Below are 60,948 nucleotides of genomic sequence, written 5' to 3' on the forward strand. Positions count from 1 at the left end.
AGAGGGCTGTTGGGTGGGATTGCAAAAATTCTCTGCTAAGACTTTTTCAGGTGAACATAACAGACTTGACCAAGCTAGCATCTTAGCTGAAGCAGATTCTCCAGTGCTCTTCAGTAGGGTTATTTGTAAAGGTTTTTCTTTTCCTGAGAAAACAAAATCCTTTTTTGTTTTCTCAGGTTTTGCTTTTTTGCCTTTTCTTATCTTAAAAAAAAAAGCAAAAGATGCTGGTGGTTGGCACTCCTGGTTTCCAGGACGGGGTTCAAATCCCTGTGGCATCTTTGCTTGACTTGAACTTTTACTCTCCAGACTCTCTACATTTTCCTGGTCTTTCAGGTGCTAGGCCCTAGAGTTAGGGGAGGTGGAAGATAATAGTGTCAAACTCTGCCTTTGTGTTTACATCGGAATGTAATGTAACTATTTTGCCTGTAATTTGCAGGTATTCCTCATGCAATTCGTGTTTGGAGAAGTCTTTACTATTTTGAAAACTTGATTATACATTAATAAAAGCTGAAAAAACTTCCTTGGTGTGATTTATTTACATATATACTAAACTTCTGTTCATGAATAGAAGATGTTTTGTGGGTGTTCTGCCTGGTTCCTGTATAAGTATATGGTTCTGTCATGCAGTCTAATCTCCAGGAAGAGCAGGAATCTAGGGAGGAAAGGGGTGAAATGGGTGACTGACCTGAAAAACTTGTTTAAGAAACCTACTTTCTGCTATTTAGCAGTTGCCTGTGAGCTGGGCTGGGATGAAGAGGAAACAACTGGGGAACATGGGGAGAAGAGGTGTTACCATTGATTCTATCAAAGTAAGGCCAACGTAAGAGCTGACAATGGGTGACTTGGACACAGTCTTTTTCAGTTGTCAATTCCCAAGCTACAAGTTGGTTATGTGGTCCTGTGTCCTGTGGAATGATCTGTATGCTCAGTCACCAAGTCATGTCCAATTCTTTGCAATCCCGTGGACTGCAGCATGCCAGGCTTCTCTGTTCCTCACAGTTCCCAGAGTTTGCTCAAACTCATACTCATCGAGTCTGTGATGCCATCCAACCATCTCATTCTCTCTCCCCTTCTGCCTTCATTTTTTCCAGTGAGTTGGCTCTTCATATCAGGTGGCCAAAAATGGCCTGTATACCAGCAGATAATCCTTTATTTGCAAATGAAATACCCTCATGGTCCCACCCATTCTCTAAATCCCTAAAATGTCCTAGCTCTTCAGATTGTATTCCCTGCATGAGTAGGTAAAAGGCTCCATCCAGTAAACCTGGCCAGTGAGACCTAGGTCTGAAGGAGATGCTGTACCTAGCACAGGTCTCTCAGCCCAGTGGAGGGCAGTGTTACTCAGTTGTTTCTGACTCCACTAGCCCATCAGGCTTCTCTGGCCATGGAATATTCCAGGCAAGGATACTGAAGTGCTTTAGCAAATGAATCTCTGTCCTATATTTCTTGAACTCAAGTTATGTGTTGCAAATGGGGAAGCAAGCTCTGACTGGGACACTGACAAGGCGGCAGGGCTGGAATTTGAACCCTAGCCTCCAACACTTCAACTCTATGGTCTACATAAGTGCACGATGTCCTCACAAAATTGTCCAGGGACTTCCCTGGTGGTGCAGTGGATACAAATTCGTCGGCCAATGCAGGAGACACTAGTCAGTCCCTGGTGCAGGAAGATTCCACATGCTGTGGAGAGCAGCAGCCTGCACTCTAGAGCCCGAGAGTCACAACTGCAGAAGCCCGCGCACCTAGAGCCCACTGTAAGAAGAAGCTCATGAACATCAAAGAACAGTAGGCCCTGCTGGCTGCAACTAGAGAAAGCCCGCATGTAGCAATGAAGACAGCACAACCAAAAATAATTTTTTTTTTAAAAAGAATCAACTATATGTAACAAGGACCTGGCATATATAGCACAGGGAGCTAGTCAATATCTTGTAATAACCTGTAATGTTAAAGAATCCGAAAAAGTATATAATGTATATGCAATTTATATACATAGATATATACACACACATATATATAATCTTCACTTGTTCACCTGAAGCACAACATTGTAAACCAAATATGCTTGAATTAAAATAACTGTCCAGTGGGTCAGCAGCAATCTAATCTCCAACACGGTGGTCCGTGGACCTGGTTAAGTGCCTGTTGTGAATTGATGCCATTCCAGTACTTCATGGAGAAGTCTTTGTTCTTCCAGAACTGGAGGACTCCCTGGAAGGACTTCCCTGGAGAGCAAATAAGAAAGAAGATCGGCTAGGGATTCACCAGGGGCTACATGGTTCCTGGCACTGCTTAGGCTCAAAATTGGCCAGGATCAGGAAATGTCAGCGCCAGGGTCAGCAATAAGAAGGGCCAGAGAAGCAGGCCGGAAGTAATTTCCTCCTTGGCACAAAAAGAGAATGCAGAAGGAGGCCAACATAAAACTTCTCAGAAGTCTATGTCCAAGTCAAGGGGCTGGGTCTCAATAATATAAATGAACCCCAGGCGAGTCCTTTATATCCCCCTTCAGCTGTACAAAGGGCTTTCACACTGCACTTTTTGGGATTTCATTATCCTGATAATTCCAGTAGTTCTGTGGGTGCCTAACAAACATGGGTCCAAGTGAGATAGCTCCACCATTTTGTAACCTCTCCAAACTTGTCCTGAAGTCTCCCAGGCCCAGGGCTAGTTGGTTTGGACTTGGGAAATAGATTTCTGACCTCAGTAAAAGGGTGCAACTAGGAGAATGAGACTTGGAGAAAGGGCAGGGTGTGGAGAAAGTGAAAAATGGGAGTATCAAGCTGGGTTGCTGATTCAGAAGCTCTGAAAATCTAGGAGACGTGAGTCAGATCCTGGTTCTTGGCTGGCTCTGACAAGTTGGCAAACTGGGATGTCATGTGCCCTTTCCAGGTCCTTGCTTTCCTGCTGGTTAAATGGAGATTATGTCCTGTCTACCTGCTATGGTAAGTAAGGAGAGCCACATGAGATGCAAATTTATGAAACTGGAACTGAATGTGCTTTGCCACCACCTAGTGGACTATGACAGTATTGCACACCCTGTCTGTGGAGTGTTTCTTAATGCTACCCTTGTTTGTTCAACAAATTATTTTTATTGCTGACCATTCAGGTATGACCTAAATCAACTCCTTTACAGTGGAATTATACAGTGGAAGTGACAAATAGATTCAAGGGATTAGATCTGATAGAGTGACTGAAGAACTATGACCGAAAATTTAGGACATTGTACAGGGTGTGGTGATCAAAACTATCCGCAAGAAAAAGAAATGCAGAAAGGCAAAATGGAAGAAAAAAAAAAAGGCAAAATGGTTGTCTGAGGAGGCCTTACAAATAGCTGAGAAAAGAAGAGAAGTGAAAAGCAAAGGAGAAAAGGAAAGATATACACATCTGAATGCAGAGTTCCAAAGAATAGCAAGGAGAGATAAGAAAGTGAGTGAAGTCGCTCAGTTGTGTCCGACTCTTTGTGACCCCATGGATTGTAGCCCATGGAATTCTCCAGGCAAGAGTACTGGAGTGGGTTGTCATTTCCTTCTCCAGGGGATCTTCCTGACGCAGGGATCAAACCCGGTCTCCCGCATTGCAGGCAGAGGCTTTACCTCTGAGCCACCAGGGAAGCAAGAACACACAGAGAACTATACAAAAAAAGATCTTCATGACCCAGATCACCACGATGGTGAGATCACTCACCTAGAACCAGACATCCCGGTGTGTAAAGTCAGGTGGGCCTTAGGAAGCATCACTACGAACAAAGCTCATGGAGGTGATGGAATTCCAGCTGAGCTATTTCAAATCCTAAAAGATTACGCTGTTTAAGTGCTGCACTCAATATGCCAGCAAATTTGGAAAACTCAGCAGGGATCACAGGACTGAAAAAGGTCAGTTTCATTCCAATCCCTAAGAAGGGCAATGCTGAAGAATGTTCAAACAAGTGCACAATTGTACTCATTTCACATGTACCTCATTTCACAAGGTAATGCTCAAAAATCCTTCAAGCTAGGCTTCAACAGTATGTGAACCGAGAACTTCCAGATGTACAAGCTGGATTTAGAAAATGCAGAGGAACCAGAGATCAAATTGCCAACATCCACTGGATCACAGAAAAAGCAAGAGAATTCCAGAAAAACACTTACTTCTGCTTCATTGATTACGCTAAAGCCTTTGACTGTGTGGCTCACAACAAACTATGGAAGATTCTTAAAGAGATGGGAATACTCAGACCACCTTACCTGCCTCCTGAGAAACCTGTATGCAGGTCAAGAAGCAAGAGTTAGAACCAGACACGGAACTACAGACTGGTTCAAAATTGGAAAAGTAGTATGTCAAGGCTGTATATTGTCATCCTGCTTATTTAACTTAAGTGCAGAGTACATCATGTGAAATGCTGGACTGGATGAAGCACAAGCCGGAATCAAGATTGCCGGGAGAATATCAATAACCTCAGACATGCAGATGACACCACCCTTATGGCAGAAATTGAAGAGGAACCAAAGAGCCTCTTGATGAAAGTGAAAGAGGAAAGTGAAAAAGCTGGCTTAAAACTCTACATTCAAAAAATGAAGATCATGGCATCTAGTCCCATCACTTCATGGCAAATAGATGGGGAAACAATGGAAACAGTGACAGATTTTCTTTTGCTTGGCTCCAAAATCACTGCAGATGGTGACTGCAGCCATGAAATTAAAAGATGCTTGGTCCTTGGAAGAAAAGCTATGACAAATCTAGACAGTGTGTTTAAAAGCAGAGACATTACTTTGCCGACAAAGATATGTATAGTCAAAGTTATTGTTTTCCCAGTAGTCACATATGGATGTGACAGTTGGACCATAAAGAAGGCAGAGCACCGAAGAATTGATGCTTTTTTTTTTTATAGTTCTACCAGTTTCCTGCTACCAACCCATCTCCCTCCACCCCATCAACTGCAGCCCGCCAGGCTCCTCTGTCCATAGACTTTTCCAGGGAAGAATATTGGAGTGGGTTGCCATTTCCTTCTCCAGAATTGATGCTTTTAAACTGTGGTGCTGGAGAAGACTCTTAAGAGTCCCTTGGACTGCAAGGAGATCCAACCAGTTAATCCTAAAGGAAATCACTCCTGAATATTCATTGGAAGGACTGATGCTGAAGCTGAAGCTCCAATACTTTGGCCATCTGATGCAAAGAGCCAACTCATTTGAAAAGACCCAACTCATTTGAAAAGACCCTGATGCTGGGAAAGACTGAAGGCAGGAGGAGAAGGGGACGAAAGAGGATGAGATAGTTAGGTGGCATCACCGACTCAATGGACATGAGTTTGAGCAAGCTCCAGGAGATGGTGAAGGACAGGGAAGCCTGGTGTGCAGCAGTTCATGGGGTTGCAAAGAGTTGGACATGATGGAGCCCCTGAACAAGAGCAACAGTATTCTATTGCAGGGATATTGTAATTTGAGTCTTTTCCCATTTTTTCTAATTATGACTAAAGATGTTATGAACATTGCACACAAGTCTCTGTGGATATAAACTTTCCTTTTTCTTGGTATGTTGTATGGTAGGTATATAAGTAGTGTTTAAGAAATTTCCAAACTAGTTGCCAAAGTGGTTTATTGTTTTGCATCCTCACCAATAGTGTATGAAAGTTCCAGTTGCTCCATATTCACCATCATATGGTATGATCATATCTTTAAATTTTAGCTATTCTAGTGAATACGTAGTGATATCTCATTGTGATTTTAATCTGTATTCTGACTCTTGCTCATTGGAAGGAATGCTATGACAAACCTAGACAGCATATTAAAATGCAGAGACATCATTTTGCCAACAAAGAACATATAGTCAAACCTAGGGTTTTTCCAGTAGTTATGTACAGATGTGAGAGTTGGACCATAAAGAAGACTGACACCAAAGAGTTGATGGTTTTGAATTGTGGTGCTGGAGAAGATTCTTGAGAGTCCCCTGGACTGAAAGGAAATAAAATCAGTCAATCCTAAAGGAAATCACTCCTGAATATTCATTGGAAGGACTGATGCTGAAGCTGAAGCTCCAATACTCTGGCTACCTGATGCAAAGAACTGGCTCATTGGAAAAGACTCTGATGCTGGGAAAGATTGAAGCAGGAGGAAAAGGGGACGACAGAGGATGAGATGGTTGGATAGCATCACTGACTCAATGCGCATGAACTGGAACAAATTCTGGGAGACAGTGGAGGACACAGGAGCCTGGTGTGCTGCGGTCCATGGGGTCCAAAGAGTTGGACATGAGTTATCACTGAATGACAGCACGACCGATGATGTTTAGGGTCTTCTCATGTGCTTACTTGCCGCTTATATACCTTCTTAGGTGTAGTGTCTATCCAATTTTCTTTGCCAGTGTTGTTATTGGGATGTTTATCTTTTTATTGCTGAGTTCTAAGAGCTTTTACATTTATCAGGTTCAAGTTCTTTGTCAATGTATGTTTTGAATATATTTTCTCTCAGTATGTGCCTTGACTTTTCATTTTTTTGTAACTGTCTTTTCAGAGTGGTGGTGGTTTAGTTGCTAAGTTGTATCCGACTCTTGGAACTCCATGGACTGGAGCCAGCCGTGCTCCTCTGTCCATGGAATTTTCCAGGCAAGAATACTGAAGTGGGTTGCCATTTCCTTCTCCAGGGGATCTTCCTGACCCAGGGATCGAACCCAGGTCTCCTGCATTTCAGGCAGATTCTTTACCAACTGAGCTACGAGGGAAGCCTGACTTTTCAGAGTAGAAGTTTTAAATCTTCAACAAATCACTAATGTGTACAGTAATGTGGAGAAATTTCAAAATAATTACATTGTTAGGAAGAAGCCAGTTTTTAAAAAATACATACAGGGAATTCCCTGGCAGTTCACTGGTTAGGACCTTTCACTACCAAGGGTGCAGTTTCAATCCCTGGTTGGGAAACTAAGATCCCACAAGGTGCATGACGCTGTCAAAAAAAAGTACATACAGTCCGGTTCCATTTATACAAAATTTTTCAAAAATAAAAACTAATCTATAATAACAGCCAAGGAATTCCCTGGTGTTACAGTGGATAAGAATCTGCCTGCCAATGCAGGGGACACAGTTTCAATCTCTGGTTCAGGAAGATCCCACATGCTGCTGAGCAACTAAACCCATGTGCTACACTACTGAATCCAGGTGCTGCAACTCCTAAAGCCCGTGAGCCTAGAGCCTGTGCTCCGTAACGAGAGAAGCCACAGCAGTGAGAAGCCTGTGCACCACAGCGAAGAGTAGCCCCCACTTATGCAGCTAGAGAAGGCCCTCACATAGCAACAAAAACCCAGTGCAACCAAAAGAAATAAAAGAAATAACTAAAAAAATCAAATAGCTGAGTAGGAGTTACAAAGGAAACCTTGGGAGTAATGAAGATGTTCATTGCCTAGATTGTGGGTTTCAAGGATGTACATTTGTGTCAGAAGTTATCAAATTATACACTTTAGTTACTTGCAGTTTATTGTACATTGATAAACTGTAAAATAAAGGGCGAACATGTGAACCAGCATTTCTTGCTCACTTGTTGTGTGCCAAACACTGACAAGATGCTGGGGATGCAAAGGGAAACAGTGGGCTGTCTTGAGCCCTCCTTGTCACGTCCCCAAGGCCTGACAGGGTATGTTCCAGGCCCATCTCTGCTCCTGCTCCTCTGCTTTCACTGACTCCCTGCTAGGGTTCCCTTGCCGATTCCAGCTGTGCCCACCTCACTGGCCTCCACCCAACCTCTGATACCCATACCCACACCCCACTTGACTGGCAGTCTTTCCGTCCCCCTACAGGAACACACGCACACATCCTCTCCTGTCCTGTGGCCTTCCCTCATGTCTTTCCCCCTTTCTAGAATACTCTCTGTCCCCACCAATCTCTAGGGTGAATCCCGCTCCTTCCAAGTTCAGCCCCCTCCCTCAGCCCTCGTCTGGGCTGTCTTGCCTGGAACCCCGATCCCGCGTGATCTGCAGCCTCCTGGAGCCTGTGTCCTGGTTCCCATCCAGCCCTACCTGGGCACCGACCCAGGACCATGCTCTGGCTCACTCCACTAAAGCAGGAGGACCACGCCGTCCTGAACAGACGTGTGCATGTGAGAGCCCTGGTCACAGCCCCTGGTGTTGCACACTTGCCAGAGCAGCTCTTACAAAATTAAGCAATTTTTGGACAGTGACTCTTTATATTTGGCTGCACCATGCAGACTGTGGGATCTCAGTTCTCCCATCAGGGCTTGAACCCAGGTTCCTAACATTGGGAGTGTGGGGTCCTAACCATGGGGCCACCAGCAAATCTCCTTTTTTTTTATCTTCATAACCTTTTTGTTTTATAATGTGTTTAGACTTACAGAAAAATTGCAAAAATAGTACAGCAAGATATAATGACTTTTTTTTTAAACCGAGAAACACATCAAATCAACACACTCCTAAAACATTACAACAACTAATTCAACATCCAGGGAAAGAGACTCATTACTGAACTCAACACAACAGTTTGGAACAATATGGAACAAATGGAATCATGGATCAGATTTGGTTGAGCCGGGAGTGCTCAGCTTTGGACGGCAGTCCTGCCAAGCCTGAGAGTGGGCAGAGTGGAAACAGAACGGGTGGTCCTGGACTTGCAGGCCTAAGGCAGGAGTCTGCCTTCTTGCTAAGTGAAGTGGGAACTGTTGGAGGGTCTTGAGCAGTGGAGTCAGGTGACCTGCCTTACCTTCTCTAAACATCTCTCTGGGGGCTGGAGAACAGGGGCTTGCAGGGGACATCAGTTGCCTTAGGACCCAGCAAGAGAGGCTGGTGGCCTGTGGCTGGGAGAGGGGCAGCGGAAGTGGCAGTGCCAGGTGATTGGAGCCCCAGTCCCCTGCTGGTGGCCATTGCGGGATGGGAGAGGAAGCATTGTGGTTACCCTGGCTTCTGGCCTGGAAGGGTGGAGTTGCTGAGCTAGCTGGGGACACGGAGAGCTGTTTAAGGAGTCTGTTAGACATCTGGGCTGGGTGAAGGGGAGGGTCCCAGCTGTGGTGAGGGATGCAGATGGCATTTAAAGCCCCAAACTCCATGAGATGACCTGGGATGACTTGCCCTGGCCAGACCAGCTGCCTGGCCTTGGTTCCTCAGCCTAAAATTCTTCCCTGGAAGCCACCCTCCTCCCTAGCCCACCTCAGCGCCTGTGACCAGGGATGGGAACTCGGAAGGCACCACTGGGATTCAGCGTCACAGACCTGTAATATGGACACTGCCAATATCCAGCAAACAGTGTGGTTATCCCTTCCTCTTCCCACCAGGGAAAGAAATCACACCAGCCCTCCTGGCAGCCCAAGTGCCCCTAAAGGGCATTAGTCGCTCAGTCATGTCCGACTCTTTGCGACCCTGTGGACTGTAGCCTGCCAGGCTGCTCTGTCCATGGGATTTTCCAGGCAAGAATACTGCAGTGGGTTCCCTTTTCCTTCTCCAGGGGATCTTCCCAACCCAGGGATTGAACCGCAGTCTCCTGTGTTGCAGCAGATTCATTACCTTCTGAGCCACCAGGAAAGATGGAGTCAAAAGGGCTCTGCCTAGAACCTGGGATAATGGCAGTGGGGGTGCAGGGTGGTAGGGGGCCAACAAACTTGGGAAGGAAGATGCGAGCGTGTAGAGCAGAGGGGCATAAGGGGTGCCTCACCCTCACCTGACCTGGACCACTTTCCCCAGGGAAGTGATGCTGGGGGAGAGTGGGGGTGGTGGTAGAAGCTGACAGGTTCCCAGGCCAGTGCTGAAATGGTGTTCCTGGGAACCAGGCATTCCCTGGCCCAAGCAACTGACAGTCAAACAGGTGGCTCGAGCTGCACCCATTTCTGCCCACTTGGAGCCAGGCCACCTGCAGACAATGTGATCCCTTCATCCTGTTGCCTCACTAGACAGTCCCATCCTGCCTGCACTCACTCACTCATAACAATCATCCACACACCACCAGTAGTCACCGCACTGAGGTTTGAACCCAGGCAGCCTGGCACTCACCCAGCTCACATTCTCAGCACACATTTGCCAGCCAGCTGGGCCTGGGCCTGGTGACAGAGTAGGCACGGGCCCTAACGCCATCAGCCCTGATATGCTCATGGACACTGGGTACACAGGCCCTTTGGGTCAGGCCAGGAGCCTCGGGGCTGGGAGGAGGGTAGGCTTCCTGGAGAGGCAGGCATCTGAGTTAGATCTTGACAAAATGTTGGGACTCACTCGTGCAAGGACGGGGGAAGGTCACCCCAAGGGAGAGCCAAGGCAGGAGGCTGAAAGTCTGTCTGTCTGTGGAGTTATATCCTCAATTCCAGGTGATCATGTTTCCCAACCTACTCTATGTCACCCTGGAGCTGTGCCAACTGCCCCACCCCAATCCCCACTCTAGATCTTTTCTTGGGCCTCCCCAACATTCACTTTCTCTCGACTTCTTTTTTCTTCTCCTTCCAAAGCTTCAGGGCTTCCTTGGTGGCTCAGATGGTAAAGAATCTGCCTGCAGTACAGGAGACCCGGGTTTGATCCCTGGGTTGGGAAGATCCCCTGGAGAAGAGAATGGCAACCCACTCCAGTATTCTTGCCTGGAGAATTCCATGGCTTTTTAGCCAGAACCGCCATCTTCCAGTAATTTGCCAAAATGACCAACACAAAGGGAAAGAGGGGGGGCACCTGCTACATGTTCTCTAGGCCTTTTAGAAAACCTGGAGTTGTTGTTCCTTTGGCCACATACATGCAAATCTACAAGGGTAATATTGTAGACATCGAGGGAATGGGTACTGTCCAAAAAGGAATGCCCCACAAATGTTACCATGGCAAAACTGGGAGAATCTACAATGTTACAGCCTACTGTTGGCATCATTGTAAGCAAACAAGTTAAAAGCAAGATTCTTGCCAAGAGAATTAATGTGCGTATAGAGCATGTTAAGCACCCTAAGAGCCGAGATAGCTCCTAAAATGTGTGAAGGTAAACGATCAGAAAAAGAAGGAAGCCAAAGAGAAAGGGACTTGGGTTCAGCTGAAGCGCCAGTCTGCTCCACCCAGAGAAGCACACTTCGTGAGGACCAATGGAAAGGAACCCGAACTGTTGGAGTCCATTCCCTGTGAATTCATGGCCTGATGGGTGTAAAAATGAAGACCTGGACTGTAAAAAAAAGAAAAAGAATTCCATGGACAGAGGGGCTAGGTGAGCTACAGTCCTTGGGATCAAAAAGACACGGGCACGACTGAGTGACTAATACTTTTACTTTCCAAGACTTTCACATTATTTCTAGTCTTTTGGTGTCACTCATACAAGGGCTTCCCTAGTAGCTCAGCTGATAAAGAATCTGCCTGTGATGCAGGAGAGACCGGTTCGATTCCTGGGTTGGGAAGATCTGCTGGAGGAGGGATCTGCTGGAGGAGGCTCCCCACTCCAGGATTCTTGGGCCTCCCTTGTGGCTCAGCTGGTAAAGAATCCACCTGCAACAACAACAACAACAAAAATAATTTTTAAAAGACAAAAAAAAAAAAAAAAAAAAAGAATCTGCCTGCAATGCAGGAGACCTGGGTTTGATCCCTGTGTTGGGAAGATCCCCTGGAGAATGGGAACAGCTACCCACTCCAGTATTCTGGTCTGGAGAATTCCATGGACTGTAGTCCATGGGGGTCACAAAGAGTTGGACACAACTGAGCAACTTTCACTTGACTTCATACATTTGTACCCAGGACACTGATTATTCACACTGGCCCACTTGTGCCCCAGCTGCTCAGCTTCCCATTGCTTTCTTGGATCCTGTTTCTTCCTTCTGGGCTCAAGGTCCTTTGTTTTTTCTTTTTTTTTTTTTTTAATATTTATTTATTTGGCTGCACAAGGTCTGCACTAGTTGTGGCATCCAAACTCTGAGCTGTGGCTTGTGGGATCTAGTTCTCTGACCAGGGATTGAACCCAGGAACCCTGCCTTGGGAGCATGGAGTCTTAGCCACTGGACCACCAGGGAAGTCCCAAGGTCCTTCTTCCTAAGGTGCTTCTGGAAGTTCTCTCAGCAAGGATTTCTGAGCGGTAAATACTTAGAGCCTTTGTTTGAAATGTCTTTATTTCACTGTCTGCTTTCATAGCTAGTTGAGCTAGTATGGCACTTTCGGTAGCCCTCATTTCTCAGCATCTGGAGATATTGTCTGGATTCAGTTGTTGCTTTTTAGAAACTGCCTCTGCCCCACATTCCGCCTTCTTGGACCCTGAGTCCTCACAAGTTGCTTCTGGTTCCTCTGGGCCATTTGAGGAATCTCCTGATTCCTCTCCAGATGGGAGATTCCCATCTCCCAAGGATGAAGCTCTTGGCATCCTACATTGCCCCAATTTCTGGGGCAGTCAGTCCTCAGAGCTGTCTGCCACTGAAGGAGGAGAAAGACAGAACAGGCTCCATCTTGAAAGCAGGGCTCCATCTTGGGCCGTACTGTGGACTTTGAGCGATATGCCCAGTATCTATGGAAACAACATACCAACTGGAAAACCAGACCCCCCAGACGGAAGAGGCCCAGGGCTGGTACCTAGACTCTCTGTCGCCTGAAAGAATACCCTAATTATCTGTGTAACCCAATAGAATCATAAATTTTATTATGCTTACTGAGGTGTGACCACAGGCCTATTGATAATTGTCCACTGTTAACTACTTAGGCTTAAGGCATATGAATCACCGGTTAACTTTGATTGTATCTTTCTTTTCCTTTGTTCAGACTAGTTTCAGGGAATTTGGGGAAGTGGGTTTGGGTACATACACTTAGGGTACATAAGGTTTTCACAAAAACTGGTCCGTGTCCTTGGCTAAGAGGAGACTCTGCTTTGGGCCCACTGGTGTAATAAACTGCACTCCACTATCTGCATTGTCCTTCTGAGTGAGTTTGTTTCCCGGAACATGTGCTTACACCACCATCACCCCGCTCACAAAGTACCCCACCTCTCTGCCCCATGTGGTCCTGCGGCCTGTCTCCTCCTGTGTGACTCTCCCCTCTCCTGCTCCCTACCCCAGATTCCCTTCTTCCTCCTGACTCTCCACCTCGTGCCCAGCTTCAGCATCACCCATGCCTCCCACTGCCCACTGCCTCTGCCCTAGTCCAGCCACCAGCTCCCTGCACTGCACATCTACAACCCTTCCTGAGAGTTCTCTCCATGATAATTTTACTGCTTCCAGTCCTTTCCCAGGCTGTGGCCTGATAGATGCTTCTAATGTGCAAATCTGATCATGCCACCCACCTTGTTTTCTCCCAGAGTCAAGCTCCACCTGACTGAGGGGCCTCCATGATCGCCTGTTCTCACTTCCAGGTTCCATTTTCCCCACGTCAAACCAAGGACTCCTTCCAAGTCTCCCACAAGAAGCAGTTGGGAAACAATTTTATCTACAAACACCATCAGACAAGCCAAAAGCAGCTGCACTGGCACTGTCATACACCACAGTCTATTATGGGTAAATGTAAAACCCCTCTGGCTGGGTGAAATGCTGAGCGTTGTATTGTATTTTGGTTTCTACTTTGAACCAGGAGGCATTTTTTTTTTTAAACTCAACTCTATGTTTATATACAATAAAATTCTATGTTTATATACAACCCCTTTAAAGATGTAGATTGATGAGCTCTGACAAATTACCTGTGTAACTAATGGTAAAGAACCCACCTGCCAAAGCAGGAGAGACATAAGAGATTCGGGTTCAATCTCTGGGTCAGGAAGATCCCCTCGAGGAGGATGGCAACCCAGTATTCTTGCCTGGAGAATCCCATGGACAGAGGAGCCTGGTGGGCTATGGTCCATGGGGTCGCAGAGTTGGACACAACTGAAGCAACTTAGCACGCATGCACACATTTCTTCTTGAGTCAATTTTGGGAGTTTGTATCATCTAAAAATTTGTCCATTTCACCTAAGTTATCTAGTTTATTAACATAAATTACTTATAGTATTCCTTTATAATCTTTTTTAATTTCTATAAAGTCATTAATACAGTCCCTTTTTTCACTTTTGATTCTGTTAATTTGAATCTTTATTTTTTTCTTGGTCAACCCAGCTAAAGGTTTTTCAAGTTTACTGATATTTTCAAAGAACTAGATTTTGGTTTCATTAATTTTTCTCTTTTGTTTTTCTGTTTTCTATTTCATTAGTTTCCACTTTTTAAAAAAAAGTTAAAAATTTAAAATCTTTTTCTAGTTTTATTGAGAAATAGACTTAATTTTTTTGGTTTCAGATGTACAACATAATAATTATATATATATAGCAAAATGATCACCACAATAGTTCAGTTATCATCCATTACCATTGTTATTCAGTTGCTAAGTCGTGTCTGACTCTGTTACACCATGAACTGTAGCGCATCAGGTTCCTCTGTACTCCACTATCTCCTGGAATTTGCTCAAATTCATGTCCATTGAGTTGGTGATGCCATCCGTCTCATTCTCTGCTACACCCTTCTCCTCCTGCCTTCAATCCTTCCCAGGATCAGGGTCTTTTCCAATGAATTGACCCTCCGCATCAGGTGACCAAAGTATTGGAGCTTCAGCTTCAGTATCAGTCCTTCTAATGAATATTCAGAGTTGATTTCCTTTAGGATTGACTGGTTTTATCTCCTTTGCTGTCCAAGGGACTCTCAAGCATCTCTTCCAGCCCCACAATTTGAAAGCATCAATTCTTTGCTGCTTAGCCTTCTTTATGGTCCAACTCTCACATCTGTACATGACTGTTGGAAAAACCACAGTTTTGACTATACAGACCTTTGTCAGCAAAGTGATGCCTCTGCTTTTCAATATGCTTTTTAGGTTTGTCACCACTTCCCTTCCAAGGAGCAGGCGTCTTTTAATTTCATTGCTGGAATCACTGTCCCCAGTGATTTTGGTGCCCAAGAAAAGAACATTTGCTACTGCTTTCACTTTTACTCCTTCTATTTGCCACAAAATGATGGGACTGAATGCCATGATCTTTGTTTTTTAATGCTGAGTTTCATGGAAGATTTTTCATTCTCCTCTTTCACCCTCATCGAGAGGCACCTTGGCTCCTCTTCATACTCTGCCTTTACAGTGGTATCAGCTATTTGCAAATACTGCTCAGACAACCAATTTACCTTCTTGCATTTCTTTTTCTTTGGGATTGCAAACCATTTTTTCCTTGTGACAAGAATTTTCAAGATCTATTTTCTCAGCTACTTTCAAATATGCCATACAGTATTATAAACTATAGTCACCATGCTCCACAGTATCTTCCCATAGCTTATTAATTTTATAGCTGGAAATTTGTACCTTTTGACCCCCTTCAATCAATTTTCCCACTCCCTACTCCCAATTCCCACTTTTATCTTTATTATTTCCTTCCTTCCACTTGCTGTAGGCTTAGTTTTCTCTTCTTTTTCTGATGTTTTAAGATAGAAGTTTAAGTTATTGATATGAGATATTTCTTCTTCTTCTCTTTTGAGTGAGTAAATTAACTTTTTTTTTTTTAAGGCTATGTCACATGGTATGTGGGATCTTTAGTTCCCCATTCACTGATCAAACCTATGCCTCCTGCAGTAGAAGCATGGAGTCTTAACCACTGAACCACCAGGGAAGTCCCTAAATGCTTTCTTTAATTATCAATTTTTAGACTTAATACAAAGCACAATTGAACTACTTTCTAAAATGACATTTGGGTAACTGCCACAAAAAACCCACCATTGTTTAAACAGAATTTTTTCCTTCTGTTTCATGACTTAAATCTCATAAAATAAGTAGAAAGAACACAACTGATAGTTTTATCCTGTGGTAAGTCATCAAGAAACAAAGCATGGACCATCAGCAAGTAGCTCTTGGGATCTTGCAGTGAGTTGAACAAGAAATAGTTACCTCTGAAGTCTTTGGATCTCCATTAGTTAAAGTTCCTATTGTGTTGTAGGGGAAGATACTACTACTGGCAAAGTCAGTTGGACTTCCCTGGTGGCGCAGCAAATAGCAATCTGTCTGCCAATGCAGGGGACATGGGTTCAATCCCTGGTCTGAGAAAATCCTACATGTCTGTGGAGCAATTAAGCCCACGCAGCACAGCTACTGAAGCCTGTGCTCCGCTACAAGAGAAACCAGTTCAATGAGAAGTCCGCACACCACAACAATGAGTAGCCCCTGCTCGCCACAACTAGAGGAAGCTCACGCACAGGAATGAAGGCCCAGTGCAACCAAAACTAAATAAATAAATAAATTTTTAAAATTAAAAAAAAAAAAGAAAAGAGAGAGAGACAGTTGGAGGGGACATTTTCCAAAACCTACATGTATGTGTAATATGTACCTTTACATCAGCTGGTAAAGAATCCACCTGCAATGTGGGAGACATGGGTTCCATCCTTGGGTGGGGAAGATCCCCTGGAGAAGGGAAAGGCTACCCATGCCAGTACTCTGGCATGGAGAATTCCCTGGACGGTATAGTCCATGGAGTTGCAGAGTCAGACACAACTGAGCGACTTTCACTTTCACATTATATATGTTTTTATAATGAAAAATATATAATTACACATATACAGTGAAATCATATGTATGTAAGTGTACATGTACATATATATATATATATACATAATTTCCTGTTTACAAAAGGAATTCACACATTGTGAAAACTTCAAACATCACATCTCAGAAATAAATTTGCCAATATTTCACTATTTTTTTATAAAGACAGTGATTTCCTACTGTCAACCTAAGAATATATGGGAGGACTCCCTGTAATCCTTGCGTCCTGGAGGAAACCACTGGCATTCAGTATACATTCCTTCATGCTGAAGAGTAAGTCTGTGCACGTTTAAGGTTAATGCAGTTATCACCACAGTGACATAACGTGGATAATTTTGCCACCTGCTTTTTAATCACTTTGTAGAACAAAGCAATATTCATTGGAAGGACTGTTGCTGATGTTGAAGCTCCAATACTTTGGCCACTTGATGCAAAGAGCCAACTCATTGGAAAAGACCCTAATACTGGGAAAGTTTGAAGGCAAAAGGAAAAGAGGGTAGCAGAGGATGAGATGGTTAGGCAGCATCACCCACTCAATGGATATGAATTTGAGCAAACTGTGGGAGATAGCGGAGAACAGAGAAGCCTGGTGGGATACAGTCCTTGGGGTTGCAAAGAGTCAGACACGACTTAGCCACTGAACAAGAGCAAAGCAAATCCTAGCACTGGTTGTGCCGTTTCCCTTCGCTGGAGCCTCAATTTTCTTACTTGTAAAACTCAAACTAATGATTCCGTTCCAGTTATTAATTTATTAACTCTCAGCTCCAAATTTATCATGTTTGCCTTCTCTATGAATATGAATCCAGGCTCTTTACATTTTTTTTCCTTTGCCAGATGGCAGAATGTTAAATCTTGCCAGTAGACGGCGCTAACAGACACTGCTTGAGGAAAAGGTTTTACTTCCGGGTTTTGATGGGCATCTCGGCGGACTTCCGCAGCGGGGCCCAGCCTCCCCAGCTCAGCTTCCTGAGGCAGCTTTTGCAGCACCGGGTCTCTGCAGTGCAGGTGGCCAGCAGCCCTTAGCCCGCAACCTGGGAGGAGTGGAACGCCTCTAGGGAGACTTAATTTTTCCCAGCATTGTAGGGGTGGTTTTCCAGCAAGTTTCACGGGGCATGCACAGCATTTGAGTAACTTCTCTACTATCCAATGAGCCCCAGTCATTCCCTCTCCAACAGGTCTGGATCTCAGCCCAGGCCTGGGGATGGGAGCTGCTACTTATATTCGCTATTGCTGTGCCCTTTAGAGCTCTCTTTGCTTCTTACTAGTCAGTTCCTGGTTACCCCAGCCCCCTGTAGATAATTTTTCTATTAGACTTTAATATAAGTCTTATATGGGCTTCCCTTGTGGCTCAGCTGGTAAAGAATCCACCTGCAATGTGTGAGACCTGGGTTTGATCCCTGGGTTGGGAAGATCTCCTGGAGAAGGGAAAGTCTACTCCAGTATTCTAGCCCAGAGAATTCCATGGATTGTATAGTCCATGGGGTCACAGAGTATAAATAATATATATTCATAAAAATATAAATAAATATAAATATTATAAATATATTTATTTAAATAAGCATATTTATTTAATATATTTTAAATAAACATATTTATTTAATATATATTAAATAAATATTTAAAAATGTATTTATAAAAATGTAAATAATTCTTATATTATACTTTAATATGTCTAATATAACAGTTAATAATTCTTTATATTAGACTTTTCCTGTTCAAATCATTTGTGGTTTTCTCTAGCACAGATCCCCTACAAAATTATTAAGATCAAATTGCAGGCAGATTCTTTACCAGCTGAGCCACCAGGGAAACCCAAAATTACTGGAGTGGGTAGCCTATCCCTTCTCCAGCAGATCTTCCCAACCTAGGAGTCGAACTGGGGTCTCCTGCATTGCAAGCAGATTCTTAACCAGCTTAGCTACCAGGGAAGCCCAAATAATTCTTATATTAGACTTTAAGTCTAATATAAACAGTTAATGATTCTTTACATTAGACTTTCCCTGTTCAAATCACTTTTTTTCCCCTGATTGGCACAGATCCCCTACATTGTTACAAAGATCAGACGAGATCTGCAGGGAGAGCTCCCAGCTCAGGGCCTGCTGGGCAGCGAGCACTCAAAACAGCTGTAATATCTCTACCGCAATCATCATTTCTCCATGTCAGTACCTGTAGAGCAGCCCCTTTCTTACCAACTATTGTGGTTCTATAGTATGGATGGAGTTGTGAATCACTCCATTCCTGATGGACATTTGGATTATTCCAGTTTTCCATGACCACAAACAGCCCTGTGATAGCTCCACAGAAGAGCTATCATTTATTGAGCTGCAGCAGTTACACATATTAACTCAGGAATCCTCACAACATGCCTAGTGTATTAGCTCCTATGGCTGCTGTAACGAATTGCCACAGCCTTCATGGCTTAAAATAACACACATTTATTACCTTACAGTGTGGATGTCAGAAATCTAAAATGAAGGTGTGGGCAGGGCTCTGTCCTTCTGAAGGCTGCAGAAGAGAGTCTGTTTCCTTGTCGTTTTCAGCTTCTGGAGGCCACCTGCCTGCCTTGGCTCATGACCCCTTCCTCCCATCACTCCTTCCTCTTATCCTACTACTCACTGTGATCCTCCTGCCTCCCTCTTACAAGGACCCTTGTAACTACATCAGGCCGGCCCAGATAATCCAGTATACTCTCGCCATCTCAAGGCCCTTAACTTAATCAAAACACTAAAGTCCCTTTGACTGTATAGGGAACGTATTCATGGGTTCCAGGGATCAGGATGTGGATATCTTTGAGTGGGCATTATTCAGCTTCCCACACTATGAACTTGATACTACTATTCCAGTCATTTGACAGATGAGAAGACAGAGGAGCAAGGAGAGTAACTAACTTGCCCAAAGTCATACAGCTCTTAAGCAGCAGAGTTAGGATACTGGCAATCTGGCTTGATAATCCAAGCTCTAAGGATTACATAGCTTTATTATAAATCTTTGCATACCTGTATAAGCATCTGTGTAGGATATATTTCTAGAAGTGGAATGACTGGGCAAATTGTTTAACAGTTATTGCCAATTCTTCCTTCATGACAGCTGTGCCAATTATTTCCCACCAGTAGTGCCTGAAATCCTGAATTGTTACTCACCCCAACTCCTGATGTTTTAGGGTCAGAATGTTACTTGAACACACAAAATCAAAGGATTTTTACTGCTTCTTATCAACTTAGGGACTGAAAAGTGTTTCTCTTCATGAGAGGAGAGGAACGTTCCTTACCTAATAGTAACCAAAAAATTACAGCTGGAATAAAGAAGCATCAGTTTCCTGGGGAAAAGAAAATCATTTCGTTACCTTAACATACTGTAAGACTGCAAATACTGTCCTAACACTGATCATGAAGACCAGCTTCCTGTCTTCACCAGGACTTGAGCATTCTACCTTGTCAGAAGCACTGCTTCTGAGAGTTTTATTTTCCACCTAAATGGGCTGTTTTCATTTCCCATGTCATCTCTTGAAGATCTCTGGGTAATAAATCACTTCCTTCATTGAGCCTTTTCAATCACCCCATTTTGGGGGCGGGTCACACTGGCAGCATGGAGGATTTTAGTTACCCAGAGGATGGAACCTGTGGCTCCCAAAATTGAAACACGGAGTTTTAACCACTTGACCACCAGGGAAGTCCAATCACCCGTCTTTATCTTGCATCCACGTCACATGTGTTATTTATAGCTTGCTTTTCAAGGTTTTCCATTTCCCTTCCCAGTGTATGGCACCAAATACTTCACTAACCCCAATGACAAACACTTAATATACTTTTAGAGTCTTCATTTTACAGATGAGGAAAAGGAGTGAAGTGAGTGGTTCAAGTTCCCTCAGAAACGGGATTCAAACAGGCATCTGCCTAAAGATGCTCCTGCTTCACATCCTACCGTGTCTCCTCTGGAGCAACTGGCCTCCTGGTGTGCCCTTGAACCCCAGGCCTGCCTGCCCTGGGACTTCCCTGGGTCATGGCCGAGCTTGAAGGGCTGCTTGCACTCATCCTGGAACGTGAGGGAGGCAGCCAGCAACACTCAGGCCCTGCTACTTTCTATTGCATGAGCCTTCAGAGCCTCAGTTTCCTCATCTGTAAGATGGGAACAACATTGATCCCCCTCATAGGGCAGTAATGAGGAGCTGGTATTATCCCCACTTTGAAATGGAGGGGTCCCACTGTGAGGACAGGCTGTTCCCTGCCTAGGCTGCTAGCCTCTGTGTGCCAAGCTCTGCTGAAGAAGCAGAGTTACAGAATCTGGGAGGCCAATCCTTTATCTGGCTCTTCTTTTGTTAACTCTTCCTGGTGTCCCCTGTCTGTTCTGTTATATCTCCTCACTGTTCTTCTGTGCACTGGGACTTCCAGATGCCCAACCCCCCACCCCAGCTCAGTGACCCTGCCCTTCCTGCTCTGGTTTCCTCTCTAGGTGAGGCCCCATGCATGGCACAGGACTAATGTTTGGCAGGTGCTAAGAGAATGTGCCACTAACTAAACACCACCACCGGACCCCTGTGTTGTTAAACCCTCCTCTCCAACCATGATCTCTATCCCAAAGCATCACTCCACCCTAGCCTGCTACACTCCATCATTCCACAAACACAGTTCAGGCTTCAGTAGGGCAAAGTTCCAGACTCTGTATTCTGGTATTCAAGCCCCCTACTTGCTCCCTTTTCATGACAAGATGCTCCCCACCCCCAACATTGCCAAGTCCATATTCACAATGTTGTCACCATCTTCCCAGGGAAGTCAGAAGAATCTCTAGTTAATATTTCTTTTCCGCCCCAAGCGGCCAGCATTGTGTGATCCTTCCTCTGAGTGCCCTGCACAAGTATTTGGATGAGAAAAGGGACAAGTCTCTGCTGAGCAGCTGCTCTGTGTCAGGTAAAGCACCCCAGTTTATAGATGGGGGAACTGAGGCTCCCAGATAATGTGAGTTCCCACAGGCAGTGATGGGGGCTGGGCCAGGATTTGAACCCAGGAAATGGCAGTCCACTCCAGTACTCTTGCCTGGAGAATTCCATAGACAGTGGAAGCTGGTGGGCTACAGTCCATGGATTCACAAAGTCGTACACGACTAAGTGACTAATTTTTGTTAGGTTTTTTTTTTTTTTTTTTGATCTACTGACTTTAAGGGGTGTGTCCCTGGTGGCTCAGAGGGTAAAGAATCTGCCCGAAATGCAGGAGACCTGGGTTCAATCCCTGGGTTGGGAAGATCCCCTGGAGAAGAGATGGCAACCCACTCCAGTATTCTTGCCTGGAGAATTCCATGGACAGAGGAGCCAGGCAGGCTATAGTCCACGGGGTCGCAAAGAGTTGGACATGACTTAGCAACTGAGCAACAACAACTATTGACTTGGGCGTCCCTTCCCCTTGAATCTGCTCCCAAGGGCATCCCAACCAGACATTTCATAATCAATCTCAGAACTTTCATCCAAGCTCCATAGGATGTGGCTGCGGGTCCAGCTAAGGGGCCAGGTCTCCATCAGTGTGAAAGGCATTTGAGCTGCTGACAGACCCTCTCTGCACAGACACTGGGGGACCTGGAGGCGATGCTGGTCCTAGAGACAGAGTCAAGTCTGCTGGGCTCAAGGGAGCAGGGGGCCCTCTTGACCCCCTGGCTTCTTCTGGACTTGCTGGGCTGTTCCTCCTCTACCCTTCTCCTTTACTAGGTTCACTGTCTTTTCCCTCCCCAGGCTCCCTCCCTTGTCCCAGGGTTCCTAGACCTTCTCAGGACCTTTGCTTCACTCTCTGCTCCCCAACCACGCTCCTTTTCAGAGGTTCTGCTTCCTTGTGCCTCTCTCCCCTGGTCACTCCATCTTTCTATCGACACGATGCCTCACTGGATCCTAGAGGTGCCCACCGGCAGGTGGGTGGGAGAGTCTGGCTTGGGGACAGTCGCCCTCCCCAGGTTTTTTCCCCACTAGACACTGCATCCTTTCATATCTGTCTATCGACTTCCTCTTCCATTTGTCTATCTCTGCTTCCTTGCCTCGGTTTCCCTATCCTCTGTCTCTTCTCAGGCTCTCATTCTTATATAACGCTGGGAGGTGGACTCTGTTACCATCTACATTCTAGATATAAGGACACAGAGGGGCTGAGAGTTTAGGTGACCTGCCAGGACGGCAGAGGTGGTAACTGGCTGCGCCCGACCAGTTGCGCCAAGGTTGGTCTCCAGGCTGCCGGCCATCCTCCGACTCCTACTCCACCCACCGACCACGCCCACCGACCAAAAGCCCCGCCCCCATCCGGTTATGCCCCGCCCCCGCCCCGGCTCGGGCTGCCGGAGGACCCGGAGCTGAGGCGCCCGAGGCCGCCGCGGCGGCGGGGACGATGTGGTTCTTTGCCCGGGACCCGGTCCGGGATTTCCCGTTCGAGCTCAGCCCGGAACCCCCCGAGGGCAGCCCGCCGGGACCCTGGATCCTGCACCGCGGCCGCAAGAAGGTGAGTGCGGCTACACTCTGCAGGCCGCGGCCGACCTCGGTCTCGCCTAGCCAGCGCCGCCGGCTTCGCCGCGTCGCGCCCGCCTGACGTGGCTGTGGAGCCTCTAGGACTTCGGGCCGAGGGAGGGGGACGGGCAGTGTCGACGTGGCGGGCGGAAGGACCGAGGGACCCACAGGCGGACCCAACCAGGGTTACGTGGGCCGGGTTCAGTCTCCAAGGGCTGACTTGGGGAGAGACCTGGCCGGCGGCCCTTCTCTTCCGGCACTGAACCAACTCCGGGGACTATCTCGGAGGTGGAGTGGTCAGCAACGTGAGGCCCGTCTACCCTCCCCCAGGCCACAGGGAGCCCGGTGTCCATCTTCGTGTATGACGTGAAGCCCGGTGCCGAAGAGCAGACCCAGGTGGCCAAAGCTGCCTTCAAGCGCCTCAAAACTCTCCGGCACCCCAATATCCTTGCCTACATCGATGGGCTGGAGGTACCTACCAGCTGCTCAGTCTACCCCACCTCTGTCCCTCGCTTTCTCCCAGTCCTGTCTTCTGTCTTCCTGTGGATTTCCAGCCCTTCTGCGCCAGCGCCTCACCCCCCAGATTTGACTTCCCCTTCTCTGCCCCTATCCCTATCACGTCTCTCATCGCTTCTTCCTCTCCCCCCATCCCTCCCTGATACCCGTGTTCCCTTCTTCAGACAGACAAATGCCTCCATGTAGTGACAGAGGCTGTGACCCCGCTGGGAGTATACCTCAAGGCGCGAGCGGAGGCCGGTGGCCTGAAGGAGCTGGAGCTCTCCTGGGGGCTACACCAGATTGTGGTGAGGTGGGGGGGCAGTGGGGATGAGAGCAGCGGGGGGGCTGCAGCTCCTGGGCTGTGATGGATCCTTCTGCCCCTAGAAAGCCCTCAGCTTCCTGGTCAATGACTGCAGCCTCATCCACAACAATGTCTGCATGGCCGCTGTGTTCGTGGACCGCGCTGGCGAGTGGAAGCTTGGGGGCCTGGACTACATGTATTCAGCCCAGGGCAATGGTGGGGGACCTCCCCGCAAGGGGATCCCTGAGCTTGAGCAGTATGATCCCCCGGAGTTGGCTGATGGTAGTGGCAGAGCGGTCAGAGAGAAATGGTGGGTGCCTAGGGGGAGTACACCCCATCCTGCCCTATTCTGGAAGCCTCCTATAGCCTCAGGACCCCTGGGCTAGCTGGCACTCCCTCCATTCCCTGCTGCTTGGCTGGGGAGGGAACCAGGGTCCTCAGGGTGGAGCCCATTCCTCGCTCCCAGGATCCTCAGGGAGGAAGTGCAGGATAAACACAGGCTTTGGGGTTAGGTGGTTCTGAATTTGAATGTGATGTCACCTGGGATGGATGTCCTTGCTTCTCTGAGCCTCACTTTCCTGATCTGTCAATTGGGGCTAATGAAACCTGCTTCTTGAGGCTGATGAGATGATCAGCTAAGGAACACAGCCCAGGGTTTGCCATGCAGTGAGTGCCTGGTGCCCAGGGTAGGTTGGAGGCCTATGCTGGCAGGTGGCAGAGTCTTGAGCAGCTCTGGTCACTGTCTCAGGTCAGCTGACATGTGGCGTTTGGGCTGCCTCATCTGGGAAGTCTTCAATGGGCCCCTACCTCGAGCGGCAGCCCTGCGAAACCCTGGGAAGGTGAGTGTCCGACTCCACCCACACCCCAGCCCCTCTCCCCCAGCCAACCAGCCACTGCCCTGACCCTGACACTTCTCCCGCAGATCCCCAAATCACTGGTGCCCCATTACTGCGAACTGGTCGGAGCCAACCCCAAGGTGCGTCCCAACCCAGCCCGCTTCCTGCAGAACTGCCGGGCGCCCGGTGGCTTCATGAACAACCGCTTCGTGGAGACCAACCTCTTCCTGGAAGAGATTCAGGTGAGCCCCTTGCCCCACCCTGGGCTCTGGCCCTACATTCCTCACCTCTGTGCACCTCCCCACTTTATAGGCTCACTGATAATTAGACCCTTGGAGACAAGCACAGATGATGGAGCTAGGCTCTTTGGGTTCATACCCTGCCTCCAACTATTGCTTATTTAAAATACTTACCTATCTATTTATTTGGCTGGGCCGGGTCTCAGTTGTATCTTGCAGGATCTTCCATCTTCATTGTGGCATGCCAGATCTTTAGTTGTGGCATGTGGGATCTAGCTCCCTGACCAGGGATCAAACTCTGGCCCCCTGCATTCGGAGCTCAGAGTCTTAGCCACTGGACCATCAAGAAAGTCCCTCTAGTTATTATTTGTGTGTGACTTTCCTTGGCTGAAGTTCAGTTTTATGAATAGTACCTACTTCAGAGGAGGAGGGTGAGGAGTCAGTGAGTCTGAAGTGCACAGTACAGGGTCTGGCACATAGTGGGTGCTTTGTGAGTACTTCTGGCACTCTGTTAACTACACACATACATTCCAGCCCTGGCCCTGATGTTGACTGCAGGGTGGGGAGAAAGAGTCAGACCCAGACCCCTGCCCTCAAGGCTCTAGCATGGGGTGAATGATCCAAGTGTCCACCCTTGGGGACTTTCACTGGGGAAAAGGGACAGAAAACATGTAAATGAAGAAATGTGCTTCCTGAATGCGGGTAAGTGCTGGGAAGGGAAAGAGTGAGGGTGATGCCTAGGGAAGGGTTCTCTCAAGGGTGACGTTGAGCTGTGACCTGAGGGTGTGAAGGTGGGAGTCATGGGGATGCTAACTGGGGAAGAAAGTTCCAGGCAGAGGGAACCTCTCTGTGAGGAGGGAGCCCTCAGCTTAACCTCACTGAACCTCGGTTTCCATATCTGTGTGGTGGGGATAATGGCGGTGTCTGCTGACCCACAGGGTTGTTGTAGGGAATGCAGAAGGGAGGCTCTGCCCCGTGACCTGGACTTGTGTGGGGCGTAGAGGGGTGATGAGAGTCTGGAATGGGAGGAGTGACAGGGCTTCCATGGCCCTCCTTGGTCTGTGGAGTCTTGACTCAGATGGGGCTGGGGGGGCCGTCAGAGGATGGGAACCTGCGCTGAAGGAAAAGGTGCTGGAGAAGTTGAGCCTTGCCGCCCCCTGGGCAGTGTGGGGCAGCAGGAGCTCCGTTACATGGCGTTCCCACACGGCTGGCTCTGCCAGGCTGCCCTTCTCCTTAATGTGCGCCCCATAGGAAACAGGCTGTTTCTGGAGGGTCCCGAGGAGAATGTGGGAGGGCTGGGCCCAGAGGCCCCCCCTTCCCATCGGAGAGCAGAGCGGTGGAGGATGCCAGCTGTGACTCTGTCAGGGGGCAACCTTGGATGCGGCTTGGCCTCTCTTTGGAACTGTGCTCGCCAAACCCTGTGTCAGAGCACCAAGCCTGCCTCCCACGCCAGACTGAGCTGCTCCAGCCCAACCAGGTCCTCCCCAACCTGGGTTAGAGGTCACTTCTGGGCCAGGCAGTGGCTGTGGCCATGAGGGTACATCCAAGAGCACAGGAACTTTGGAAGCACACCGGACAGGGTTGTAATGCACACCCGGCCTCTCTTGCCTGGTGACCTTGAGCCTCAAGCCTCCTCCTTTGTAAATGGGGGAATGACAGCACTTCTTCACAGGGCACAACACAGCAGAAGTGCCGCACCACAGGGTCACACCCTTCCTTTGTATTTATTTATTTATCTGTTTTATTTGGCTGTGTCCAGTCTTGTTGTGATATACAGGATCTTCATTGCATCATGCAGGATCGTCCATTGAAGAGCACGGACTCTCTAGTTGTACGTGAGCTCGGTTGCTCCACAGCATGTGGGATTTCAGTTCCCTAACCAGGGATCGAACCCGCATCCCCTGCTTTGTGAGGTGGATTCTTAACCACCGGACCACCAGAGAAGTCCCCACACCCTTCCTTGACTGCGGCTTAGCTGTGTGACTTTGGACAAAAGTCCTTGCCCCTTCTGTGCCTCAGCTTCTTTGGATTATTTCATCTGTGTAATGGTTTTAGAATATAATCCTGCCTGGCCATGTGGTCTGTGCTCCGGAGGTGTAAGTTGTGGATAGGACAGCCTCGGGCAGGTTAGAAGGATGGAGGGAGACCATTGAGCTGACAGCATGGCCTGTGTCGGCTCAGTGAGAGGACCAGATCTGGGGGTAAATGCACCTCATCCCTGCCTTCTGACAGCCTGCCACGGTCTCTACCACAGAGCTGCCGGTGAGCCCAACCCAACAGGGCTAGGTGGCAGAGTAAGCTGTTATTCCCTGTTTTCTTGTGCCATATGTTTAATGGTACTCATGGGTTAGTGGTATCTTCTGTGGTCCTGAAGAGCTAAGGCAATACTGATAAAGTGTCTGCTTTCATAGCAGCAGGTCAGGTGGCAGTGCCACTGACTGGCTGGGCACCTCCAGCATGGCAGGCACTGTGCTAGCAGCTTTTGTGTGCATTTTCTGGTTGAATCCTCAGAACAGTTGTGAGGCAGTACAGTTATTACCGCATTTTACAGTTTGGGGAACTTGCCTAAGGTCATGTTGTTTAGTTGCTCAGTCTTACACTCTAGTGAAAGTGAAACTGTTAGTCACTCAGTCATGTCTGATGGACTGTAGACCGCCAGGCTCCTCTGTCCATGGGATTTTCCAGGCAGGAATACTGGAGCAGGTTTCCATTTCTTTCTCCAGGGGACCTTCCCAACCCAGGGATCAAACCCACGTCTCCTGCATTGGCAGGAACATTCTTTACCACTTAAAGCCACCTAAAGTCACATGGCTAATAAATGGGAGAGTTGGGCTTTGAACCCAGGCAGTCTGGCTCTGCAGGCTTGTTTTCCTTTGGAGGTAACCCCGTGTCCTGGCCCTTGGCTGAAGGGACCGTGACCGGAATGATTTCTTCTTCCCTGCCTCCTGCCCATTCTCCCCCAGATCAAAGAGCCAGCTGAGAAGCAAAAGTTCTTCCAAGAGCTGAGCAAAAGCCTGGACTCATTCCCCGAGGATTTCTGCCGGCACAAGGTGCTGCCCCAGCTGCTGACTGCCTTTGAGTTTGGCAATGCGGGGGCCGTGGTCCTCACACCCCTATTCAAGGTGAGTGGGGCCTGGAGCCTCAGGACCTGTGGGGCCCGGAGACTGGCTGGGTGGTCTGAAAGGCAGAAGAGAGGGCCGTGGCTGGGGTGGGCCAGCCTTGCCAGCGTCCTGTGAGGGGAGTCTGGTCAGGGGGACCCAAGCCCACTTGAGGATCTCCGACATCGGCGGTTCAGCAGGCCATGGCCACGTGACTAGCTGTCAGGGAGACATAGAGACTTCCTGTCCTTGGTGAGGGGAAAATCTGTGCCTCCAAAATTCTTTTTCCAAAGACCCTTTGCTTCAGAACCTACAGCCCTTCCTCCATTTCCTCAGGACAGCCTCCCTGGTCTGACCCGGGCACTCTGGTTCCGAGGCCCCAGGGATCAGCTGCTCATCGCCTCGCTTTCCTTCCTCCCTCCTGACCACTTAGCACTCAGCCGTCTTGGCTTCTTGGGGCTGGATCCTCTCTCCCTCCTCAGATCCCAGCCCGCCAGTACCTGGGCACCTGCCATTCCCTGCTCAGTGGGAGAACCCCTTCCCCAAAGGAACTTGGCGTGAGGGGAGGTGGGGAAGTCAGCAGGTACATCCTGTATAGCTGGGAACACCCAGAAGTTATGGGCAGAATCCTGTGTGCACATGGGATCTCGTGCCTGATTACAGGGAAAGGCCCAGAGCTTTTGCGAGCCTCCTAAGAGAGGCCTGACCCAGAAAGGGTAAGGGTAGGGCTAACTTGACATGGAGTCTAGGCAGAAGGGCTGCTGAGGAAATGCCCGCCTCATCCCACCACCATCACCCTGTTCCCACTTCGAGAAATCAGCAGGGAGCCTGAGGAAGTTCACTGAGCCCAGGGACGTCATCCCACTCGTGTGGACGTGGCTGAGCCCCTCTTCCTGCTCCTTCTCAGGTGGGTAAGTTCCTCAACGCCGAGGAGTATCAGCAGAAGATCATCCCTGTTGTGGTGAAAATGTTCTCCTCAACCGACCGGGCCATGCGCATTCGCCTCCTGCAGCAGGTAGGGGCTGTGGGGAGAGCCTGCCTGCTTCTGCTCCACCCAGACCTCACCCTGGCTGCAGGGGAGGTCCCTGCCTCACCTCCAGCCCCAGGCAGATAACTCGAGCCCTTGGTTTGGCTGCATGGGGACCCCAGAAACCCCTCCTCGAAACATGCACACAGGTGAGGGAGCAGAGGCTATGCTCTTAGGAAGTCAAGATACTTACCGGGCTCATTGGAAGCTTAGGGAATGCCCCCACCCAGGCTGCATGGCTCAAACGCTTCTCCTTGTGCTGTCCAGTCTCCCGGGTTGAGGCTGTTGTTCTGTTGTTTAGTCACTAAGTCACATCCAGCTCTGCGACCCTATGGACTGCGGCATGCCAGACTTCCCTGTTCTTCACTATCTCACAGAGTTTGTTCAAACTCATGTCCATTGAGTCAGTGATGCCATCCAACCATCTCATTCTCTGCCACCCACTTTTCCTCCTGCCCTCAATCTTTCCCAGCATCAGGGTCTTTTCCAGTGAGTTGGCGCTTCATATTAGGTGGCCAAAGTATTAGAGCTTCAGGATCAGTCCTTCCAATGAATATTCAGGGTTGATTTCCTCTTGAGGGGGGGATAGCGTCTCTCTTGCCAACCCCTGGGCAGTTGGGAGCATCAGACAGGGTTGATGGGATTGGGGATGGGGGGCCACTGGTGCACTAGGTATCCAGGTATCATCAGTCCTTCTCCAACTCCAGACACACCAGCCTCCTCCCAGCACTCCTCTAGGCAGCGGTTATACCCTTTTTATAGAAAAGTTCGGGAGGCTCCAAGATGGGGTATGACCATTCCACCTGATGAGCAGGACCAGAGGCCTGGCTCTCTGGCACCCAGTCGCTGGCTCTTCTCAGCCCCCTCCCTCGCCCCCAGCACCCTCTCCATTCCATTTGGGCCTGAGACCAGAGGCACAGTGGGGGGTTCAGGAGACTCCATGGCCAGCCAGTGCCTGCTGGGTAGAGAAACCATGCCAAGGGTGGTCCCCTGGCTCTGGTGAGGGGTGGAAGGCCTCACCGTGTTCTCATGCCCCAACCGGGCTGCAGATGGAGCAGTTCATCCAGTACCTTGATGAGCCAACAGTCAACACCCAGATCTTTCCCCACGTTGTGCACGGTTTCCTGGACACCAACCCTGCCATCCGGGAGCAGACAGTTAAGGTGGGTGTGGGCATGCCCAGAGGGGCTACCCCTGGTTTTCTAAGGCTCAGAGGGGGCTCATCAGAGGACACAGAGGCCTTGGTTTTGGTCTGTGGGTCAAGCAGGGTATGGGAGGGGCAGGTACTGTTCTGCGTGTGGGTCCTGGCTGTGGGTATAGCACTGCAGGTGCGGGGGGGAAGAGGGTGGGCATGGCCAATAGTCCTGAGTTCAACAGACATTCACGGAGACAGGAGTGCAGACAGGGGTTCCCCTTCCAAAGCCTTCTGGGTAAGGCCCAGGACCAGGTTGGGGAGGGCTCTGGCGGGTCTCCTCAGCACCCAGGGTCACTGGTGCCCTCCCAGAAGGCCGCCCCCATGTGTGGCACCCTGCCCGCTCCGGCCCACACTTTTGCTGTCTCCCGCCCTGCAGTCCATGCTGCTCCTGGCCCCAAAGCTGAATGAGACCAACCTCAACGTGGAGTTGATGAAGCACTTTGCGCGGCTGCAGGCCAAGGACGAGCAGGGCCCCATCCGCTGCAACACCACCGTATGCCTGGGCAAGATCGGCTCCTACCTCAGTGCCAGTGTGAGTGCCCTGCACACGTGGCAGGAGTTCTGTCAGCGTCACAGCCACATCCCCCAGGGCCAGGTCCCCTGGTGTGAGGGCTGTCACCCCCCCCCCCCGCCCCCCGCCCACACACACACACAGACCCAGGCCCTGGGTGCTCCAGTCCCCATGTCTGAGGGACAGAGTAAGTTGTGCCAGGTCACACAGCCGGTAGGTGGCTCCTGGAACAGATCCTAGGACTGCTTACCCCCTCGGGCTTGCATCCCTCCGGCTCACATCCCCTCCCTTCAGCCAGGGTCTGTGAATGCAGACACTGCAGCCTCCAGGCATTTAGCAGGAATGATTGAATGGGTCAGCAGGGCAGGCAGGAAGGGAGCCGTGGCCCAGCGCCGGGGCAGCTTCTGCTCTGGCCCGTCACTTTGAGCCATGGGCCGGTGATCTGGAAGGACAAGCCAAGATCCAGGGTTGTCGTTAGTGTTTAACTCACACTTGTTAGACTCTGGAGGCCCTGTGGTTGGCCTCTGTTGTGGCAGTTCTGGGCCCCAGGATGGACCCTATACTTAGGAGCCCTCTTCCTGCCCCAGACCAGACACAGGGTCCTCACCTCCGCCTTTAGCCGGGCCACAAAGGACCCGTTTGCACCGTCCCGGGTCGCGGGCGTTTTGGGCTTCGCCGCCACCCACAACCTCTACTCGATGAACGACTGCGCCCACAAGATCCTGCCTGTGCTCTGCGGCCTCACCGTGGATCCTGAGAAATCTGTGCGAGACCAGGTGAGGCGTCGCTGGGGCTGGGCCCTGGGGCTGGGCCCTGGGGCTGGGTCTCTGGGGGTATCTGGACCCCAGCCGGCCTGGCAGGCTCACAGGAACCTCAGAGGCCCCAGCTCTGCCCCTTGCTGCCCCACAGGCCTTCAAGGCCATTCGAAGCTTCCTGTCCAAACTGGAGTCTGTGTCAGAGGACCCCACACAGCTGGCCGAAGTGGGTGAGTGGCCCACGCTCATGTTCCCTGTTCCTCTTGGCACTTTCTTGACTGTGGCCTGTTGTGGCCCCCGTCTGCCTCACTGGAGTGTCTGAAGAGCCGCGGGGGACAGACTGTACAGCACTCTTCCCACCTCCCATCTCACAGTTGGAAGAGTGCAGGCCTGGGGAAGGAGGGCACCCACTCTAGGTTGCTCTGTTTCAGTTAGTGCCTTCCTGTCACCCTCCCCATGGAGGCCTGAGGTGTCTGTACCTGTCTTTCCTGTCCCTGCCCAGAGAAGGATGTCCACGCAGCCTCCAGCCCCGGGATGGGAGGAGCCGCAGCCAGCTGGGCAGGCTGGGCTGTGACGGGGGTCTCCTCGCTCACCTCTAAGCTGATCCGGGCACATCCCACAGCTGCCCCGGCTGAGACCAATGTCCCCCAGAGACCTGCGCCTGAGGGTGAGAGTCCTGGACTGAGAGGGCTTGGAGTTCCCCCCCGGATGCTGACGGGGACACCCCCAGCCCCAGCAACCTCTGCCCTGTGCTGAGACCTTCCTGGGGCTCAGTGGGCGGGAACTCAGCGAGCCTCTGCTCCCCAGGACTTCCTGCCCCGGCTCCCACCCCTGTCCCTGCCATGCCTACGACCTCAGGCCAGTGGGAGACACAAGAGGAGAGCAAGGACACCGAAGAGGACAGCAGTGCTGCAGACAGATGGGACGATGAAGACTGGGGCAGCCTGGAGGTGAGTGGGGCTGAGGAGAACTCCCTCAGGGGGACCCAGCTTCAAGGTCACAGACTGCCATTCAGGGAGCTCACGTGGGCTTGGCTGGAGTCAGATCTGTCCTCATCTGCAAGTATCCTAAGCAGGAGTCATGGAGCAGCCACTGTGGGTCAGAGCCGACAGCTGAGCCCCATCTCAGCTCTAGAAATGAGAGGCCAAGGTGGTGGTGGTTGGGTCTGCCCCCTTCTCTTCCTCGCCCCCCTCCCCATCCCTCCTGTGTCTGTTCTGGGGCCCACCTTGCCCTTTGATTAGCAGAGAGAGGTTACCACCAGGCCTACAACCAACCTGTCCTCCCTGAGGGTGGGCTCAGGATGGGCTGAAGCCAGAGTGGGGCTGTCCTAAAGGGAATGCGGGCAGAGCTCCAGTCACCAGCAGTCTCTGCCCCTGAGGCCACAGGCAGGGGTGTGGAACTCAGGATCTCATTCCCCACCTCACAGAGGAGTGACAACAGGCCTGGTTCAGTGTGTTCAATTTATTGATGGGACACAGGGCCAAGGAGAAAATGAGATGGAAGACGAAGAAAGGGTAGAGCCCATAGCTGGGCAGAGACTGGGGGGCTTCCTTGGCCTTTCAGGTGGAGCAAGAGGGCTTTATTTGCTTTCCTCCCCACCCTGCAGCAGGAGGCCGAATCTGTGTTGGTTCAGCGCGATGACTGGAGGACTGGGAACCAAGCCAGCCGGCCTGGGCAGGTGAGCTGGTGGGACAGATGGTGTGTATGGGGGACGGGCTGGCCCCTGCTCCTCCCTCCCCTTCTCTAGCACTGTCTCCTTCTCTTCTGCAGGCCAGCAACCCTGGCCACAGATCCCAGGAGTCAGACTGGAGCAGCTGGGAAGCCGAGGGCTCGTGGGAGCAAGACTGGCAGGAGCCAAGCCCCCCGGAGCCACCCCCTGAGGGCACACGGCTGGCCAGCGAGTATAACTGGGGTGGACCGGAGCCTAGTGACAAAGGCGACCCTTTTGCTGCCCTGTCAGTGCATCGGGAGGCTGGGGCACAGGTACTTGGTGTCTGTCCAGTGGGAGGGTGCAGACCTGGGGTCCTCAGCTGAGTAGGCCTCCACTGCAGCCCACACCTCCCTTTTCAGTCAAGGCGAGACTCATGGGGTGATGACAACTGGGAAGGCCTGGAGACTGAGAGCCGTAAGTGTTTCTTCCCAGCCAGCTGGCTGATGGCCTGGGCCTACCCTCCACCAGGGCAGGCATGGGAAGGGAAACTGAGACCCAGGTTGTCCTGAAACCTTCAGCCCTCCCCTTCCTGTTCCCAGGACAGGCGAAGGCGGAGCTAGCCCGGAAGAAGCGAGAGGAGCGAAGGCGGGAGATGGAGGCAAAACGCGCTGAGAAAAAGGCAGCCAAGGGCCCCATGAAGCTGGGAACTCGGAAGCTGGACTGAACCGCGAGTGTGGGCCCTTCCCAGCCTTGGAGGCCCCACAGATGTATTTATTGTACAAACCATGCGAGCCCGGCCAGCCTGGCCAGGCACATCTCACATGTACAGAATCAGAGCCACAATAAATTCTATTTCACACCTGTTGTGCTGGGCTCAGTCCAGCGCCTCCAAGGAGGCTGGAATCTGGCACTGCCCTTTGGAGTCTGCGCCCATCATGGACATGAACATCAATTTACTTCGAAAACCAAGAGTAAAGAGAAACGATCTGATTTATCAGTTTCTGGGAAATGCCCTCTGGAAGGAAGGCCGGCAGCGCCAGAGACACCCAACATCTGCCTGTGAGCCAGGCGGAACCGGCAGGGGCGCCCTTGGAACATCGGGCGCGGGGAAGGGGTCTACGGGCCCGAAGGGTCCCTGGGTCCGAGCCCCGAGTCGGGGCAACAGCGAGAAGCCGAGCTCGCCCCAAGTGTTGGGCGGAAACCCCTCGGTGATTGCGAAGGTCCAGGCGGAGGGTGGTGTCAGCGGCGGCGCTGGGGCACGCAGGCTCCATGCGTGCGGCTGCGCGCGAAGCCAGCTTTGCAGACGCAGCGGTAGGAACCGCTCGTGTTCACGCAGCGCTCGGTCTTGCATAGTAACCCGCGCTGGTTCAGCTCTCGGCACTCATCGATGTCTGGAAGTGGGGGTGACAAGTGAGGACTTCACGAGGGCGGCCGAGCTGTGCTACCCGTAGGTTTCTGGTCCGAGCCGGGCTTCTGCAGGGCCCGCCCCCGCCCTGCCCCGCCCACCTGCCCTCTGGCCCCGCCCCCTCGGCGCGGCTCACCGATGCAGCGCGCGCGGGATGCGTCCAGCTGGAAGCCGCCGGGGCACTCGCACACTGCGCCGCCCGGCCGCGGCACACAGCGGCCGCTCACGCAGCGACACTCGTCCGAATCCTCCTCTGAGCTGTCCTCTTCTGCGCCGGCGGAGAGAATGAGACGTCAACACTGCCCCCGGCGATGGCCGCGGACCCGCCCGTCCCGCCTGTACACTCACCTCTGGCGGGCTTCCCCAGCAGCAGGGGACTCGTGTCCCAGAAAGAATTACTTTCACTCTGCGACGTCGGGCACTGGGACCCTGAGAGGGGCAGGGGGCGGTCAGCAGTCAATGGCTTTGATTCCCCTCGGCTCCCGCCCCCAAACTCCCTCCCGGCCATCCCCTCTCGGGCATGCTCACCAGCGCCGCGCGGCGGGCACGGACGGCACTGGGCTCCCCAGCCTCGGCCCTGGCGACAGCAGCAGTCATCGAAGGTGAGGGCGGGTCCGGCCAGGGGGCCTGCACACATGCCGTCGTCTCCGCGCTGGCCCCAACACACGTCCCGCCGCTCCGGGGCACGCTCTGCGGAGGAGGACCCGGTGTCAGGGAGGAGCCCAAAGCAGGGACTGCCCTCCCCCGCTCCAATCCACCCTCGTGGGAACGGCGGCCCCGGGCCTCCACGCGGCACACAGGGCTCTGGAGAGCCCAAGATGACCCTCGCCCTCACCGGCCGGGCTCTCGGGGCGCTGGCAGTCGCGGCCTGAGGGTCCGGGTACCCAGGGCAGGCGGCACTCGCAGCGGTAGGAGCCGGGCAGGTTGACGCAGCGGCCAGGGCGGCAGGCTGTGGGGTCCTGGCACTCGTCCACGTCTGCGGGCAGCAAGTGGATGGGTGGGGGTGGAATCACAGCTTGGCTCGGCTAGCTTCCCTCCCCTTTCCCCAGAGGGCTGACCCGGGCCTCACCCATCTCTTCTGGGCTCAGACATTGGCGCTGCACCGGGCTGTACTCGGCCGGGGGAGTGCAGGCACAGCGGTAGCCACCGCGCGTGTTCTCACACACTCCGTTCCGGCAATTAGACTCGTCCAAACACTCGTCCACGTCTGAGGGGAGGAAAAGCGCGAGTGGTAGGAACCGGCCTGGAGTCAGGCGATTGTGCGTGTCTCCTGGCTGCTTTCCCACGGCCACGGGGGCAGCTGCACTCACCCACGCATTCCAGCAGGTTCGAGTCGTAGTAGAAGCCGTGCTGGCAATAGCACTCGTAGCCGGGCTGCGTGTTCACGCACTTGCCCTCCTTGCAGATCTCCGCCCCAAACAATATGCATTCATCGATGTCTGCAGAGCGACAGGCCGTGGGCGCCCGCACCCTCTACCTGCCGGGCCTCTGAGGCCCCGTAGCAGAGGACGTGGGGGTGGCGCTTACCGTGGAAGGGCGGAAAAGTCTGCTATGGCCTTTTCCCAACTCCTACTGAAGGTGGTGGGGCGGGGCTTGGCAGAGGGGCGGGGCAGTCGGTGAGAGAGTGGGCGGGCCTTACACCAGTACCCGCGATTGACAAGCAAGCACTGGAGGGATCAGGGCGGTCCAAACCAGAGGGCGGAGCGGGGCGAGCCAGGTGGGTGGAGCCATGTTGGGGCTTACCACGGTGGGCTGGGATGCCATAGTTGACAATGTTGTTGTCCTGGGTATAGCCCTTCCCGTCTGGGCAGAGGCTGTGGAACTCAGCTACGGGAAGACAGTGGCCGTGGGGAAGGAAAGGAGCAGGATTGAGCACGTGCGTGCTGGCCGTAGGGCCGGAGCTCTCGCCTCATTTCCCACCAACTCAGGAAGGGGCCCTCTTCCCCAGTCCGGTCCCAAATGAAGAAACTGAGGTTCAGGAAAGGGGAAAGGCCTGCCAGGCTCCTGACCTGAGCTGTAGACGGGGCAGGGATAGATCTCACAATGGTCTCCCCAGCCAGCCCCCAGCGAGCAGCAGCACTCCTGCTGGGTGACATTGGTGGCCAGAACACTGTCACAGAACACGGTGTCATCGAAGTTAAGGTAGCACTCCTTCTTGTGGTGGGGCTGCTCCACCTCTGAGGGGAGGGGAGAGCAGCTCAGGGTCCGGCACCATGTCTTTGCCTTCCACACTGCCCACCAACCTCTTCCCTCTGTGCCCCGCCATCGCCTGGCTCCCCGTAACTGCCACATGAAAGCCAAGCTCCACCCTCAGTGTGGCATTCAGGGGCCACCTGACAGAGCTGGTCCCGCTGGGCTCTCCCAGGCAAAAGAAATTTCTTCCTGTTCCTCATATTCCAGAGGGTGGGACCAGGTACAACTCTGAGTCCCAACTGCAGCATCTAGATTGAGGAGGGAGCCGAGAGGGCACTCACCCTCACAGCCGTGTTGGTCCTGGGTGGGTGTGAAGCCCTCATCACAGATGCAAACGTAGGAGCCCTGCAGGTTCTCGCAGACCCCATGGGGAAGGCACAGGCCTGGGTCCTGGCTGCACTCATCTATGTCTTCAAGGAGGAGAAGAGCAGAAAGAATCACTCAGAGGGAAACCAGCCCCTCTCTCCCTGGGGGTGGGCCTCAAGGGCCTCACACAAGCCGAGAACCTGAATTTCCACTTTGACTTCAAAGCACACACAACAGGAAAGCCACTCGTGTAGGTCTGTGCATGTGGGTAGATGTGTACACATTCAGTGCATTGTTCTTCAAAAACCCTAACAGAATGAAGCCCTGGCTCTCAGCTCAGCATCTGGGACTTTCAGTTTAGTCTCCCAGTATCTTTGTCTCATCACCCTTTGCTCTAAACCACTAACACCCTCAGCTCTATGTCTAGGCCACAGGTATCTACTCACCCTAAAAATACAACTAGCTCTGCTTCCAGATCTCTGTGCTTTGCAAATACTCTTCTTTGGGCCTGGTAAATACCATCCTTTGCTTTTCTCTGCTTAGGGAATCTACTTATGCTTTAGGGAAGCCTGTTTATACTTCAAGTTCCAATACAACTGTCACTTCTCTGTTGTAATTAATCACTAGCCCAAACCTCTTTTGGCACCGAGCACTCTGAATTGTAAGAAACAATTTACCCAGGGCTCTGTGCTAGGGGAGACTGTCTTCCTAGCAAGGAGCCCTGGGTTACTGCTCAGTATCTAGCATATAGCATGCTGCTACTGCTGCTAAGTTGCTTCAGTCGTGTCCAACTCTGTGTGACCCCATAGACGGCAGCCCACCAGGCTCCCCCGTCCCTAGGATTCTCCAGGCAAGAACACTGGAGTGGGTTGCTATTTCCTTCTCCAATGCATGAAAGTGAAAAGTGAAAATGAAGTCTCTCAGTTGTGTCCGACTCTTAGAGACCCCATGGACTGCAGCCTACCAGGCTCCTCGGTCCATGGGATTTTCCAGGCAACAGTACTGGAGTGGGGTGCCATAGCATATAGCATAGAACCTGGCAAATATTAGGTGCTCAGTAAACTCTTGTTGGATGAATGCATTGAGGGGTGAGTTGGCATATAGTAATAAGCATCATCTAATTCCTGTCATTATTACTGTTATTATTTTCTGTGAAAGAGTAGGATGAATGAGTGAATGGATGGATGGATGGATGGATGGATGCAAAGAGATCAACAGTATGTCTAGGAGATGACTGCTTACTGCCATTGCTCTTTGGGAGTTCTCAGCCAATCCCCCCATACCTTGGCATTTCCGGCCGCCTACCAGCCGATGCCCCTGGGGACAGAGACATCGATAGGAGCCATTGGTGTTGATGCAATCACCCCCAATGCAGGCTGCAGGGAAGTCACACTCATTGATGTCTGTAGAGAATCAAAGGGGTGGAGAATCTCAGGGATAAAGCCCACTCACACAACCTAAGGCTGCCAATGCTTCTGAAGAGCCCTGGCTAGGGCCCACCCACCATGGCCCATCTTGGATCTGGATGGGGGCTGGCCATGGGAGTGGTAGGCTTGTTCACAGGTAGCCCCTGGGGTTGGGGTCTGTGCAGTGAAGGTCTGGGACAGGGAGGAACAGGCCAGCCCCCCAGCTTGAGGCCTCCCCTCACCCTCGCAGCGGCTCCGGTCCCTTGACAGATGGTAGCCAGAGAGGCACTGACACTGGAAGGAGCCTGGTGTGTTGGCACAGATGCCGTTGTCGCACACGTCCCCAGCCTCACACTCGTCCACATCTGTGGGGCACAGGGGCCATCAGAGGGCTAGGACGGGGTGGTCCTGGGTCTCTGCTCCCCTCTTCCCACTCCTGCCCATGGCCTGGAGCACCAGAGCTGAGGCAGGTGGAGCTGGGGACAAGCATGGGCCCTTCACCCCACCCCCGTGTGGCCCACCATGCCCTAATGACTGGGCCAGGTGTGGGCAGGAACCCTGGGCCATCTCTGGCTGCAAAGAGGTCAGGTCTCCCATGCCTCGTCCATTCTCACCAAACAGTCCTCCCCGTCCACTGCTCTCGCCCTTCCCCTCCCCTCTGTAAGTAAGCTCCCCTATATCTTCGTTTTCCTGGAATAATTTCTTCCGCTTGTGCGGCACGCTCCTGTGCATTCCTTTCTGGTGGGAGCTGGTAGTCGCCCACACCCCAGACTCCTTCCAAACCACACACTTCCTGAAGGACACCTGAACCCCACACCAGCCTCCCACCTCTCTGTTGCCATCAGCACCCACCTTCCTAGCGCTTCTCCCTTTCCCTCTCTCTTCCTCTCCATCCTGGGTGTTTTCAACATCCATCTGGCCAGCCAGACAGCCTCCGATCCAACAGTCCTCCTTCCCTCAGTGTCCGCGACCTCCACTTCAACGCCAGCCACTCGCTCTCAGTACGAGCGGCTGGGAGCTGCCCCCGCCATCCCCACGCCTGCTCCTTCCCACTGCCTCCGCTGCTGGTCTCCGGTGCCCTCCTCCACCTCCTCTCCCCAAGGGCCCCTGAACACCTCTCCTGCCTCCGCTCCACTCTGGCAAAGTCAGAGCCCTAGCCTGCTTCTCAGGGTGCCGGGTGCCGAGTGGGGCTGAGGCTGGCCACCACGCGGAGCACCAGGGGCTGCTCCACTCCGTGTGGCCTCCAGCTGGGCCAGATCCTCAGCGTGGCCGCACCGCCCTCTCCTCCTCCTCTCAGGCCTTGACACGAGGGAGGCCTAGGGAGCCCCCATGCCCTTCAGCAGGTCCAAACTTGTGCCGTTCTCCTCAGCCCACAGCCTCCACCCCACTCGCTCTTCCTCACCTGCTGCCTCCGTCTTCTGGCCTCTCCTCAGGCCACAGAAGCTACCCTGCCAAGGCCGCCTTCTCGTCTCCCCGGTGAGTTCTTAGTTACAAGGACCTCTCTACTGCATTTAGCGCATCCTCCTCTGCCCTCGATGCCTGCCCTCCCCAGCTTCTCAGCTAGTGCTCCCTGGGCCCCCCAGATCCCCTGCTTCCCCATCTCCTGCTCCTATCCCCTGCCTTCTGCTGACCTGGCAGTGTCCACAATGCTCCCCTCACTGGACTCAACCTCCTTGACTGCACCCCAGGGCTCCACAGCGCCCCCTAGTGTGCACCCCATGGCTCCAGCGTCCCCTAGGGTGCACCCCAGGGCTCCACAGCCCACAGTCACAAGTGGGTGTGTCTGGCCCAAGGCTTTCAATCTATACCGCCTCGCCTCTGTGGGCATCACCAGCTGAGAGACCCACAGGGACCACGCACTCAACTGTCCAACGTGAAACTTAATGTCTTCCTTCTCAAACACACCTCACCCCCAGGGACCCTATCCCAGTGAGCAGCACCCGCTGACTCACCCAAACTAGAAACCTGGAGACCCCTTACTTCTTTCTCTCCTTCACCTTGACATCCAGTTAACAAGCCCAGGTAACTTGTTTTAATATTTCTCTAATATCACATAGTCTCATGACCATCTTTGAGGCCACTATCATCACATCTGCCACTGTCTCTGTCCTGAGTCTCCACCATACCTCCAGTCCCTCTCCACAATGGGCATCAGGGGACTTTCTAGAACAAATAGCAAATATTGTCATTCTTCCCTTTAAAATGCTTCCGGTGCCTCCTAATACCTTCAGGGTGAAGTTCAACCTCCTGGGCAGGGCTTAAGTGGGCCCTTCAGGGGGTGAGGGCCTGCCCCTCACCAGCCAGCCTCAGCCCCACCGCTACGTACACCTTACTTTCCCTAGACACTCCGTGCTGGTGTTCACAGAGCCTGGCACGCTCCTCCCTCCCTCCTATCTTTGCTTGACTAACTCCTGTTGATCCTTTAAGACAACTCAGGCCTCGCCTTCTCCCAGTCCCCCTGAGGTTTCCCAGAAACACCCAGACTCCACTGAGACTGACAGCCCTGCGCTCTACAGTCGGTGTCTACGGTTCTCCAGTTTCTCTGACTCCCATCCCTCAGCCCATCTCCTGATGCATAAGAAACATTATTGTCGGAGGGGAGGGAGGGGACTACCCACACCCCCTTTTATATCTCTCCCACTCCATATTCAAGTAACTGTGCTTTGCAAACGCAGCTTCAAGCCTTGCCTCCTAAGATCCTTTCTACCTAGAAATTCCGCGGCCCCCTCCTCCGCCAGGTTGCGGAGAAAGTGAGTGGGTCAGTGAAGGGAAGGTGTCTGTGAATTAACTGTCTCCCGCCCGACAGATGAAGTGACTCGGTCCCCAACCTTGACGCTGGAGTAGGTGGCGGGAGGCAGGGCGGGGAGGGCCGTAGCTCACCCAGGCAACTGCGGCCGTCGGGCGCCGGCGCATAGCCTTGGGCGCACGTGCAGCGGAAGGAACCCGGAAGGTTCTCGCACCAGCCTGGAGAGCAGGGGTTGCCCTCGGCGCACTCGTTCACATCTGCGGCGGAGAAGGCTTGCCTCGGACCCCGCCCCACTGGACGAGGTCCTGTGAGGGGATGGGAGACCCTCCTTCCAGGATGGGGGGGGTGTCCCCCGCCCCCACGCGGGGAAAGTCGGGTTCTGGAACCGAAACTCCCACGCCAATAGCCCAGCCCCATCACCGGGGCAACTCCCGAAGGGCCCCGCCCCCACCCGGACCCCAGCCCCGCGCGCACCGCGGCAGGCCCCGCCCCCCTGGCTGCGGTAGCCGGGCAGACAGGCAATGCACTTGAAGCTCCCAGGTTTGTTCTCGCATTTGCTCTCCGGGCAGGTGCTAGGGTCGCGGCACTCGTCGATGTCTGCGCAGTAGGGAGGAAGAAGACTCGTTTGAGGACAACGTTGCCGGCCAGATGCTCAGGCCTCGGCAGGGCGTCCCTCTGTCACGGATCGACCAGGGGAAGCGGGCCCTCTGGGTTCCAGACCGAAACCTCCGAGAGGCCCAGGGCTGGGCAGAGACGGGAGTGAGGCCCTCCGCCCCCAGCCCAGGCCGAGGCACCACTGAGGACCCGCGTCGGTCCGGATGGGTCTTCCCCACCTTCGCACACGGGAGGTCGGGAGGCTTTGAGCCGGTAGCCGGGGTAGCAGTTGCACTTGTAGTGTCCCGGAAAGTTGATGCAGAAGCCGCCGTCGCCGCACAGGTGGGGCTTGGCGCACTCGTTCAGGTCTAAGCGGGAGGAAGGGCGCGCGAGGGGAGTGCAGAGCGGCGGAGGGGATGACACGCAATGAGGAGAGCTCCCGGGTCCGCCGAGCCCCGGGCCCGCCCCCGGCCACTCCGCGCTCACCCACACACGAGCGCCCCCCGGCGCCGACGTGCAGGCGGTAGCCGCGGTTGCAGTGGCAGTTGTAGGAACCTCCGGTGTTCATGCAGATGCCCCGCCCGGCGCCGCACGGCTCTGCCTCGCACTCGTTCACGTCTGAGAAAGGCGCGCGGGTTGGGAGATGTCAGAGGACGGTCCGGAGCCAGGGCCGCCCCCGCGCCACCCACTCGCCACGCTCACCCACGCAGTAGCGGTGCTGCGGATGCGACCGGTAGCCGGGATTGCAATGGCAGGAATAGTCCGAGGGTCCCGGGACGCACTCTCCGTGGCCACAGATGTTCTGGTTCAGTCGGCACTCGTCCGTCTCTGAGGGGGGCGCCCGGGGGAAGGGCGGCAGGTCAGAGCGGGCAGGAAGGGAGCATTCGCTTTCTGCCACGTTCCCAGGGAAGAACTGGACACCCCATCACTTTCGACGCCGATACCTGAGCCTGGTCGCACTATTATTTTAGATCTCTGTACAGCCATGCCCCCCCATCCTAGGATTGATTCCCTACACCTCCATCACAAATACCGCGACATCACAACCCCAAGTAGCCCCAAATCATGATCCCAGGTCCCCGGCATCCCCATCTCCCCAGTCCAGGACCCTTCATACTTCTCTCCTCACTTACTATACTCTGACTCCAATCACCTCAACATCTCAAACCCTGCAGCCTCAGTCACACCAATATCCTCTAGACCAGCGAACCAACACCCCTTGCCTTAGGGACCTGCCTGCACGGCCCCCCCCCCCCCCATTCCAGAAGTTTTCCTCCCGCTCCCAAGGCAGGCAGGAACTGGTTTCCTGGGAGCCCTGGCTGACACAGGTGATTAGACCCAGGAAGCCTCCTTACCTCTTTCCTAGGATTCACAGTACTCCCTGCCTCCCACCTCTTTCTCAGGGGCCTCTCCCCTGAGCCCTGCCCCAGGAAGCCACAAGCAGCCCTGGCCTCAGGTTGAACTCCACTCCCTCCCAAACACACCTGGCCAGTGGGCTCTTGCAGGCTGTTCTCTCTGCTTAGAGTGCCTCTCCCTAGGCTCCTTAACACCCCGTCCTCTGATAAAGTCTTCCCAAGTGCCTCCTTCTCCACACTCCCACAGCCCCCAGGCTGTCACTAGGTTATCCCAGCTTGTGCAGATTTCCTGGGCTGCCACCTTCCACCAGGAGCTCATCTAGGCTCCAGTTTTCAATCGGATTGGTGGCTTCCTTGCAGCTGGAGTCCAAACAGCCATGGGCTTGAATCCGGCTCAACTGTGTGACCTGGGATCAGCTACTGAACCTCTCTTAGCCTCAGTTTTCTCATCTGGAAAATGAGGCTAACCGTGCCCACTTCACAGAGTACAAGGAAAGTAAATGGTATTTAGTATGTAAAACTCTCCAGTCAGTGCCTGCCCCAGGGCAACTGTTCAGCCATAGCTAGCAATTATTATGATGCCCCAAACCATGCAGACACTTCCCACAGCCTTTGGGATCAAATCCAAGCCTCTTAAAGCTCCCTGAGCTGGCCCTCTCCTAGTTCAGAAACACTGATCTATGTGTGGTGTCTCTCTTCTCCATGAAACCAGGGTTTCATGTTTCCATGCCTTTGCCCAAACTTCTGCCCAGACCGGAATGTCCTTTTCCCCAACCTGCTAGCCCATTTCTTTCCCACATTTCGTCGTTAATTTCTAACACTCTTAAAAGCTCTGTTCAGAAAGCCTTCTCTCATCGCCATTCTACACATGATCACAATACCCAGACTTCCTTCCTTCTTCTCTGATTTACTTTTGCATAGCCCTTATGAGACACACTGTGGCTCAGAGGTTAAAGCGTCTGCCTGGAATGCGGGAGACCCGGGTTCGATCCCTGAGTTGGGAAGACCCCCAGGAGAAGGAAATGGCAACCCACTCCAGTACTCTTGCCTGGAGAATCCCATGGAGGGAGGAGCCTGGTAGGCTACAGTCCATGGGGCCCGCAAAGAGTCGGACACGACTGAGCGACTTCACTTTCACTTTATGAGACACACTAGATTTGGACTTATTGATCTGTTTGCTGTCTGTTTACTCCACAAGGACAGGGAATTTTTGTGTTTTGTTTACTATATTGTCCCCAGCACTTACACAGTGCTTGCACATAGTAGGTGCTCCATAAATATTCATTGACTGTAAATGCCTTCAGACTGGCCTGACCACCACACCACCCGGATCAGTTGAGGGCAGAGTGGCGTCTCAGAGTGCTGCACTCCGAGGCTTCCCCAGCCCCCAGCCCAGGGTCGGGCACACAGTAAGCCCTTGACGGTGTTAGCCCTCCGGAAGGACTGGAGAGGTGAAGGAGGAGAAACCCTAAATTGGGGGCGTGGCTTACCTGGGGCGTGACCTAGGTGGGCGGGTCTTACCTGTGACTTGAGTAGGGGCGATTTCCACCGCACTGCGGGACGGGGGCAAGTCGGGCAGGAACTGGGGCGGCGGGGGCCAGGAGATCAGCTCTGCGGGCAGCAGCACACGACCATTAGCGGGTGAAGAGGCTGAGAGAGCCGCCCCTCTCCCCGCCGGTCACCGAGCCGGCAACTTCACACCCAGCTGCACCGCCCCCTGGTGCCTAAGCTGTGAACTTCCCCCGCAGTGACAGCCCTTGAGGACTGGTCCCTACAGAGCCCAGCTCACCCGGGTAGGGCCGGGCAGGAGATACGGTGACAGTCGGGTGGCTCTGCTGCGCTGACTGCTCTTCAATCACTGGCTGCGGGCGACAGGAGCATGAACCCTCTGTGTCTCCTTGGCCTCCCTGCCCCTCCCACCTGGGTTCTCATACTCACTGAGTCTGTGCTCACCCCTACAAGGGAAGAAGACGGGGCCATTAAGTGTTGGGCTGGGAGAAGGGAGTCAAGTCTGGGATTGGCAGTCGGGCATGTGTGGTCAGAGTCCCTAAGAGTTCAACGATCATGTCTCTGGGTCAAGCATCAAGGGTTAGATCCTGATGTCCGGGGATGTTTTCATCACAAGTCAGTGAAGTGATGGTCCTTAGCTTGGGAGGTTATAGCCAGGGTCAAATCCCTGGGTCAGGGGTCAGAGGGTCAGATCTAGAGGCAGCATTTGAGCTGCATTAGTGCCCTGATCTGGAAATCTAAGGTGTCCTGGTGTCAGAGGATTGAACCTGGAGGGCAATAAATGATCAAATCCCATGGATCAGGGGTGACATCTTGGGCTTAGTTACAACACTGGTTAGGGGTCAGAGTGTCAGCTCCGGGGGTCAATGCTGGTCTGGGACTAGGAGTTAGAGGTTAGACTCAGGTCCTAACTGTGGGTCAAGGGTCAAGGTGTCAGACCTAGGGGTTCTGCAACTGTCAGGAAACAGGAGGGATTGGGCCAGACCTCTCTCTTCCTCTGTGTCCTCAGGTGGTGGTGCCCGGCTGGGGCTCTCGGGCAGCTGCTGGGGCTTGGGTGGCCCATCGGGGTGCAGGAAAAGGGAAAAGTCACTTTCGCCCTGAATGGTGAGCGTCTGGTGGGAGGTGAGGATGTGGTACCCCTTCCCAGCTGGGCAGATCTCCTTGAAGGCAGCTGTGGCCAGAGCAAGGGGCAGGCAAGTGAGGCCTTCCTGGAGAAGCAGGCTCACAGACAGCCCCCCGGCCCCAAAGGCCCCTGGCTTACCAGTGCCATCAGCCGGGCAGCGCTGGCACCTGGCACCCCAGGCCTTGCCGACGCTGCAGCAGCAGAGTTGGCGGGTGAGACGTGTGGTCAGGGGGTGCTGGCACTGGTGTTCAGGGCTCACCAGGCGGAAACACAGGCTCTTCTCCTCTGGCTTGTCCGCTGCAGGGGCCAGTGATGGGCATGGGCATCTGGGCCTGAATGCTGCCCATGTCCCTCTTCTCAGCTGCTCCAGACCTCACCTCTCTGGTACAGGAGGCCTTGATTCTCGTGTGGTCCCTGACCCCACATGACCCTGAATTCATTTGATCCCTGAAACCTGTATTATTCTGATCTCATGTAATACTTGAAACTTCTGTGACCACTGAACCCATTGATCCCTGATTCTAGTTATTCTAGACTTTATCCCTCCCACTCATCAAGCCCCTGGTCTCATATGACTCTGCTTCCTCATAACCCATGACCCTATGTGACCTTTTACTCCAGATCTCATGCAATTCCCTGAACCCACTGATCCCTGACCCCATCTGCTCTAGATCTTGCTCCTCTAGCAGTCAACTCTTGACCCCACTCTGACCTCTGTGACCTCTGATCCTTACTGTTTGGAGCCTTACCCTCCCACCTGTGCTTCATGACCTCCAAGGACCCCCGAGTCTCACCAATGCACTGTGTGCGGGAGGGGCCCAAGCTATGGCCAGGTGGGCAGACACAGCGATAGGAGCCAGGGTTGTTGAGGCAGTCACCATGGCGACACATGCCTGGCATCGCGCACTCGTTGATGTCTGCGGTAATAAGTGAGAGTTTGGGCCCTCCAGGCTGGGTGACAGCGACCTGCTCCAGAAACCTCGTGGTTCTACCCGCCCCCGCCCCCCAAGTGACAAATGGCCCGTACCCTGGCAGTGCGTGCTGTTGAGCCTCTTGTAGCCCTGGGGGCAGTCAGCGCCCACCTCCCCACGTACAGGCCCTGGCTTCTGCACCCCTGTGTCTGTGGAGAGAGGACAGTATGGCAGGAGAGGCCATGGGGCTGCAGAGAGGGAAGGGAACGGCACTGAGGAGGGGAATGGGGTACTGACGGGAACCGGGTGGGAAATGAGAGGCTCAGGCTGCAGGGGGGAGGGACTGGGGGAGGGTGTGCCCCATGGGGAGGGGCAGAGATCTCACCGAGCCAGGGCACTCACACTGCAGCTGGGGGCACTTGTGGCACTTGCTCTGGCCCCAAGCGGTGCCAATGCTCCCGCAGCAGTCTTCCTGCTTGGTGAGGCCCGGGAGGGGGTTGCTGCCACACTAGGGAGAGGAGCGTGGACAGGGGTCACAGGCTGCCCAGCCCCCACCTGGCCTCCCTCCTCAGGCGCTTTTCCTCCTCCCCCGACTCAACCTGCAGGACCCACCCAGTTTTGAGCAAACCCGGTGGACTGGAACAGGGCGGCCCTGAGCGGCGTCTATGGGTTCACTCACGGGCTGCTTGGGCAGCGTGTCCTGGAAGCAGCGGCCCAGGGGCTTCTGGGTGGGTGGCCGGGGATGCGGGGGCTTGGGGTGCGGCAGCAGGTGCTGGGAGGGGGCCGGGCCCTCGGCGTTGGGCCCTTCGATGCGGTGCACTTGGACCGAGGCCTCGGGCGGGTGGTGGACTCGCACGTTCACCACGGGGGGCGGGGCCTGCACTGGGGGGCGGGGCACGGCAGCTTCAGGGCTTCAGGGTGGCAGGTGTTGGGTGAGGAGCTCCTCCAGGGCTGGCCCCCGCCCGGGTCCTGCCCACCCCCTCCAGTGCCCGCCCACCTCGGCCTCCCCGGGTCTGCCCATTGCCTGGTACCTTCCGCTGAGATCTGTCCTGGCCCGAGGGGCACCAGGAAGGTCGCATGCTGGGCAGGGGGCCCCTCGCCGGGCCCTGGCGGATCGGCGATCACCTGGACCGCGTACATGGCGTGCTTGCTGGCCACAGACTCGCCCTCTGGAGCCAGGGGCGGCAGCGCGCCCGTGGACATGGCGCCGGCCCGGCCAAGCCCAGGGCCTGAGCCGCCAGCGCCTCCGCCAGCTCCTCCAGCCGGCACCTGGCAGAAGCGACCCGTGAAGTCCGGGGGACACAGGCACTGGTTTCGCGAGGAGCACTGGCCGCCGTTCATACAGGGCAGGGGGCACACCACTGGGGAGGAGAGGTGGGTCAGGGCCCAGGCAGACCCCTGTGGCCAGCGTCCAGACCCAGTCTCTCACCCACATCCTGTCTCTTCCTTCCCCTCCTCCCTACTTCAAGCCACCCACTGGTTCTGTCCTCCCTGGGAAGCTGGCCTTAGTAACACATCAAACACACACACACGCTACCCTCTAGGTCCCCCAACATCCTTATACCCTAGGGGCCACTGGCATCTTGCACTTACATCCTAGCTAGGAGACCCTGTGCCCGCCGCGTGACCCTGGGTGACGGACTTCCCCTCCCAGGCCTCAGTGTCCTCCTCTGTAGGGCAGTCCCATCTATTAAATGAAGCGGGACCTGCCCAAACTCTGCACACTGCCTAGTACACAGAGGGCATTTACTAAGCAGTAGCAGCTGGTGATGACGGTGGTGGACTAGCCTTTCCCACCCCTTGGGCCTTTCCTGAACATTCAGTCCATCTGGTGCTTCCTTCCCCTTGCCCCTCAATCCTTCCCTGACCCAGCCCTCTCTGGCTCTCCCTCCTCCTGCTCCACCATCCCAGGGCCTGCACCTCGCCGCTGCCAACTTGAGCAGTGCCTCCCTGGGGCCCCTCTTCAGCAACTCCACCCAGGGGACCCTGTCAGAAATCAGCATTCTGCCTCCCCGCCTCTTCTTGGCCGTGAACCACCACTGGGATCCCTGCCTGCCCAGTCATTCATAACTGAGCTTTGAGGCTCCAGTTCCGGCCTCTGTAATGTCTCATAATCCATTTTCCCTCCTCCCCATGCCCCCTGCCCCTCCCCTGCCTGTTCACATCCCAAGCACCCCCAGAGAAACTTGCCTCAGGCTAAGTTCCGGCACAGCCACAGCCCTGCTCCCAACTAGCTTCCCTGCCTGCTCTCCGTGGCCCAGAAGGAACCTTCTTTCGGCCCATCCCGTCTGCTCTTTCCATATGCATCCTACGCTCCAGGACTCATCTCCTGTTTCCTACAAACGTGCCACGTCTTCTGCTTCCCTGCCTTGACCCATGCCATTTCTGCCCACTCAGAGCCTAGTCCCCATCTGTGCATATTCACATCATATCCTTCCAGCCCCTCCCCCAGGAGGAGAGCCTTTCCTCACATCCCACCCACCCTCTGCCTCCTCTGAGTGTCAGAGGAGGTGCTGGGGGAATGAATGAAGGAGTGAACTCAGGGAGCTGATGGGATATCTGTCTGTCTGTCACAGACTCACATCTGAAATCCAGCCTTGGGGACCTGCGCTCTGCACCAAGCCCAGCCCCTCTCCGGCCCCTCCCCCAGGACTGCCCTCACTTCCCAGGATGGGGAGGTGGGGGTGCTGTGCCCTGGACACCTGGAGGGCCTCGGAGAGATGGCCCACATGCAAGGCCACCGGGGCCTGGCTACGAGCAGCCCAGCCCAGCCCAGCCCATCCTGCCCGGCCTCTGGGGGCCAGACTCTCAGGGCAGAAGGGGTGTGTCCTGGGCTAGGGGAGGCAGGATCCTCTCCTTCCTGCCTCCCAGTGAGTCACCCACAGTGGTGAGGGTGACCTCCCAGTGACACCCGCCCACTGTGGCCTGGGCACCGAGCCTGAGGGATGTGGGCAGCACGGATGGAGACAGCAGCCTGGGCAGGATGGCCAGGGGGCTTGGGAGGCCGGGCCCAGGGACACTCACATGCATAATCATCTCATCACACACACACATGCACAGACTGATTCTGACACCAACACAGGCTTACATAAACACTCCCATAGTCACTGCAGACATGCACCCAAGATAACACAAAGAAACCTGTGCTTGAGCCCCGTGTGCCAGCCCAAAGCCCGAGCATACCCGAGTGTATGCATGTGCAAGCACGCGTGCACACACAGGTCCACACACACACGAGAACCGTGCACCGCATCTGTGGGCTGCCTCAGATCTGTAGTGGCTATGTGAGTATCGGAGTGTGTAAGAGGGGCTGTTTTGCTGGTGCCATCGTGGGCCTGGCCTAATTACCCTGTCCGGGAGGGTAATTACTGCTGGGACACCTCCCCCAGCCTGGCCCACAGGGCCCTGGGGGAGGAGCCTGAACCCCAGGCCTGGCCCTTTGAAGAGCGATGTTGGGAGAGGGGTGGGCTCCAGGTAGAATGGGGGAGTTTTCAGGGGCTGGGGGTTTGAGGGGAGACTCTGAGGCGGAACTGTTCAGAGCTTCTGGGGGAAGCACAGATGGGGCATCAGCAAAAGGGGAGACCGAGGACCCAAGCCAGCCCCTGCCTCCAGGCCTGCTCCCCACTTGTTAGGCCTCAATGCCCCTCCCCTCTAAGACCTCGCCAGTAACTAATTCCCTCACTCCCAGCCTGAGCCTGGCTCCTCCTCCCAGGGAATGCAGGTGTCTACCGCTGGCAGGCCCTACTTGAAACATTTTTTAAAGACTTTTCCTGTTTCTTCCAGAGAGTCTGTTTCTAGGGGGAATACTTAACCCTTCTCTGAGACCTGCGCCAGCTTGCATCCCCGCAAAAGCCCCTGCCTGTCGACCTCGACTCCCTCTCAGAACCCAGCACCTTCCTAGAAGCCTGTGCCATCCAGGGCGCCAGCATGACCCCACACCTTAGGCCTCAACCCCAATCCAAAGCTGTGAAGTTCAGGCTTCCACGCAGCCCTCCCCACTCCGGCCCCAGCACTCCAGCCTCTCAAGCCCCCGGAAGCCCCTGGGGCCGGCGGCCCTCCGGTTCGGCTCTCTGAACCCACGGTCGCCAGGGTCACAAGGCCTCTGTGGCCGTGTCTCCTGCGTGGGCTCCGGGAGCTGGCCTTCCCCGCGTCCCCTGCCCGCGCCCCCGGCCCTCACCCACGCGGAAGCCGGAGCCCGTGAGCGTGTCGGTGCTGTGGCCGTTCTCTCCGATGAGCGTCATGTTGGAGCCCTTCTGACAACTGTCCCGACACTGGCCCTTGAGACAGGTCCGCTTGCAGATCACCGGCGCAAAGACCACCTTGAAGCGCTCGCGGGCCAGCGCCCCGCCCCCGCCAGCGCCCCTCTCGCCCGCCGGCCCCCCCTCGGCCCCGCCGTCCGGGCCCAGCAGCAGCAGCAGCAGCAGCGCCAGCAGCCCCGCCGCCCCCGCCCCGCGCATCTCAGGGGCCAGGCCGCCAGCAGCCCCACGGGGCCCGGGCATCCGGGGCCGCAGGACCCGGGGGGCGCGCCCGGGCGGGGGCGATGGTCCCGACGCCCGGGGGGATAAGCAAGCCGGGAGCCCCGGGAGAGGCTCAGAGAGGGCAGCGAGGGACAGGATGGGAGGAAGCGCGCGGGGAGGGGACTGCAGGCGCGGGCGCGGGCCCAGTGAGAGGCAGAGAGATGGAGGCTGGACCGCGGGGAGCCCAGAAACTTCCACCACCCCGGGAAGGAGCCCAGCCACAAGCCGGGGCCGGGGGCCTGCGGAGGCCCCAACGTGAGGCCGGAGAGAGGAGGCCGGAGCAAGTTGAGGCGGAGAGGAGGAGCGAGGGGAGAGGAAGGCCGGGCGGCCGGCCCGCTCCGCGCCTCCCCCGGCCGGGCTGGGCTCCCGCGGCCGCCGGGAAGCAGGGAGCGCGCGGGGCGGACGCAGGGAGAAGTGAGCAGTTGTTTTCCCTGGCTGGAGCGCGGCGCGGCGGCGGCGAGGGGGGCTGGGACGCTGGCCCCGGGCCAGGGAGACAGTTTTTTTCTGTTTAAAGCGTCGTCGCTGCCGCCTGGGGGAGCGAGGGTGTGCGGGCGGGTGGAGGCTGGGGGGGGGGGGGGCGGTCCCCGCCCCAGATGCCCGCCCCGCCGGAACCCGCCGCCGCCGCGCTGGGCCCGCTCCAGCGATCCCTCACCTGGGACCGCTGGCCGCCCCGCCGGATTCCTCCGGGCGGGGCCGGGAGGCCCGCGCCCACCTCCGCCCCGCAGCATCCAAGTGGGAAACCGAGGCTGGGGGAGGAAGATGGGCCGCGCCCGGGGGTCGCGCGGCTCATGGGAGGCCAGGTGGTGCTGGAACCCAGGGCTCCCAGCCCTGGCCCAGCCTCCCTTGCACATGCGGGGTCTCACCACCCCTCAGTCACTTCTCATGAGTACCGGTCCACCCCTTCACCAGGGCCTCGGTGGGGTCCCAGGAAGAAGTTCATGGGGCCCTGAAGAAGAGTAGATAGAGCAAAGTTTGAAATCTACCTTGCCTGCCAACCCCCAGTAAATGGCTTCCCGGTGCCCACCCTGCCCCCGCCCCTTTGCCTTGTCTGGCTGGGCTGGCTGGGCTGGCTCTGGGCCTCAGACACTCTGGAATCGCCAAGGTCTGAGCTCAGGGCCTGGCCCCCTTCCCAGGCTAACAGCCGGGAGGAGGGGGGTGATGCCTGAGGGCCCCAGGGCAGGGGCTGGCAGGGACTGGGGAAGGGCCCTGAGTTGGGTCAAGGCTGGAGAGGAGCCAGGCCTGCCCACTGGTCTGGAAGGGAGGCCCTCGAGGGCTGCAGTGGCCTGGTGCCCAGGCCATATCACCGGGGGCCTGGCCAGGGGAGACCCCCGGATTCAGTCTCTGACTCACAGAACTCAGCAAGGGGTGAGTGTGACCAGGGTACCTCCGGAGCGGGTCACAGCCAAGACAGGGTGACACCTCTCTCCGAGGGGAACAGGGGTTGCAGTCTGAGGGAAAGGGGGTTCAGGTACATGACGAAGTACAGCTGTGTAAGGGACTCATGGCTTTGACTTTGAGGGTGGGCTTATTTGGGGTGACTGAGGGAGACTTTTTCGTGGACCCCTGCCCAAATTGCTCAGTGGGCTCAGGTCCTGTTCACATAGACAGGTGTTGGAGGCGTAAGATGGGGGCAGTCCCGTGTCCCCAGGAGAGAGAGGAGGGTGTGTAAGTATGGACCACCCCCCCACTCCCTGGAGGGGGTCTCTGGTCACACACTGAGGCCGGAGCGGTACTGATGCTCACCACCTGCCAGGCATAGGGCTAAGCATTTTCCAATCATTTTTCCCTCATACTCATCTGAACCTGGCCCTCCTCCACCACAGCAGGGTGTGACTCACCTTGGAACACATTATAAGCAGACCAGGGTTAGAGTCCTCATCTCGCTGAGCCTCAGTTTTCTCACCTGTAAAATGGAGATCTAGTCATTCAACAAACTAGGAACCTCTTGCGTGCTTTTTTTTATAAAATTAATTAATTAATTAGGCTTCGCTGGGTTCTAGTTGCAGCATGCGAAATTTTAGTTGCAGCGTATGGAGTCTAGTTCCCTGACCAGGGATCAAACTCAGGCCCCACACATGGGGAGCATGGAGTCTTAACCACCGGACCAGGGAAGTCCCCAACATGCACTTGTTAACAGGTAGAACCAATCGCTGCTTTCCTGGAGCTTCTGTCCTGGAGGAGACAGAAACGCAACAGATCAATTCACACCTGACTGAGGCTGTGCCAGAGGTTGGTGCTAAGACAGAGAAGAGGCAGGAGCTGGGAATGAGAGCAGTGGTGAGACCTGAGGTCCAGGAAGCCCTTCTGACAAAGGGACTTTTAAACCAAGAGCTGGAGGAGGAGCAGGAGTTAACGGGTGTGCGGTCTGCCCAGCGTGGGGGGAAGGCTGTAGGAGGCCTGAGGAATTGAGGGGAATCGTGGAGGGGACAGTTGACACTGTCATGCAGGGGTGGGGGGTAGGAAAGAGATTCATTTCTTCCAGGAGCTGAGACAGGGCCAGCGGAGCAACAGGGTGGGGAGGCAGAGAGAGAGCATCCGGAGGCGGAGGCGGGAGGCCACAGTGAGGAGTCTGAGTTTTATTTTCATCACAGTGGAACTGTATCAGAGTAAGAAGGGTGTTCTTGCTATCTTCCCAGGACAGACGATACAACCTGGACGCGGTAGAGATGTGTTTGGGGGTGGAATCCAGAGACTAGGTGAAGTGGAGGGTACCGGAGAGGCAGGTGGTGTGAATGCTTCCCAGGTGTCTGCCTGAGCCCCCTGGGCGGGTGAGGAAGGTGGCAGGGGAGGGGGAGACCCACAAAGGAGTGTGAGTTCTGTTTGCAACTTGCTGAGTTTGAGATAGAGCTTTCCTGGTGGCTCAGATGGTAAAGCATCTGCCTGCAATGTGGGAGATCGGGGTTCGATCCCTGGGTTGGGAGGATCCCCTGGAGAAGGAAAGGCAACCCGCTCCAGTATTCTTGCCTGGAAAATCCTATGGATGGAGGAGCCTGGTAGGCTACAGTCCATGGGCTCGCAAAGAGTTGGATATGACAGAGTGTTTGAGATGCTTGTGTTATCCAAGTAGAGATGTCTCAATCCAGATATGTGCAGCTCAGCCAGGATGCCTGCCCTGGAGACGCGGGCTCGGTGTCCTCAGCACACACGGGCATTTACAGCCCCGGGAAAGGAGGGGCTCTGCTGGGGAGGAGAGGGTCAGGGAGAACCAGGGAGGTCACCACCCAGGTCAGAGGGAGCAGGCAGAGTCTGAAGTGACTCAGAAGGAGCAGCTGGAGGAAGCTGAGGGAAGAAGACCAGGAGTATGATGTCAGAGAGCCCAGAGAAGCAAGTGTTTTTGGAGGAGAGCATGGCCAAGGGTGGCTAATGCTGCTGACAGAAGGATGGAGGTAAGGCAGCCTTTGTTCGGGGACCGCTGAGGGGGCTGAGTGACTGGGAGCCATGAGGGCCAGCACCCAGCCCTGTGCTTGGCACACAGTGAGTGCTCCGTACATTTACTTACTGTCATTACCAGACTCCTTAAGCTCATCAGGGCTTCCCTGATAGCTCAGTTGGTAAAGAATCTGCTTGCAATGCAGGAGACCCTGGTTCGATTCCTGGGTTGGAAAGATCCCGTAGAGAAGGGAAAGGCTACCCACTCCAGTATTCTGGCCTGGAGAATTCCATGGACTGTATAGTCCATGGGGTCACAAAGAGTCAGACACGACTGAGAGACTCTCACTTGCACTTAAGCTCATCAGGGGCCCAGCCGGAAGCAGTGGACACCCTCATGTGGGTGATGAACATTAACTGAAGCCTGGAGCCGCAGAATCTGGAGCTGAAGAGGGGTGGGGGTGGGGAGCATGCCCTCGGGAGCCTCGGCCTTCCATGGACACTGGCTGTACCTGGCCTCCTGCAGCCAGCAGGGAGGGAGCTCTGGAAATCATATTCCTCCTGTCCAGCCCAGCCTCCCAGGGGCCGAACCCCAAAGGAAGCCGAACCCCAGGCAGCGGGGCTGGGGAGGCCACAGAGCAGGCAGTGTTGGCCTTGGGGCGTGAGGCCTGGCGGACACAGATGCAGAGTGGATCTGCAGGGCTCACTGCAACGGTCCAACCAGGGAGTGTCCGTAGCTTGTCCGCCTTTTCTCTCTGCATCTCCTGTGTCACCACACCCAGGCACCCCGCTTCCTAGAACCGACCAGCATGCCTCCTAGATGGAAGTTCTTCTGTAAGTCCAAGGAGACCATGACCTCTGTGCTCAGTCCAGATCACTTTGGCCACCTAACGGATCTCCACACTGCCATTCCTGCCCATTCCTCCTCCATCTGGTGCAGGTCTCACTTTTTAAAACCTGATTCCAGGACTTCCCTGCTGATCCCGTGGTTAAGAATCCACCTGCCCACACTGTAGTATTCTTGCCTGAAAAAAAAAACCCATGGGCAGAGGAGTCTGGTGGGCTTCCTAGCTTATCCAGACTGAAAAAAAAAAAAAGGATCCACCTTCCTGCCAATGCAGGGGACACAGGTTCAATCCGTGCCTGGCAAGAGTCCAGGTGCCACTGAGCAGCTAAGCCGGTGGGCCACAGTTATTGAGCCTGTGCTCTAGAGCCCAGGAGCCACAACTGCTAAAGCCCACGCAGTTAAAGCCCTGCTCACAACAAGAGAAGCCACTGCAGTGGGAAGCCCGCACGCTGCAGTGAAGACACAGCACAGCCAAAAAAACCCCCTGATTTTCAGTGGGCTTCCCTGGCAGTCCACTGGTGAAGACTCTGCACTTCCACTACAGTAGGTCGGGTTTAATCCCTGGTCAGGGAGCTAACATCCTACACAATGCAAGGTGTGACCAAAAACAAAAACAAACTAATTCCAACCATGCTCCTTCTGAGCTTAAAAAACCTCAGCTTCCCTCTGCTCACCTGGCCTGCAAGGTCCTCTTTGCCTCCCTGTGAGCCTAGTCCTTCATGTCTCTAGTTCCTGCCTCCAGGAGGCATTTCTCTAAAACAGCTACCCCCAGCCCTTTGAGTCACATCCCCTGTTTATCTCCTGCTGGTCCTCGTCACAGCCTGAAGCATTCTTCTCTATGGCTTTGATTACTTATTGTCCACCTCACCGCCCTCCCAGGAAGCACAACCTCCAGATCTTAGCACGTGACCTGGCACTCAGAGGGCATTGAAGTGTGTTGACTGATTGAATGGACTGAGATGATGAGGCTGTAAAAGATGAAACAATTAGACTTGATTCATCTGGTGAGTAAGATGTGGGGATTGAATGTAGGCTGGCCTGATCCAAAACCCACACGGTGTTCCTGGGAGGAGGAAGGAGAGGAGTCCCACAGATAGTCTAAAAATAGGAGGGCGGGGCCCTGAGGGCAATAAGGGGCTTTGCTGGAACCGGGCAAGGAAGAGCCCCGGGATGGCAGCCCGAGGAATGGTCTGTTTGTCTCAACATCAGGGGAGGGCACCTTTGTGCAGAGGGCTTCTTGAGGCCCAGAGATGGCAGGGACTTGGCCAAGGTTACGTTACTGGGTCTTCCCAGGTGGCACTAGTGGTAAAGAACCCGCCTGCCAATTCAGGAGACACAAGAGTTGTAGGTTTGAACCCTGGGTTGGGAAGATCCCCTGGAAGAGGGTATGGCAACCCACTCCAGTATTCTTTCCTGGAGAATCCCATGGACAGTGTAGCCTGGTGGGGGTGCAGTCCGTAGAGTCACAGAGTCGGACATGCCAGGACTCAACCCTAGAGTTCCTGATGCTTCCTTAGGGGCATTGGCTGGACAGGGTGGCCCCAGCCTGTGTAATGAAAGTTAGGTTTCAGGAGGCAGCATAACACAGTGGTAGTTTTCTGGAATACCTGCTGTGAGCATTGGGAAAATTCTTCATCTTTTCTATCCCTCCTTCCTCATTTTCAGACAAGGAAGTAAAGCAGCTGACATTTACGAAACCCTTGGTGGATGCTGGCCACATGGTAAGTCCTCAGTATAGGTTACCTCTTTTTTCTTTTCTTTCTATCTTTTTAAAAAGATATTCATTTTTTAAATTTGGCTGCGCTAGGTCTTAGTTGCGGCATGTGGGATCTTTTTTATTTTTGGCATGAAAACTCTTAGTTGCAGCATGTGGGATCTAGTTCCCTGACTAAGAATCCAACCTGGACCCCCTGCATTGGGAGCGTGGAGTTTCAACCAGTGGACCACCAGGGAAGTCCCTATGTTAGCTTTTTTCGTTATTATCTGGGCCTGGGGTCCAAAATAGGCTTGCTGGGAAAATCCCATGGACAGAGGAGCCTGTGGGCTGCAGTCCATGGGGTCGCAAAGAGTTGGACACGACTGAACAGCTGAGCACACATACTGGAGTCCAAAGTGGGCTGCCGGTGGGAGCTGGCTGCCTGGGAGGACGGGGAGAAGACCTCTGAAAGAGGGCTGACTGTGTGTCAGGCTCTGTGATACCTCTCTGAGTTGTGAATGTCTTTGGGAAGCTTCTAGGCTCTAAAGAAAGAAACGGCTGTAGGGGTGGTAGGTTCTAAAGGTGATGGTTGGAAATTTCAGAGGCCTGGAGGGGACAGTTCTGCCCTGAAGCATCTCTCTCCAAGTGATGTGGAGTGGCTGTCCCTGAGTCCCTCTGATGTGTCCCCATGGTGATGAAGAGCATGAGAGATGGGACTGGAAAACGAAACGAACCAGTCTTCATGCTTGATCAGCCAGAGGATCTTCAGCCCCACCCCTTGTTTCCACCTTCCGAATCCAGGAAAAGTCCACTGGTGAGAATCTGACCGTAGACTTGCAAGGCCTGGGTGGAGGCCCAGCCCTGCCCCCTCCCAGCAGGGTGACTGTGGTGAAATCTCTTAACCAGTCTAGGCTTCAGCTTCTCCATCTGCACTCTGGGGATGATGATAAGACACAACTCACAGCGCTGTCCTGAGGCTTAAAGGAGTGGGTAATTCAAGTTCTTAGTGCAGTGCCCAGCCCCAAGATAAGATACACCAAAAGTTCCTCTGAGAGGCTGCTGACACTGACTGCCCTTTGAGCATCCCCTGTGATGATGATACTAAAACAGGGACTAGGAGTTACTTGTCAACAGTGTGTAAGTTGGACTTGCATTTGTGTTTATTTACATGTCAGTTAACAAGCCTGAGAGAAAAGGACTTGTCTTGCCTCATTGGCACAGGTTCAGAAATCTCACATGGATTGTGGAAATAAAGTTTCTGTTGTGTTTGAAAAAAAAATACACCAAAAGTTGAGTATTATTATTTTTTTATTAGGCTATTTCATTCATCTTAACTCAATTAAACTATATATATATTTACATTTTATTTATTTATTATTTCTTTCTTTTTTGCTGCACTGGGTCTTCATTGCTGCACTTGGATTTTTGTTAGTTGAAATGAGCTGGAGCTACTCCTTCTTGTGGTGTGTGGACTTCTCACTGTGGTGGTTTCTCTTGTTATGGAGCACAGGCTCTAGAGCTTGGGCTCAGTAGTTGTGATGCACAAGCTTAGTTGCCCCGTAGCATGTGGGATCTTTCTGGTGTGGGTGTGTGCTAAGTCACTTCAGTAGTGTCTGACTCTGTGCAACCCCTTGAACTGTAGCCTGCCAGGCTCCTCTGTCCATGGGATTCTCCAGGCAAGAATACTGGAGTGGGTTGCCATGCCCTCCTCCAGAGGATCTTCCCAACCCAGGGATCGATCCCACGTCTCTTACTTCTCCTACATTGGCAGGCAGGTTCTTTACCACTAGCGCCACTGGGAAGCCCTGGATCTTCCTGGAACAGGGGTCAAATCCATGTCGCCTGCATTGGCAGATGGATTCTTAATCCCTGGACCACCAGGAAAGTCCGAGTATTATTAGTTTTATTACTGTATCATCTAGCCCTTTCTTGTTTCCCAGAAACGTCAGGCCAACTCACATTGCAGTGAAAAACAATAAGAAAAGTTGACGCCTTTTGGATGCCTATTAGCCTGATGATACAGTAACGCCAGTTACAATGCTCAGAGCCATGGCTACAAAACATAGGCCGCCTGTTGCCACGAGAACCTGACCCACCAAATGCGGCAGTCAAGGAGGGCTTGTAACTGAGCTGTGTGTGGAGGTGCCCTGGTGGGGTGTGCTGTCTTCAGGGTCAGGCCTAACTACTGCAGTGTCCACTGTGCCCCAGGCATGGACAAATGCCGAGCTCGGCCACGAGAGGATAGGGAAGGGTCCCACTGCTTCCCAGACAGCTGGGCTGCCCACCGTGACTGCTCTGATTGGCTTTACCACCAGCGCTCCTGAGACCCATGTGCTTTCTTCATGTCAAGGACTGTGATGGGTCTGAGGTTCTACCCTACCTGCAAACACAAGGGAGCCTGCCACAGGTTTGTGGATGCTGGCAGAAGACAGGAGATTCCTGGGTCAGAGACAAAGGACCTCGTTATTCATGGCATAGTAAATAGCACGATCATCAGAATATTGACATTAGTCCTCTGGTTCCCAAGTCCTGTGGGGTGGCACCAGTGGCATGGGTAGATGCCTGCACACAGTGGATTGTGGTATGGGAGCAGGCCCTAAACTTAAGGACCTATGTCTTTTCTTTTTAGACAATTCTTGTTTGTTTCTGTATTTTTATGTATTTGGTTATATTGGGTCTTAGTTGCGGTATGCAGGATCTTCATTGCATCATGTGGTATCTTCCACTGGGGCACATAGACTCTCTAGTTGTGGCACGTGGGCTCCGGAGTGTGCAGGCTCAGTAGCTGTGTGGCGTGAGCTTAGCTGCTCCATGGCATGTGGGATCTTAGTTCCCTGACCGGGGATCGAGTCTGAGTCCTCAGCACTGCAAGGTGGGTTCTTAACCACTCAACCACCAGGGAAGTCCTCCCAGATCTTTTCTAATGGGTGCCCTTTGCTCTAGAGGGAACGTCTATCTCAGTCTTACGTGGCTGTTCACAACATCCGTAAGAAGAGAGTCCAGGACAAAGGCAGTCAGTGCCTCTCTTGCAAAACGTGCAGAAACTCAAAAGGATCTCTGGAGAATTGTCTACAATAATATCCACCCCCATTTCTACACTGTCTTGGCTTTTGGTGAATTTTCCCACGAGTTCACCACTCTCTTGGCAAATCTGATCGATAGAAGCTAGGACCAAGTCTGTTCCATTTGTCACATACAGCATTTAATTAAAGCTACTATCAATAGGACTGCAAGCAGCAGGATAAAGCCAACTTGCAGTTCTGACCTCAGCCATGTCTCCCAGCTGAACAAACCCAGAAAACAATAGATCTACCTCAGAAAGCCAGGTGGCTCGCTCCTTAGTTCTTTGCATTACCCTTTCCACCTCGGCCCAGGAGGCCTTCAGGACAGTCTCTCTCAGTTCACTGACCAAGGTTGCTATGGATGATAGATTTCTTCCGAACTTCTTCCCTGCAGGCCAGAATCTGTGCATTAATACGTCTTCTGCAGGACTTCGCTGGTGGTCCAGGGGCTAAGACTCCACACTCCCAAGGCAGGGGGCCCAGGTTCAATCCCTGGTCAGGGAACTAGATCCCACGTGCTCCAACTAGGATTCCCGCATGCCCCCGTGAAGACAGAAGATCCTGAATGCTGCAACTAAGACTTGGCACAGCCAAATAAATAAGTATTGAGTGTTAGTTGCTCAGTCATGTCTAACTGTTTGTGATCCCATGGACTGTAGCCTACTAGGCTCCTCTGTCCATAGGATTCTCCAGGCAAGAATTCTGAAGTGGGTTGCCATTTCCTTCTCCAGGGGATCTTAGTGACCCAGGGATTGAGCCCAGGTCTCCTGCATTGCAGGCCAACTCTTTACTACCTGAGCCACCAGGGAAGCCTGAATAAGTATGGGGGGCGGAATATATATATATACACATATATCCTCTGTACCTGGATTAATGCTTTCAGTCATGCGTGAGACAGTCC

General features: G+C 53.5%; 2 protein-coding genes and 1 long non-coding RNA gene across 6 annotated transcripts; 2 read left to right on the top strand and 1 right to left on the bottom strand.

The window, feature by feature from the left end:
• Positions 1–22,697: 22,697 nt before the first annotated feature.
• Positions 22,698–33,867, top strand: SCYL1 (SCY1 like pseudokinase 1). Of its 3 annotated transcripts, none has more exons than XM_020906446.2 (18): positions 22,698–22,892; positions 23,228–23,368; positions 23,578–23,700; positions 23,780–24,006; positions 24,445–24,535; positions 24,619–24,774; positions 27,735–27,893; positions 28,777–28,884; positions 29,946–30,059; positions 30,468–30,623; positions 31,190–31,378; positions 31,512–31,587; positions 31,860–32,024; positions 32,165–32,307; positions 32,964–33,035; positions 33,128–33,340; positions 33,428–33,482; positions 33,608–33,867. In XM_020906446.2, the coding sequence occupies exons 1-18, from the start codon at positions 22,782–22,784 to the stop codon at positions 33,730–33,732; spliced, it is 2,424 nt and encodes an 807-aa protein (XP_020762105.1). In that variant the 5' UTR covers positions 22,698–22,781; the 3' UTR covers positions 33,733–33,867. The 3 variants fall into 3 exon arrangements, with proteins under 3 accessions (XP_020762105.1, XP_020762106.1, XP_070313748.1); XM_020906447.2 differs by having other exon boundaries at positions 32,967–33,035; XM_070457647.1 differs by lacking the exon at positions 22,698–22,892 and having other exon boundaries at positions 23,284–23,368; positions 23,578–23,705.
• A 113-nt stretch (positions 33,868–33,980) lies between these two features.
• On the bottom strand, positions 33,981–51,459 carry LTBP3 (latent transforming growth factor beta binding protein 3). Of its 2 annotated transcripts, XM_020906448.2 has the most exons (28): positions 50,734–51,459; positions 47,588–47,917; positions 47,236–47,438; positions 46,959–47,064; positions 46,673–46,765; positions 46,440–46,562; positions 45,784–45,942; positions 45,508–45,693; positions 44,952–44,968; positions 44,803–44,875; positions 44,535–44,624; positions 42,361–42,486; positions 42,145–42,276; positions 41,898–42,026; positions 41,539–41,661; positions 41,199–41,321; positions 38,561–38,683; positions 38,196–38,315; positions 36,888–37,016; positions 36,423–36,590; positions 36,157–36,240; positions 35,724–35,852; positions 35,483–35,620; positions 35,249–35,389; positions 34,942–35,103; positions 34,762–34,842; positions 34,550–34,681; positions 33,981–34,399 (listed from the first exon to the last, which is right to left on the bottom strand). In XM_020906448.2, the coding sequence occupies exons 1-28, from the start codon at positions 51,053–51,055 to the stop codon at positions 34,248–34,250; spliced, it is 3,894 nt and encodes a 1,297-aa protein (XP_020762107.2). In that variant the 5' UTR covers positions 51,056–51,459; the 3' UTR covers positions 33,981–34,247. The 2 variants fall into 2 exon arrangements, with proteins under 2 accessions (XP_020762107.2, XP_070313745.1); XM_070457644.1 differs by lacking the exon at positions 44,952–44,968 and having other exon boundaries at positions 44,803–44,876; positions 45,507–45,693.
• A 148-nt stretch (positions 51,460–51,607) lies between these two features.
• LOC110145924 (uncharacterized) lies at positions 51,608–58,285 on the top strand. The gene is made up of 4 exons (XR_002316358.2): positions 51,608–54,459; positions 56,169–56,293; positions 56,955–57,010; positions 57,588–58,285. It is a non-coding gene; the product is annotated as an uncharacterized lncRNA (long non-coding RNA).
• Positions 58,286–60,948: the final 2,663 nt, after the last annotated feature.

The sequence above is a fragment of the Odocoileus virginianus genome, chromosome 28, assembly GCF_023699985.2.
Source record: "Odocoileus virginianus isolate 20LAN1187 ecotype Illinois chromosome 28, Ovbor_1.2, whole genome shotgun sequence".
NCBI classification, from domain to species: domain Eukaryota; kingdom Metazoa; phylum Chordata; class Mammalia; order Artiodactyla; family Cervidae; genus Odocoileus; species Odocoileus virginianus.

Bases quoted from the DNA above. Each gene is read 5' to 3' on its own strand.
- LTBP3 (XM_020906448.2), bottom strand. From the start codon at position 51,055: ATGCCCGGGCCCCGTGGGGCTGCTGGCGGCCTGGCCCCTGAGATGCGC. The intron at 47,065-47,235 runs GTGAGTGAACCC...TCCTCTCCCTAG, and splicing joins ACACGCTGCCCAAGCAGCCC to TGTGGCAGCAACCCCCTCCC. The intron at 38,316-38,560 runs GTGAGGGGAGGC...GATTCTCTACAG, and splicing joins GGACCGGAGCCGCTGCGAGG to ACATCAATGAGTGTGACTTC.
- SCYL1 (XM_020906446.2), top strand. From the start codon at position 22,782: ATGTGGTTCTTTGCCCGGGACCCGGTCCGGGATTTCCCGTTCGAGCTC. The intron at 31,588-31,859 runs GTGAGTGGCCCA...GTCCCTGCCCAG, and splicing joins CACACAGCTGGCCGAAGTGG to AGAAGGATGTCCACGCAGCC. The intron at 33,483-33,607 runs GTAAGTGTTTCT...TCCTGTTCCCAG, and splicing joins AGGCCTGGAGACTGAGAGCC to GACAGGCGAAGGCGGAGCTA.